The sequence below is a fragment of the Neofelis nebulosa genome, chromosome 8 (genome assembly GCF_028018385.1).
Source record: "Neofelis nebulosa isolate mNeoNeb1 chromosome 8, mNeoNeb1.pri, whole genome shotgun sequence".
NCBI lineage: Eukaryota > Metazoa > Chordata > Mammalia > Carnivora > Felidae > Neofelis > Neofelis nebulosa.
Window position 1 is genome coordinate 11,370,809 of NC_080789.1, and position 70,735 is coordinate 11,441,543.

The window sequence follows — 70,735 nt, forward strand, 5'->3', positions numbered from 1 at the left end:
GCTCCTAGGGAGGACAAGGAAAATCCCAGATTAGACTGAGCGAGATTCCTGGGGATCCCTCACGCACTGAATTCCCCACTCTTGACCCACATGTGTCTCTCCTTGTAATTTATGAGGGGAGCTTCACTGGCCCTCCTCCCTGAGCCACGAATAGCCACCCCTGGCAGGCCCCGGGGAGAGGTATTTGAAGACAGAGGGTGTAGGTGAAACCAATCAGACAGCAAGCTCCCTGAAGGCAGAGGGTTCTGCCTTCTCTTTGGCGCAAAAGGGCTGGGTCTGGAGCTCAGGTGCCCTGGCTCTGGCCTGTGGCTGGCTGGCAGTTCATTTTCCTAAGTGGAGACGACACCGGCTTCCTAGGATTGCTTCGTTAATCATTTTTTTTCCGAACGGAGTGAGCCCCTCTTCCGCGCCAGACTCCTAGCGCGTGCCTGGCTCCAGATAAAAGTAATTGTTCTCGTGATACACGCTCTCTGGAGGTGTGTTCCATAAGATCACGAATGCCAAGTGCTTAGTCCAATGCCGGCACGTAGGAGGTAAATCCGTAAAGTAACGACTGTTAATGTTGTTATTATTGGTGACAATGTGCTTGGTACGGATTGGACCCCTCTTGGTCTAGCTCTCCGTGCGCACCTTTGCTCCTTTGTGTCTCAAAACTTATCACACTGAATTCTAGTTTCCCGCCCCCCACGTTCATCTAACCCACACCCTCGCTGCGCTTGACTTTAGGGAAACGGCTTTGCAAGTTAGTCGAAGTGTTGACGGAAACGGACCACCAGGGGGCGCCGCGACCCAACATCCCGGTTCCCGCTCTGCAGCGCCACCTACAGGAGAAACGTCCAAGGCAGCAGTAGAGGGAACCGAAGGTCAAATTGTGAGCGAGCCGCGCGAGCAGCGCGCGCTGCGCGCCGGGTCCCGCAACCTTCGCCGGAGGGACCCATGGGTAGGAATCTGAGCAGGACTCAGGAGAAGAAACCCCCGGAGGCTAAGGATCCGGAACCTCCTCTCCACTGATCAGGAATATGCACTGAGATGCCCCGAGTTTACGGTTTACCCCTCCGTCCACCCTAAAATTGCAGGACATGGGTTAGCCCTTGCGAAGCACCTGGCCCGAAGTCCGGCTCGGGACACATCAGCTCCGGTTATCTCTACTTAATCCTCACACCCACCCCCATAAAATAGGTCATATTTTTATGCCTGGTCTGGAGATGTGGAAACCGAGGTTTCTGAATTAGGAGACTGAACCAAAGTGACTTTGTGAGTGGCTGGCAGGGTGAGATTTTGACCTCAAATCTGGATGACTCCAAAACATACTGTTATTCGCCGCCCCCCCCCCCCCCCCCCCCCCGGGTGGCTCAGTCGGTTAAGCTCCCACTTCGGCTCAGGTCATGATCTCGTGGTTCCTGAGTCGAGCGCCCTGGTCTGGCTCTGTGCTGACAGCTCAGAACCCGGAACCTGCTTCGGATTCTGTGTCTCCCTCTCTCTCTGTCTCTCTGCCCCTCCCCTGCTCGTGCTCTGTCTCTGTCCCTCAAAGATAAACATTATAAAATTTTTAAGAAACAGAACACACTGTTATTAACTGTGTTACACTGGGCAGTCTTTGTTCATTCCATGGGCATTCAGTTAGCATCCACTTTGCACAGGTGTAAAGGATACAAAGAGGAATCTGGTGCAGTTGCTACCCTCAGGGAGCTCACGCCGCTGTTGAAATGCACACATAAACACGTATGCATGCCTACACACGTGCTCACACACAGGCACGCACACACACGCAGGCACGTGCACACACACACGCGTACGCGGACACAGGCATGCATACAGGCACATGCCCACACACGCACACACGCCCACACACATACATGCCTGCAGATCAAAGCACAATTTGGGGAGAAGCTGGGAGATACAGAAGAATCCAGTTTCCCTGGCTCCGTGCCCAGCGCTGTTTTCAGCCCCCAGGGGGTTACAAACGCAAATGTCCCCAGAGGCCTAGCAGGGACCCTTACAGGTTCAGATGGAGCGGGGAGGTGGGGGGCGAAAGAAGGAGGGGAGACTGTGGCTCAGGGTTGGCCTCTCCATGCCATCCCCTCGGGCACAGAACTCCAAGGACCCCATGAAATTTTAAATTTGAACCTGGCCTTCCAGCTTTTCATGAGACTGTGCCTGTCAAGGTAGGACGGGACTTGTTGTAGTGGCGTTTGTTGGCTTGATCTCAGCTTTAGGCGTTTAGAGACACCGTACATGGGCCTCCATTTGTCCCGTGGCTCTGGTCCCTGCAAGTGTTGGGGTCCGTAAGGAGGGCGGAGGGACGCGGGGCCCACAGTAATCCTCTGGAATCCGTTCAAAGAGGAGAGAATCCATTTACAGTGTTTAAATAAAGAGTGTGGTAATCTGATTAACCTTTTTTAAAGATCTCTTTGCTGCTTGGGCCGTGGTTCACGGGAGGTAGCATTGGGGGTAAATAGACTAAGTGCCCCCTACTAAAGCTTTCTGATTCAATTTTTTTTTAAATGTTTATTTATTTTTGAGAGAGACAAACAGAGCACAAGTAGGGGAAGGCAGAGAGAGAGAGGGAGACACAGAATCAGAACCAGGCTCCAGGCTCTGAGCCTTCAGCACAGAGCCCGATGTGGGGCCTAAACCCATGAACCGTGAGATCACAACCTGAGCCGAAGTCGGACGTTCAACCGACTGAGTCACCCAGGGGCCCCTCTGATTCAGTTTTTAAGAATCAGCTTTATCAAGTGTCATTTGCCCATGCTAAAACTCACCAACTTATGGTGTACACGTCAGTGGGTCTTGACCATGATGTAGCCACCACACCTTGATGTAGGTCACTTCCGTTATTCCCACGGGGACACGATTCGCGCCCCTTGCAACATTCACTCTCCTCCCTTCCCTGCCCTGGGCTCTGGCAACTACCGATCTGCCTTCTGTCATTCTGTGTGTCATTTCCAAAATTTCATACAGAGGGAACCAGACAATGTGGTGTTCTGAGTCTGGCTTTTTTCACATAGTAGAAGGCAGTTGAAATTCATCGATGTTTGATGGGTACATCAGCAATTTATTCTTTTCAGTGCCAAGCAGTGTTCTATTCTATGGCTATGCCACAGTTTCTTGTCCTTTTCACAAGCTGGTAGACATTAGGGCTGCTTCCAGCTTCAGGTTATTAAAAACAGAGCTACCACGGGGACGCCTGGGTGGCTCGGGCAGTTAAGCGTCCGACTCTTGACTTCCGCTCAGGTCACGATCTCACAGCGCTCGTGGGATCGAGCCCCGCATGGGGCTCTGCGCCGACAGCTCGGGGTACTGCTCGGGGTTCTGTCTCCCTCTCTCTCTGCCCCTCCCCGACTTGCTCTCTCGAAATAAATTTTAAAAATAGACTTAAAAAAAAAACCACTCGGGGCGCCTGGGTGGCGCAGTCGGTTAAGCGTCCGACTTCAGCCAGGTCACGATCTCGCGGTCCGTGAGTTCGAGCCCCGCGTCAGGCTCTGGGCTGATGGCTCGGAGCCTGGAGCCTGTTTCCGATTCTGTGTCTCCCTCTCTCTCTGCCCCTCCCCCGTTCATGCTCTGTCTCTCTCTGTCCCAAAAATAAATAAAAAACGTTGAAAAAAAATTAAAAAAAAAAAAAAACACTCAAGCCTTAAGGCTTGTGTGGACGCGCGTTTCATTTCTCTTGGGCAAAGATCTAAGAGTGGGGTGCTGAATCATATGGTAGGTATGTATTTGACTTTATAAAGAAAACTCTTTTGCAAAGTGGATGTACCGTTTTACGTTCCCACCAGCAGCTGTGCCTAGTTTCTAGGTCTACACTGGCTCAGAGACGGTGGCTCCAGGTCTGTAAACACTGGGGGTCAAAATGCAGTCATGGCCTCTGGGCTGGTTATTAAACTATCTCGTCTCAGCTCCGGACCTTCCGTGCTCAGCTTCCTGGTGCTGGCGTTGGGCCTCCAAATGACATTTCTGCTTTATCGACTGATTCCCATTCATTCCTGCCAATCGTGGCCACTACCCGGAGACCAGAAGGATGGAGAGGAGGGAGGCATTCGCTCCTTTCTATTTGCTCACCGTACCCAACAGCACTGCCCTGGAAGCCACAGTGGGTTCCAGTAACAATTCTTTTTCCACATCCCCAGGATGAGCTCGCCCCACCCCTTCCTCAGAGGGCGGAAGTTCTGAGTCCCAACTCCGTGAGGGCCCTTCTCCAAACTTCTGAGGCACCCATGCCAACTGAGCAACAGCCTCTCCATCTGCTCTTCCTTCAAGCTTCTAGGTTGTGATAACCCCACTCTCTTCCTTCTGTTCTCATGGCCATAGGAAGCTGTTACTGTCTCTGGTGACCTCAATATCCCCTTTTTCTTCTCAGTCCTTCAAGATCTATTCAACCAATCCCCTCTATTAAATTCTCACTGCTAAAATAACCTGTGCGCTTTCTGTCTCCCCAACACCCAGCCAGCCTAGCTGGACACAAGGCCAGCTCTGGGCTGGGGCGTCCCGAGGGCAGCAGGACCACCAGGCAGGAGGAGCCCATGCTGGGAACAGAAGGATGGGCCCTTGGGCAACTCACCCAACCACTCTGACTGGCAGTATCTTTCTCTGTAAAAGGCATCCAGCTAGAGCCTGATATAATTGAGGACTCAGTAAATATTTACAGAAGGAACTGAGAGAAGGAAGCATGCTATTACTGACACCCGCTCATTTGGGACATGTTGCAAATTTTATTCCCAGAGGGAGTGCAAATTCCTCCCCCTCCTCACTCCATGCTTTTGTTCTTCTTGACCAGAGACTGTTAAACACCCCCTAGAATTCATGCTCGCCATGTTCTTTTGATGATAGAGTCCCAGAGTGGTGGTGGATTTGTGGGCACCCAGCTAAAGGTAATATTTCCCGATCTACCTTGCAACTCCATGTTGCAGCTCCATGACTGCATGACCAAGTGCTGGCCAGTGGGATGCGAGGGGACGCTGTGGACCCAACTTCCTGGCTGCATCCTCAAAGAGAGAGGGCATGTTCTCCATCCTTTGGTTTCTTTTCTGCTGACTGCAGAGGCCAAGGATGGAGGACAGTGAAAACAACAAAATAGAGGAACTCTGACCCAACCCCGGATGACTTACATTCAGGTTGTTCGTGAAAAAGAGAGAAATATCTTTCGTGTTCAAGCCGCTGGTATGTTGACCTTTGTTACAGCAGCTGAAACTGTGCCCTCGTCCATACAGTAGAGCACGGGTTGACAAATGTTTCCTCTAAGGAGCCAGATAGTAAATATTTTAAGCTTTGCAGGGCATTGGTCTCAGTCAAAGCTACTGAATTCTGCTTTGTAGCAAGAACGCAGCTGTAAACAATAGATAAGTGAATGGGTATGGCTGTGTTCCAATAAAACTTTATTTATAAAAATAGGCAGCAGATGTGGCCCTCAGCCCGTAGTTTGCAGACCCCTGAACAAGAGTTAAGAGCCAAGAGTCCCCCCGGTAACAATTCACAGAGACTGTGGGTAAGAGAGTCTGTGAGGAGCTCAGGAGGGTGACTCCTTGGTGGGGACGACACTGAGCCACTGGCCCAAGGTTATCTTCTCCTTGGGTGGGTCTACCCCTACTTCTTAATGCTACTATGATGCCACTGCCTCTAAAACTCTGCCCTGGGAAAGGAGCCCATCCACCCCCCCCCCACCCCCCGACTGCAGTTTGCACAGCCTAGACTTGTCAGAACTTGACTTTCCTGAAGGCACCAAAAGTGGGAGGTTGCGGGGTAGGGGGTGGGACGGGGATGGAACCAGCAGAAAAGCCGTGGCTCCAGGGGCCCCGTGTCTGCAAAGGGCTCTCTTTGGAAACCAGTTCTGCCTCCATGTAGGAACTAAAAGGGAATGACAACCTTCCCTTCTCATAACCCCCTTCTCCTCCCCCCTCCTCGCCACCCTGCAGCCCCTCCACACTCTCCCTCTAACCTCGGCCCCCAGGGCATGACTTCCTCCTCTCTCCTGCCTGTTCTTGATCCCATAGATCAATGTGGCCTCTCTCTCTCTCTCTCTCTCCTCTCTCTGCATCTCAGTGCTTTCTCCCTGCTGTCTCCCCACTTTCACGATTCTATGGGCTTTCTTCACCTTTTGGATTCTCTGCACCACCTAACATGCGGAACTGGTCAATGGCTCTTTGAAGGCTGGGGTTGGCCTCTAGATTGTATGGGTTGGGAGTCCCCATCAGAGCGTCTTCTAGACTTTCTACCCCTTCCTGCTAAAGGATTATGTACCATGAGCACTTGTGAGTCAAGGACTGCTACTTTCGTCTATGAATCTCCAGTGTCCAAAATGGGACCAACGAGTGTTGGTGGGGGCGGAGAAAGGACGCAGAGAAGGGGGCAAAGCAGGTGAGTGGGCTTGTAGACTGCATTTCCTCCTCAGGGGCTCTGCCCCTCCCAGGTAAGGAAAGAGCTTTCTCTCTCCCAGACCACAATGAGCAGTAATTACCTAGAACGCCCCATAGCCACGGAATTGCACACCCAGGAACCAGAGAGCTTTGCAACATGAGATCCTGGAAATTCTGTAATTTCCTTTCCATCCTGTCATCCTTTGGCAATCTGCTCCCACCCCCGAGGCTCTGAGACCTCCTGCCCTCCATGCACCCGGCCCCAGCCCGCCCCTGGGGGACCTTCTCCAGCTCCAAGCTCCACTGATGGCTTCAGTTCCCCCACACCACTTGCTCCCCCGTTCCCCCTCCACATCTGGGAGCCCCTTCCTGGGCTCCTCTTTATCTACTTCCTCACCCCCCTTTCCCGTCCCCCGCCCCTACACTCTCCGTGGCTGCGTGTTTCATCCACTCCTATGTCTCCATTACCAGCTGCACCCCAATGCTCTCCCAGGCCCGTATGTCCAGCCGCCTCCGGGCCCCCCACTGCACCTATATGCTCCCCAGCTCTGCAGAGCACCCCTCCTTCTGCGTTTGCTGTCTCCACCATCATCAGAGTCAGAGACCTGGGAGTCACTGCGGTCTTCTCACCCTCAGGAATGTGTTTCACCTCCAAATGCTCCCCCCCCCCCCCCGCCTCCAGCTGCCCCCTCTCTCCATCCCTACAGCCTGGTCATAATTCAGGCTTCCCTCCTCTTTTGCCTTCCCTGCTCCAGCAGCCGCCTAACGGGTCTTCCCGTCCCACCTCAGCCCTGCAGGCTGTCTCGCACACATTTTTAGGCCCTCCTAAAAATAACCAACTCTGAGGCCTCTAACCCTCCAGGCCACCAGAGAACCAGAGTCCAGATCGTTCTCATTTAAGCCAGGATCCAGGCTGACCCCGATCCCGGTCCTCTCCTCTTCCAACTCCAGCCCATGTTGCAGGCCATGATGCCCACCTTGTTTGTTTGACCAACTCCTATTTGCTCCTAAAAGACCACCTATCACCCCCTGGAAAGGTGTCACAGGATTGAAATATGTTATCTGCCTGGCACACAGTAGGTGCTTAAGACCAGCAGGTTATGTGGGAGCCCCTAGAGCCCCAGGGGACACCAGCCATGATCAACGTGTTGCTTTCATGCAGGCCTCAGGGTGGGCTTTACCCTCATGATGGCATTTGGTGCTCAGATCACTCAGACCAGTGTAGCAATGAGAGGAAGGGACATCCTGTCCCATTTCACTTAATAGAAGGATCTAGACTCTCTCCAGCATCCTCTTTCCTCTTGTAAGAGGAGGAAGAGGGGTCCTCTCTCCTCTGCAGCCATACCCTCCCACTGGAACCCCCCGGCTTCCCTGAGTCAGGCAGCATGCCACAGGGGGCATGGCCCCACCCCTCAGTCCCCCCAGATCACATTTACAGACTTTAGGGGAGGAGGAAGGAAGGTGGAAGCAAAAGGGTTCTACCCACTCTGGCTGCAGGAAACTGCTCTACAGGGGCACCTGAGTGGCTCAATCGGTTAAGCGTCCGACCCTTGGTTTGGGCTCAGGTCATGATCTCATGGTTTGTGAGTTTGAGCCCCGCATCTGACAGTGCAGAGCCCTTGGGCTTCTCTCTCCCTCTCTCTCTGCTCCCTCCCCCTCCCACCACCTCAAAATAAATAAATACACTTTAAAAAATTCTAAAATAAAAAAAAGAAACTACTCACCAGCTTTGGACTCAAAGCACGGCTCATTACACGACCCTTCCTTTCCAACTCTTCACCCTATCCAATGGTTTCAACTACACCTGGTACTTCTGTTTGCTGACTTGTCCAGGTTTGAATAAAAGGTGTGGCATTTGGTTCGCAGCAAGGAAGAGGAGTATTGGAAAGCTCCCACCCCAAGGGAACTACTTAAACCCCTTTCATTATTTCCTCTAAATTCATCTGTATTTCGGGGCACCTGGGTGGCTCAGTCAGTTAAGCATCCAACTTCAGCTCAGGTCATGATTTGACAGTCCGTGAGTTTGAGCCCTGTTTTGAGCTCTGTGCTGACAGCTCAGAGCCTGGAGCCTGCTTTGGATTCTGTGTCTCCCTCTGTCTCTGCCCCTCCCCTGCTCATGCTCTGTCTCTTTCTGTCTCAAAAATAAATTAAAATTTTTAAAAAAAAATTAAAAAAAATAAATTCCTCTGTAATTTCAAAACAAAAAACTTATATTGCTATATTTGATTGATTCATTGATTGTTAGACATGCATTGGTTTCCTCTTATTGTAAATGAGAATTCAGCATTCTTATTTTTGTTGCATTGTATTAAATCTTTTTTCTTCTTTGGAAGGCGTTGGAACCCTCTCTATCTCCGGTCTTCCGGGGTTACATGATGATGTGTATTTTGTGGATTATGTCTTGTTCATTTTACATGGACAGTCATGACCTTCAGTTTGGGGAAGTTTTCTTGAATTTTTTTTTTTTTGAGTAATTTTCTCTGTTTCCTCTCTTTTGAAAAATTTTCTAAGTCAGATGTGAGACCTCCTGGATGGTTGTTCTGTTTCTTCTCTTCGTATTTTCCTTCTTCATTTCTTCCTATTAGATCCTTGAAGATATTTCTGTGACGTATTTTTCAAATCTGCTGCTGAAATTCCTATTTTAACTACCTTATATTAAATTTCCAAGACCTCTCTCTTGTTTTCTGATTATTCAGTTGTCATAGTGCCTTATTTTTGTTTTTGTATTATATCAGTCAGCTTTTGCTGTGTAACAAATCACAGAAATCTCCAGTGGTGCACAACAGGCAATTTGGTTTTGCCCATGTATCTGTGGCTTGAATAGAGTCATTGGGCTCTAAACCCAGGTGATTCATTCTTGAGTCCAGTCGAGAGGGACAGTGTTTCTTCCAGGCTCTTCATTTATCTTTTTAGTTTGGCATCTCTGTTCCACACTGGCAGCTTTCCTTATGTGTCCAATGCTCATTGGTTGTTCACTAGTATTTAAGACATATGTACAAAAAAGGCTGATCAGATGCTCTGCAAGTGTGGGTGAGGGCTTGTGGATTGACAGGTGTCCATTTAAGTGTTGGGACAGAAAAGCAGCTATGGTGTTGGGAACTCCCAGAAAGGATAGCAGGCATAAGTCTTTTTCTCTAGTAAATTCTCCAGTAACTTATCTGGCAGCTCCCATTCTCTGCTCGGGATGTAGGAGCAGGCTAGGGGGCACTGAGCGCAGGAGGGCCAGGAAGATGTTCTGACCATTTGGGATGCCGACTTCTTAATTTTTTTTTTTTTTTCAACGTTTTTTATTTATTTTTGGACAGAGAGAGACAGAGCATGAACGGGGGAGGGGCAGAGAGAGAGGGAGACACAGAATCGGAAACAGGCTCCAGGCTCCGAGCCATCCGCCCAGAGCCTGACGCGGGGCTCGAACTCACGGACCGCGAGATCGTGACCTGGCTGAAGTCGGACGCTTAACCGACTGCGCCACCCAGGCGCCCCAAGGGGATGCCGACTTCTAATTAATACCCTGTGTTCAGCCCCATGTCTAGAGGCTCACTCTGTTCCCATCTCCTCTGTGTGCCCCTTTGCCTTTGGAGACAGTCTTCCTGTCTGACCTTGTGGACACCCACAGGCTGGTGCAAGGTCACCCAGCTCCCAGTCAACCCAGGACTCTCTCAATCCTTGCAACCTGGGCAGCAACACCCTTTGTTGTCTAAGGTGGTTACGAAACTCGTCTCAAAGGCCAATGCAAATTGCAAGCCTATTTAGATGAAGGTCTTGGGTGTCAAATTGCTGTGCATGCTGCCCCTGTTCTTTGTGTAGTGTGTGCTGGGAAAGATGAGAAGAGCGGGCTGAGTGCTCCCTGTCCTCACCCTGAGTGTGCACCCCCGGGATGAAGGATCTTTAAGCTAAAGAACCAGGCCAGATGGGTGTCCACAGTGCCATGTGGGGAGGGAGCCTTTCCAAGCCCTGTGGACAAATTCTGGGAAAAACGGGTCACCCGGACCCTGAGCAGGCTTCAAAATAAAAGCCTCTGAATAGTGATGTGTGGTGGGTTGGGGGGGGGGGGTGGGCAGAGCCATAAGACAAGGCCAGGGAGGCTGCAGAGAGGGGAGGGAACAGGGCCCGGGGATGGGGAAGGAGCTTTCTGGAGAAACAGGCACAGCTGTACCTTTGCTGAAATATTGAGATGTTTCTACCAGTATCTTAAAAAACCCTGCTCCTTGGTGCCTGTGCCTCCCCCCCTCCCCCTGGACCCCCAGATCCTCCTCACAGTCCATCAACTGAAGGGTTAATGCCTGGTACATCAGGAGGCCTGCAGGACACTACTCACAAACCCAACAATTGTGGTTACGGATTTTGAATATGACCCCTGGAAAAAATAATGACATGAACTGACACGGATGCCAGGCTGGCTTACTGAGAACTCACTTGATAGGCTATCCCAACGTATGTATCAACCAGAGCTCAACAGCGCCCCTGCTGGGTACCAGGCCTTGTGCTAGGCCCTGGGGTGGCAGGCAGGAGGCAGGTAGGCTCAAAGTCAGGTGAGGCGCAGAGATCTGGGAGTTGGTTCATTTTGCTGAAAATGGAGTGAGAAGGGGGACAGGAGAGGAGAAGCGGATAGGTCAGTAAGGGACAGATCGAGGAGAGCCTGGCAGCCCAAGAGCAGCCCGGGAGGATCTGAGCAGGGGAGGGACCAGATCAGGTTTGTGTTTCCCTGAGAACAACATGGAAGCCAAGGGGAAGATGGGTTGGAGCAGAGCAAGACTAGAAGTTGGCAGATTGGGTAGTGGGGTGAGTATGTATCCAGGGGAGGGTTGATAGGGTCTGAAGAGTCGGGCAGTGGAGACAGACAGAGGGCAGGATCACAAAATGCTTGGCCGTTTCCATAGAACCACACTGTGCACTGAGCAAGGTTCAATATCACCCCCATCTGGAAGACTGGGGGTATTAAGGCTGCAAAACAACAACAGTAGCCCACCTTTATGGAGAGTGTGTTCAGCACTGCTCCAAGGGGCTTTGCATGTAAAGTACCCAATGAGGTCTACATTCCTATGATTCCCATTTTACAGATGAGGAGACAGAGGCAAAGAGTAGGTATGTAACCGTCCAAGGTCATGCTGCTTGGAGGTGGTAGCTCCGGATGATCCCAGACAATATGAGAGAACTCAGAAAGAGACTCATGCTGGTTTTGAAGAAACATAGATTCCTTCTATGTGTCTTTAAAAGGAAATCCCAAGAGCAAAAGGTGGAAGTGACTAGAAGCAAATGCCAGCCCAATGTAAGGAATTTTCCAACAATCTAAGCAGCCTTGTGAAGAAGTAAGCTTTTGGTCAATGGCAGCTTGCAAGGGTGAGGCTGTGCCCCTGCACGGTGAACCACCTGGAAAAGAAGGGCATCCTTAAGAGAAGAACTAAGAGGTTTGGATAGGAGGGGGGCTCTGGAGCCAGACTAATTGGAGCCACATCTCAGATGGCTACTTACCAGCAGAGTAAGTAAGCAGAGTGACATGGGGATAGTCACTTAGCCTCCCTGTGGCTCGGTGTTGCCATCTGCAAGATAGGGTTAAGAATAGTGTCTATCTCATAGGGTGGCTAAATGAGTTAACACATGAACTTACCATTATCAGCATCTTTGTCACATACCTGGAGGCAGGTGACAAATGGCACTGACTCCATGGAAACAGGCCAAGAGCTAATCAATGAGGAAAAACAGTCTTTCTCTGGGTTCTCTGGAGGGGCAGGCTGCAAGCACGTTCCAAATCCTAGATGGTGAGCCGTGCAAGGCTTGCTTAAATTCATGCCCTCTTTGTGCAAATTCTAAGCTGCCCTCTTTTAGGGTTTATGAAAGTCTTTTGACAGTTTCAGGTTGATTCTACCACTCTAAGGATAAATGTAGGAAGGAGTTGGTGGCTTTGGTTGGGAACATCAAAAGGAAAGCAGTGACCCCTTCCCAGCCCTTGAGGCCAGAGTGGAGGTGCTGGGAGGGGTCAAATCCAGACCCCAGGGAAAGTCTGTCCATTGCCTACTGGGACACTGCACTTTCCAGGCTCTACCTTTGCCTCATTATGCTCACATCCTTACCTGTCAGGGTGGCAAAAACAGAAAACCAAAACCAAGAGGTGGGAAATAGCTCAGCAAGTCATATGAGAACATCCATCTCATTTCTTCCTGGTGAAGCCTTATATCTGGTGCAAAATGCAAAAGTTAAACAACCTGATCCTTCTCTTTTCTTCCCCAAGACTGGAGTCTAAAGAATAGTTCCTGCCCCAAATCAACTTTACCTTGTGCATCAGCCAGGGTCCAGCCCCAAATAAGAAAACACACCAGTGATTTTAATAGAGAAAGTTTGCTATAGGTGGACAGGTGTTGGAATCTAGAAGTTCAGAGATGGGACCCCACAGAGTTGGGATCTGGACTTCTTGAGGAGGGGACACTACCCAACTGACTCTGGGACATTGAGGGAATGCAGTGGGGCTTGGGGGGTGCTGGAAAAAATTGAAGATGGTTACCAGGTGCTGCCACCAAGGTGAAAGGTCATTGCTAAGGTGAAGAAGTGAGGCTGGGTGCTGCTCAGGAGAACCGCAAGCGGGAGGGAAAGGGGAAGGCCCCCTTCCCCCCTCCAACCTCACGGTCTCCCTCTAGTGCCCACTAGTGGCAGAACCTAACAAGAGGCAGCTGGCAGCACAGAAATGGATTTGCAGAGTCCCAGCCCCGGTGCCACATCATAGAAAAGGGGAGTCTTAAGGAGTCTTGGCACCAAAAAGATATTCAAGGTTACATGTTCAAATGTTGGCTCTTTATCAAGAAAAAAGATTACAGGCCCAGTGCTGGCTTGATCATTGCCTGGAGGGTGGCCTCAGGTGAGTCACAATTCTCACTTCTATTTCCTTGATCATAAAATGCACACAAGTGGTCACCTTATGTGTAGACCTCATGGCATAATTAGAACAACTGCATGAGCTAAGGAATATAAAGTACCTGCATATAGTGGTCTCCAGCCGGTCCTCCCTTTCCTCCTCCTTTTCGTTCTCCCCATCTTGGTCCCTCCTCTGCTCCTGGTCTTCCCTCTTTTCCTCCTCTTCTACCAATATCTTCTCTTCTCTCACCATCACCATCATCATCATCATCACCATTATCATCATCACCATCATCACCATCATCATCACCACCATCATCATCATCACCATCATCACCATCACCACCAACATCACCATCATCATCACCAACACCACCATCATCATCACCAACATCACCATCATCATCACCATGATCACCATCATCATCACCATCACCAACATCACCAACATCACCATCACCAACATCACCATCATCACCATCATCATCATCATCACCATCATACCATCACCATCACCATCACCACCAACATCACCATCATCACCATTATCATCACCAACATTACCATCATCATCATCACCATCATCATCATCATCACCATCACCATCACCACCAACATCACCATGATCATCACCAACATCACTATCATCATTACCAACATCACCAACACCACCATCATCATCACCAACATCACCATCATCATCACTATCACCATCATCATCATCACCATCACCACCATCATCATCACCATCACCATCACCATCATCATCACCATCATCATCACCATCATCATTATTTGGCACCTCTTACTTAGATGGCTGTGTTAAATACTTTACATGCATTATTTTTATTTACTCCTCATAACAATCCTATAAAGTGAGTAAATTATTATCCATATTTTACAGATTAAAAGCCCGAGTCTCAGAGAGTAAAGTCACTCATGCAAAATCATTACAGAGCAGGAACAGTCCTCCCATTTTACAAATGAACACACTGAGGTCCAAAGAAATGATACGTCTTACCCCAAATCATCACACAACCTAGCATGGCAAACTCATTCAGATGCAATCTTCAGACTGCTTGTCTGGAATTTGGCTTGCCCCAAGCCAGTTGCACGTTTTTGTATTGTTTTGTATTATACATAATAGGGTGTTTTTAAAGTCAGAAAATAACGTGGGTTAATCACCCTGTGACTTAGGTTAACCTCATAAACATTTTTAATAAAAATAATTTACATATATGGTAAAAAAGAAACAACTCCACAGTATATATTGTGGTATCCATAAGTGTCTCCCACTAATGGAAATTTAAGTTGTTTATGGTTTGTTTTTGCTATTACCAAAATATTCTGAAAGAAATATTCCTTTTGGAGCATATTCATAAAAATCCATAGGGTAACCACCCAGTGGTAGAATTTCTGGATCAAAGGGCTTACGCATTTTTAATTTGCATGGAAATCACCAAATATCCCTCCCAACAGGGAAATTTATGTTTCCTGTTCTCATTGCCATCAATGGATATGATCACACTTTTAAGATTTTTGCCAGTCTGACATGTAAAGTATTTCATTTTGATTTGTGTTTCCTCGCCGCTGGATGAGGCTGAGCATAGTCTTATACGTTTATTGACCCCGTGTATTTCTTTTCCTTTTACCCTCCTGTTATGTCCTGGCACCCTTGTTTTCTATTGGATTGTTCCTCATTTTCTCATCGATTATGAGCACTTTATAAACCAAGGACAGCTGGCACTTTTCTATGGTGTGTGTGGCAAATACGTTTCTTTCCATTTTGTTGTTCGCTTTGGACTCTTCTGATGGATTTTTTTTTCCTAGCAGAAGTTTTACATTTTCATAGGGTCACATTTGGTGATCTATTTATTTATGATGTTTGGGCAGCCCCATGGCTTGAAAGCCGTCCCTCTCCTTGTCAGCGGGTTGAAGGGATTGCTCTGGGTTGCTGGGCCCCTCAGGAACGGGCTGTGTCCCTGGGTTCGCCCTCATCACCCTTCAGGCATGGGGAGATGCCAGCCCCTCAGGAGGTTCAGCACGCGTGACCTTGTGCTCTGCTCCACAAACAGTGCCTCCCCTTTCAAGGCCAACTTCAGGATGCGCCCAGCTTTCCTTCTCCCCTGACATCCAGCTCCTTTTAAGGAGCTATGCATCTTATACGTTCCCTAATCCTCCAACTAAATTTACCAGCTCTGGCTTGCAGCCAAGACATCAGCTAAATTAAACTCAGTGTATCAGATGCACCTCTTTGAGGAGCGGTGGGAGCAGTCACGCCCCGTCTGTCCTGAGGGCTGGGGGTCAAGTTCTCCCTGTCCTTCCCAGCATCTCCCTTCCGTCAGAAACGCCAGGATGCCACTGACGCTGAGTTCCTCCCACCCATCTCAAGGATTCATCCGTCCAGCAAACATTTACTGAGTGCTCCATTTGCAAGGCACTGTGTTGGGCGTGGGGGAACCGTTGAGGTTTTCTTTCTGGTGGGGGAGACGACTGATGGACAGGTAAGTATGTGATCCCCCCGCTGAGCCGCAGAAAAGCCTTGAAGGGAGCAGAGCAAGGAAAGGGAAAGACAGAAGTGGAGAGGAGGAGGCCTCGATACCGCTGAAGATGTGGAGGCCAGGAAGGCCTCTCCCAAGAGTCAATCTTTGCATGGAGCAGTAGAGACAACCAGGAGCCTAGATATCTGGGGGAAGGGGGTTCTGGGAGGAGGGGAGAGCTAGAGCCAAGGCCCGGATGTCAGAACACGTACGGTGTGTGGTGGGATCCCCAGGCCGTCAGGGCAGAGCGCGGTGAAGGAGGAAGCGTGGGGTGGGCAGTGAGGTCAGAGGGAAGGTGGCTGGGACGCCCGGAGACTTGTAGGTGCAGGTCGTGGGAGAGAACGGCCATTTCCTTCCACATGTGACAGGGAGTCGCGGAGCGTTGAAAATTAGGAGCAAAGTGGTCTAATTTCCATCTTCATGGGGTTTGGCCTGCATTCCCCCTCTGTGGCAGCCTGCGTGCAGGAAAGGCCAGGGATGGATTCTTGCTAAGGGGACTCTGGTAGCTACACGCAAGCTCTGATGGCGGTTTTGCAGGTGCCTACCGCCACCCCCATTCTGTCTTGGGGATGTGCATGAGGCCCTCCCTGCTCTGAGCACAGTCACATGCAACAGGGTGCACCCGGCCTAAACCCGCATCCTCTCTCAACTGCAAGGAAGAAGTCCCTCCATTGCAACCGGGGACTCGGGCCCAGCAAGCTCCTTGCATGGGCCCTGCTGCGAACTTGCACCCTGGTGCTAGGCCCCAGCCCCGGTGCCTAGCCTCTGAGGACAGGGCGGGAGTGGCGGGTGGGGGGAGGGGGTGTGACTGTCTGGTGCAGACACCACAGATTGGGCCTGGCCCTCAGGGCTGGAAGGCTCCAGAAGTGGAATGATCGATCGGCACCCCCAGAGCTGAGCCAAACGTGCAGGCCAGTGTCGGCTTGCTAGGCTCACAGGAGGAGGGATTATAAAGTATCATAGCACACCTGCCCCCTCCCAGCTGTCTCTGCAGTCATGACAGGTGAGGCACACAGACCCCTCTTGGGACGGCTGAGACAGGAGTGTCGGGACCAGCCCAGGAGCGCGACTGTAGCTCACCAACTCGACAACCTCACGCACACGCACACACGCACAGAGTCCCCTCCATAGAAATAGGTCCCATCGTCCCTTTCTGCAGAGGGAGGGCCCCCAGACCAGGTATCACCCCAAGGATTCCACTGTTAAGCCTCACATTCCACTAGGACATCCCACCTGGACCACCACGCTGTGCACATATGTAACCACGGCCAAGCCTCACGCAGTGTGGCTTTCTTTGAACCTACGGAGCAGCGTTTGCCGTTCAAACTGCCTCCCAGTCACTCACAGTGTTCCGATGAATCAGGGGTAGAAATTTGGTGCCAGTTTTGGAAACTACTGCTTCCTGGGGGTAAATCGTGGAAGATTTCCGTGTCTAGGTCCTACTTGTGAAGCATCTGGAAGTGCCATCTGTGCAAATGCACCTCTTCGTCGATCCAAACATAAACACAACCCCGGCTTCTTTCGACGAGTTCTTTTATCTTCCTGCAGAAATCTTCCTCCACGCAAAATGAGCTTCGCAAGGAGAAAAAGAGCATCCGTCTCCCGTGTCCGCCGTGGGCTCATTCTTTTTAGTTACCGGGATGATGGCAAACATGAGAGAAAAGCTCTCGGAAGCCGAAATGATGGCTCAGGACTGCCGGGGCCTTTTGAATGTAATCAAAGGAAGAAGCTGGAAGTTAACACATCCCTTGACAGAGGATCCTGTCATGTCAGGGGAATAGGCAGCAAGTCTGTGCAGGTTCATTTCTTCCTGGCATAAAATATTCCTTCTGATCATAAAGAAATCTGCTCGGAAGGAACTCCAGACAATCAGAGAACAGTTACAGGACAGGTGCTGAGTGACAAGTCACAACTTTGATGGTGACAAAACAGAGAAAGAGTGAGCGTCTCTGGATTCAACTTTGTCCTTCCCTGTCATCCTTCAAAAGCTAAATCCCCAACCCTCCCCCCATCTCCGCCAAAGAACTGTAAGTCTCTCACAACCTGGTATGAATTAAACTATTTGCGACCAGAAATCATTCCAAGAGACCCTTCTAGAAGAGCCCTCATAGTATTGAAAAAACAAAAGCTTTACGAAACACCTGAAACACTAAGATGAAAATATTTCCATTCTAATTTTTAGCTGATGGTCCCAGACAAGAGCTGCCACCTGTTTGTCATGTTCCAAAGTGGGATTTTAGATTGTCAGTATTCTTCTTGAAGGGCCAGATAGTAAATACTTTAGGCTTTGTGAGCCATAGCTCACAATCTTTTTACTTATTTTTAAAAATTTTTTAGAGGTAGTTGGCTGGATTTAGGCTATAGTTTGCCAACCCCTGTACTAGACCCCTTAGGCTGGTCTTACAGACATGAGAGAGTCAACAGACAGTTTTGTGGTTCCTGGCTTATCCCCTGGAAGCTCTAAAATGGTTAAAGTCAGAGAGACAGAGAAGTCGAAGCTTGTGGATTTCTTTTTAGGGGAAGTTGTTGGAGGGCCTCATGCCCCAGCCCCAAAGAGTAATTGTTGAGGTGTGTTTTTGATAACCCATGACTGTGGAAAAAAACCATCTCAAAACTTAACCTTCAACGATATGCTATTTCTAATGAGTCTTTGGGTTGGGTAGTTGGTAGGTTTTTTTGTTCCATGTGGTGTCATCTGGGGTCACTCATATGGCTACACTCAACTGGGATTATGGCTGCAACTACAAGCCCAAGGAGACTTCACCCACAAGTCTGGGGTGGATGGATATGCTGGGCCTCCATCCTTCTTTCTCTCCATATGGGCTCTCATCATTCACTGGTTTGACTCAAGCTCTATTACGTGGTGGCTGGATCCCAAGAAAGCAGAGGTGGAAACTGCAACATATCTTGTTGCCTAGGCTCTGAAACTCACAGAGTGTGTAGCTTCTGCCCATTCTGTTGGTTGATGCAAGTCGCAAGGACATCCCAGAGTCAAGGGGATGGAGAAATAGATTCCTTTTGATGGGAGGAGTGATGCACACATGCAAAGATGGGGGAATTGTTGGTGGCCATCTCTGGAGATAATCTACTACAGTCTTCCCTCTGGAAGCTTACAATTCTCCAGCAGGCAAAGTACACCCACTCTCTCCCAAGATCCCCCCAAAGTATCATCCAATCTGGGGCATCCACTCAAGGCCCAGGTACAGATGAGTCTCCTTAGATACATCTCTTCTTGATCTGGTGACTGAAGAACTCAGTGGATCATTTATCTGCACCCATCTTGTATCTACACACACCCAACACAGAATGGTAACACGGGAATGAGATGGTTGCGATGGACAGTTTCATTAAAAAGTGAGAAGAGGGGCACCTGGGTGGCTCAGTCGGTTAAGGGGCCGACTTCGGCTCAGGTCATGATCTCGCGGTCCGTGAGTTCGAGCCCCGCGTCGGGCTCTGTGCTGACAGCTCAGAGCCTGGAGCCTGTTTTAGATTCTGTGTCTCCCTCTCTCTGACCCTCCCCCGTTCATGCTCTGTCTCTCTCTGTCTCAAAAATAAATAAACGTTAAAAAAATTTTTAAAAAAGTGAGAAGAGAATAAACAGAGGGTGCATGGCAGCCAATGGGCCATGGTGGTTTGAAATCCCACTAGGCACGTGTTGCCAGCAGAACCAATATTCACCTGAGTTCACATCCCACTTCTGGTACCAACCTCTGTGTCAGTTTTCTATTGCTGAATAAGCAATAAACCCAATAAGCCCAACATCTAGTGTGTTAAAACAACAGCAACTACTCACATGTTCATGATTCTGCAACTGGGCAAGGCTTGGGGGGAACAGTTCATCTCCGCCCTGTGGGGTACTGACTAAGTAGCTTCGGCAAGGGCTACTGGTTCCAGAGTGGTTTTGATAGCACGTCTGGCACCACAAAGAGAGATGGTTGGGGGCTAGCTGGGCATCTCTCTCCCCCTTGATGTCTCTCACCCTCCAGGGTCTCTCACTGCATCCAGCAGGGTGGTCAGATGTCTACACGTGGTGATGGGCTTTTGGCTGCATTGTGTTGGTCAAAGCAAGTCATAGAACAGCCCAGATTCAAAGAGAGGGGAAAAAGACTCTACTTCTTGAGGAAAGGAGATGCAAAGAATTATTGACTATCTTAATCCATCCTAGTCTGACCTTTGGCCAGAAATATCCACATGCGAGGCACGCTCCCTCTCTCCCTGGACCCCAAATTCTCAGCTCATTTTGACATCAGGCTTTCAGCCCAGGTTCTCATGGTCTCAGTCAGGTCCAAGGATAGATGAAGGGCCTCAGAAACCGCTCCTCAAGTTCAGTTTCCTCTTGATTCAGAGACTTGTGAACCAAAACAAAACAACTTTCCTGCCTCCCCTCCCCCTACGCAGCATACAATAGTGAGACAGCAATGAAATAACCACAGTAAACACCCTCATTCAAAATGGGGAGGAAAGGGAAGCACACAGCAGTCACTAGTTCATAGAAAATCTGGAAATCCAGCTGGGCACATGCTACCACCTTCCCCTAACCCAAGGCAGGAAAGGCTACCTCACTAGGGACGAATTCCCTAATCCACCTTTTCATTGGCTCTCGGTCTACCCTCTGGGCTCTTAGCTCTACTCTCTGAGTCATCTTTCCTTTTCTAGACGAAATGGACCACATCTGCAGCAAAGTAGCTTTCTCAGTTTGCTTCCCAACTATGGAAAGTTGAGATTCCAAAGACCTCTTTTCCACTGGAACTGTGTCTCTGAGTTCAGGCTACTGATTCTCTCACCAAGCACTTTCCCTGAAAACGTTGTACGTTTCCCATGAATCGTATTGGCATTTACTCTGCGCCTGTGAAAGATTCAGCCATAGTTCCTCCCAAGACAGAGTTCTTCTACTTTGAACATGGTGGGCTGTGTGGGAAAGCGCCCTTAAGATTTTTAAAACCCTTTGTCTACTTGAGAGGGTCTCTGAAGAACAACTTTAAACATTTCAAAACATCTTAAAAGAGGTCTTACAGCCTTGATATGATCTCTATCCTATGGCCGTATTTTACTGGCAGGAACCCCCTGTGTTTTATCTTTGTCCTGAGACTATTTCTTACTTTGAGAAGTTTTTGCAGAGACTATCCTGGGTCCTCAGTTGCCTCAAAATTCTACTGGAAAACTGGTCAGTTTCTTCTTTAACTTATCCCTCTCTTGCAATCCCTTGTTGTATATCGCTAAAAGAAGCCAGCTGTCCCTTTCAACATTCTGCCTGGAAATCTCCTTAGAGGATCCATGCATTCATGAGTTATGTGTTCATCATCTGTATTATTGGAGGGAACAGGGCTGCTGTAACTTTTGCTGGTACATAAAAGGATCTCCTTTCTGCAGCCTCCAGGAGCAAGTTTCTCTCTGATCCTGTAGTTTCCTCCCCGCCCTCCCAGCTCCACCTGCCACAGAGTCGCAAAGCCAATGTCATGTCTTTGAGGCTTTGTTTCACCCACTTCTAGGTAACTAACTTCTGTGTCAGTTTTCTAATAATTAGTGCCTTAAAACAGCAATGTATGATGTCTCATGATTCTGTGAGTCAGCCGAGCTTTGCTGGGCAGTTCTGTTCCACAGGGCGTCAGCCCCCCATGCCCACCCTGAGAGCTGGGGTAGTTGGCATGACAGGGGGGCAGCTGGGCCTCCCTTTTGTCATGTGGTGTCTCATCACTCAATAGTCTAGCCTGAACTTCTGTACATGGTGACTGGATCCCCAAAGAGCAAAGGTGAAGCCACACGGTGTCCTCAGGACCAGGCTCCAAAACTTGCACAATTTTTCCAAAAAGTTTATTTATTTATTTTGAGAGAGAGTGAGAGAGACGGTGCATGTCAGACGGGTAGAGAGAGAGGGAGAGGGAGAACCCAAGCAGGCTCCAGGCTTTCGGCGCAGAGCCCGATGCAGGGCTCGATCTCACAAAATGTGAGGTCATGACCTGAGCTGAAATCAAGAGTCAGGTGCTTAACCAACTGAGCCACCCAGGCACCCCCAAAATGTATATAAATTGTGTGTACCGTCTCAACTGGTCAAAGGAAGTCACCTGCTCATCTCCACACGTCAAAGGAGCAGAGGAACAAACTATCTCTTGCTGAGATCAACAGTGTGCAGGTACAGATGGGAGGAATTATTTGTGGTTGTCTTTGCAGATTAACCCACCATGGACGTCTTGAGAAGCTCCTAGCAGACCAATGTGAAAGGATGATCCAAGTATCCTGGTTACGTATGGCCCTGTGGATTGCTGTCTGACGTACTAAAAAGGTCAGGGGTAGAGAGCACAGGACTCTGATTGGGAAGTCACTGTGCTCCCAATCAGAAAGGCTTATGCTGTCCAGGGAGTTTATTTCCTACAGAAGTGGCCACATAGGAGAGTGAGCCAGCATGAGATCATCTTAGATCCTGCCATTGGCCACAGCCTGGAGGGGTGAAGAGGCCGCAGCAGAAAACGGCTGGAGAGGTCGAGCCAAAGGCCCAGGGATCAGGAGGGGACTGTCCTTCCTGAGAGGCCTCACCCGCATAAGGGGGAGCATCACTAGCAGTGAGCACAGCCAAAGAGCCCACATACGGGTCTCCTGAAAGACAGCTTTGAACACCTGCCAAACTCAGAAATAGCCACTTCCCAAGAGGGCCAGAGAGGTAAGAAGTTCCCTGCCCCCTCCCCTTCAATGCTTGGCAAGCTGGGGATGAGTGGTAAAGGTGAACAGCGGGGAACCAGAAAAAAGTGGGCCCTGTCCCTCCGCCCTCTCCCCCCTGCGCCTTTCCCACGGCACACTCTAGTTGGAGGAGGGACAAAACTTTCCCTCCGAGTCAAGCTTGGAGTTTTGATTATTAAGTAAAACTGGATATGCTAGTTACTGAACTGGCAGATTGGAGGTGACCACCAGTCAGAGAGAGCTTTTTGTCACCTATGAGTGGGACGATGTCCTCTAGGAGCAGGGCAGGAACTAGTCCTGTGGCATCAGGTTGGGGTGGGGGGGGCAGAAAAAATTGCTTTCTGGTTATACCTGCTCAGTTGACGTGACTGTTATAAATCTGTTTCCATCCCAGGAGACACTGCTTGGGAAAGAATCTTCATGATAACCAACAGGACACCCTGGAACCCCATTAACACCAGCAGGTCCTGGTTCACAGGGGGATAGACGTGCTTATTTCTGGATTCACTTCGGACACTATCCACCCTGTCCCGTGGACAAGGTACCGGAACACCTCATCGATCCTACATGGCTCTGACGCAATGTGGTGTCTCATAGCACAAGATTTGGGGGGTCAGAAAAACCTGGGTTTAAATCCTAATGGTGGGGCGTCTGGGTGGCTCCATCAGTTAAGTGTCCAACTCTTGATCTCAACTCAGGTCTTGATCTCAGAGTCGTGAGTTCAAGCCCTGCCTTGGGTTCTACGCTGGGTATAAAGTCCACTTAAAAGAAAAAATCCTAATGCTGCCTTTTATTAGTCACGGGATTTGGAATAGTTCACTTAATTTCTCTGCACTTGAGTGTTCTCATTCATAAGACAGGGGTCAAACGCTTCCTTGACAAGGTCATTCATAAGAATGAAACAAGGTTATACATGCCAGGCATTTAGCTGGAAGTCCCCAGCTTAGAGGAAGTCCCCAAGGTGTGTTTGTATGTACAATGAACACCCTGCCCCCCCCCCATTAACAAAAATCGGGAAAGACTCCATCTGTCTGAAACTGCTGTTGCATAGACACAAAATATCTCATGAAGGACAATGCAAGAAGGTGGTGACACTATTTGCCTCCAGAGAGGGGACTGGGTGTCTTGGACAGGGAAGAAGTTACATTTACACTGTGTTAAAGCGTCTGTACCTTCTGAATTTGGAAGTATGGGAAGGTAATAACTATTCCAAAAGTAGATTTAGATTTAAATTTTTCCAACATTTTACTGTGAAAATTCGCAAACGTACAGAAAAGCAGAAGGAATTTTACAGGGAACACGGTGTACCCACAGCTGAGAATCTACCCTTCCCATTTTGCTACGTTAGCTTTCTCTCTTACCTGTGACATTGTTTGAATACAAATGAATCCATCTCGGGTGCCTGGGTGGCTCTGTCGGGTAAGGGTCCGACTTCGGCTCAGGTCACCATCTCGTGGTTCGCGAGTTCGAGCCCTGCGTCGGGCTCTGTGCTGATGGCTCGGAGCCTGGAGCCTGCTTCGGATTCTGTGTCTCCCTCTTTCCCCTCCCCTGCTCTCACTCTCTCTTTCTCTCTCTCAAAAATAAATAAACATAAACAAATGTTTTCATCAAAAATAAATAAACATTAAAAAATGTTTAATGAGAAGCATGGGGTATTCACTGTTATTCACAATGCCCAGAGCTTACCTGAGAGGTACAGCTCTTAGCCATCTTGCCTGTATGTCATAGGCGTTTAGTGCGGGAAGCTCCCTGACCTTGAGAACACTCTGCTGTCACACATGTGACCCTCCAGTGGCCCTATGGGTACATGGCCCTGCCCCTCTGGGATGAGCGGCCGAGGAATGAAAGAGGAGATACCCTTACTACTCACTAGCATTTCTGATTCTCCTCTCCTTTCAATGAAATGTAAGTGTGTCCCTTTTACGGGAAAGAGTTTAAGAGCCATGGTAGTATTCTCCACACCCCGTGGTCCTCTCATGTGCCAACCAATAAACCTGTGTTCTGGATGGTGCAGCCACGGGGTGGTGGGACCTCCCCCAGCCTGAGTCGCTGAGTTTCTTCAAGGAGATTTATGTGCCCTAGAAAGTTGTCTGGCCCTCAGTGGCCCCTAGACCCTTTGGATTGAATGCTATTTGAAGTATGTTCAGATCAAACAACACAGACTAAGGGCAAACTGTGCATAAGACTCTGGGCTTGGCACTTTCCAAATGCCTCCCCTTGACATCCATTCATGCCTTCATCGAAACCGACATATGCCAGGTCTTGTGCTGGTTCCTGGGGAGACAGCAATGCAGACAATGCACTCGTTGCCCTCGGTGAGCTCATGATCTAATCTGGGCAACAACCATGTAATCATAACAAGAAGGAAAAAAAGAGTTGATACTTAATAAGCATTTCGCACGGTGCTGAGCAATTTACACGCACTGTCTTGCCTTATTTCTGACAATAACCCTGTGAAGTAGAGGGTTAGTCAGCCCTTTGTTTATCTGTTGCTGTGTCACAAGTTCCTCCCAAATACAGTGGCTTAACATAACCTTCATTTTTTCACCTCTCCAAAGGCTGTCATCTGAATGGGACTCAACCGTATGGTTCTTCTGCTCTTGCCTGGGGTCAGGCCGTGTGGCTGCAGTCAGCTGAAAGGGGCACCGGGGGCTGGACTCTGCTAGGACACCAAGAAGCTGAGTTTCCGTCTCTCTACGTGGTGGCTGGACCTCTCCCTCGTCGTGTGGCACCTTGACATGCTCTCTCCGACGGGGTACGTGAACTTACAGGGCAGCTCAGGGCTTACAAGAGTGCAGAAACCATCAAGCCTTCTTCAAGCTTAAGCCCAGAACTGGTAGAGCGTTACTTCCATCCCATTCCACAGATTAAAAGCAAGCTGCAAGCCCCGCCCTGTTGTCAAGGGGGATGACAAGACAAGGACATGAATAGTAAAAAGCGTGGTTCGTCAGGAACCATTCATACGACAGAGCATCGCGATGCTTTCTGGCCCAAGCAAAACCAGCTTGGCTTATGCTAACTCAAGTTTAAAAGAAAAGGTGGGGGTGGGGGGATTTATTGGCTTTTGGAACTGGAGGCCCAGGTGCACCTCTCTCTTCAGGCACAATTGGACCAAGGGACACGTATGATATAATCAAGGCTTCCTTTTTCTCTCTATTCCTCAGACAGACTCTCTCTATGCAGTGGCTAAGACAGCTGCCTACCTTCTAGAACTATACCCAACATGCTTAGCAACCCCTGCGTGGAGAGAAAATCTCTTTCCATTTTGCTGCACAAAGTTCCAGACAGGTCTGGATTAGCATGACAGGAGCCTCATGCCCATCTTTAAAACCCAGGGAATGGAGCACTGTTATTGTCCAGGTCCGGACACAGGGCCACTGCTGAGGCCCTTTCAAACCACATGGAATAGATTCCTTAGTTAAAGACACGGGGAGGGGAAGGAAGGGAGGGAGGAAGGGAGGGAAAGGGGGAGGGAGGAGAACGGAAAGAGACAGAGAAGAAAAAAAGAAAGAAAGAAAGAAGAAAGAGAAAGAAAGGAAGGAAGGAAGAGAGGGAGAAAGGGAGGGAGGGAGAGAGGGAGGAAGGAAGGAAGGAAGAAGGAGGGAGGGAGGAAGGAAAGAAGAGGGAGGGAGGAAGGAAGGAACGAATGAATGAAGGAACGAAGGAAGGAAGAGAGAGAACGCATGGGAAGAAAAGGAAGGCTCTATTATCAGAAAGAGTTAGGTAATGCTGGGAAGACAGGTGGTATGAGAATTCTGATGTTCAAAACTAGTGAAGGGATCGGTCCAAGTTCATAAAACCAGAAGATGCTACAGCCACGACCGGAATCTAGGTCTCGTAGATGTTCCTGGGCTCTGTGGCCAAATTCTACAACAGCGCTTGCAAACAAACAATGACAAGACCGTGTAACGTGACCCATGATCGAGCACCAGCCATGGTGCGGAAACGATGGAGCAGAGCTATTTGCTGAGCGGTGGTGGGGTGATGAGTCAGGGAGGACCTCCCAGGGGAAGCGACGCTTGAGCCGGGTCCTTAGGGCAGGGCAGGTCACTCCAGGACAAGGGGTCAGCATGCTCAAACATGCCTCAGGAACCTGTAAGATCTTGGAAGAGTGGGAGAAAAATGATTTCTGAGCTGAAGGCTAAAGATCTTTGCGTCCATGGATGTATCATAAGAAGTCTGGGAATTTATCCTCGAATCCAGCCTGGTTTATAAACTGGATATATATATATATATATATATATATATATATATATATATAATGATTTATCAATATCAATATAATATCACATATAACAATTTATCAAATATATTTCAAAGCACTGCTGAATTCATGGTAGCTTGTTGTTAGATGTCTCCTCGATGAGGGGGGAACTAAAAGTAGACCCGTCACCCTGCTTGGTTCAGGAATTACTTTGATGTTGTAAAGGAGGCTTTATACTAAAAAACACCGAGAGACATCGATCGCAAATGCGAGTTACGAAGGGGCCACTTCTACAAACGAGGCAGGGGAGGGCAGCAGAACCTGCCCAGGGGGGTTCACAGCCACCCCAAAGGCAACTGGAGACCCCTGGAGGGGTTTGAGTGGGGAAGGAAGGGTTGATTCAGACCAAGCAAAGGTTGGGGCTGGAGGGGCTGATTTTGGGGCTGGAGGGGCTGATTTTGCGGGTACATGTGATTCTGCGCGTCAGAGGCGGCTGTGGTGAGGGTCGAGAGAGTAGAAGATATAAAGCACGCACTCTGGGGCCGACTCCCTGGGTTCAAATCCCAGCTCTGCCACTTAACTGCTGTGTGACTTGGGGCAAGATACTTAGCCTCTCTGGTGCCTTCGCATGCCTATGTATAAAAAGGGAATGAGGATGGTTTTAGAGGATAAACGAGTTGAAACACGCAAAGTGGTTGGGATCGTGTCCGGGGTTCACACCACGGGAGAATATTGTCACCTCACACGTGTGCACGTGACTATGTGGATATTTACTCTTGTGGCCTAAGAAAGACGGGGCAGCGGCCTGGACTGCGGAGCGTAGAGAAAAGAGTTAGAGGTATGTACATGTTTACATCTGTGTGCAGCGTTACACGCGTCCACATCCGTTCCAGATCCCACGTACGATGGTCTGTACATTCCCTGAAGGCAGAAACCCCGTCACAGGTGTCTCGCTCAGTGAATGCCTGAGACCCCCAGACTCCTCTCGGGGACAGAAAGGCCCTGGGGTCTGTCTTGTCTAACGCCGTAGATGAGAATCAGGACAAACACCAAGAAGATTCCTTTCTTCGGCCCAGGACGGGTGGGCGGCTCGTGGACCTCTGAGGGTCTGTCACGGGAGACAGGTGAGATCCGAGCTGGGCTCGGATCTCCTATTTTCTCAGAGCCCGAGAGTCGAGGAAAACCGGGAACAGACCGGGAGGGCTGCCGAGGGAGGCCTGAATGTTCTCCAGAGCCGGGTCAGCTCCCCTCGGCCTCCGACTCAGCGCCTGTGGGGCTCGGGGGACCGAGGGGTCCCACCTCTGCCTTTACAGTTTCTCTCAGCAGGATGCTCCCCCGTTTTCCAGATAAGGAAACTGAGGTCTGGAGAGGTGACTGCACGGGGTGCGAGGGAGAAGTAAGAGCGTGCATGAGGCAGGCCCCGTACTAGGGACTGAACTGAGTATCTCAGACGGGAATCTGCTCACGTGGGTGGACTGGGCCCATTTGACAGGTACAGAGCCCGAGCTCGGATAGCTGGAGCCATTCCCTTGGGTTCTGGGGTACACCTAAGACTTTCATTTCACTCCTGCTCTGAAATTTGGAGTCTGGGGAGCCTCTTGTTCCGGCCTCCTCGGCTGGAGAGGGGGTCCCTGCCAACCTCGGCTCACCCGCAGAGCAGAGGGGTCTCGGCCCACACCTGCAATCTGACCGAATTCAAGTAGGGGCATCACAGGGCGCCTGGGTGGTTCAGTCGGTTAAGCTTCCAACGTCGGCTCAGGTCACGATCTCGCGGTTCGTGGGTTCGAGCCCCGCGTCGGGCTCGCTGCTGACAGCTCGGAGCCTGGAGGCTGCTTCAGATTCTGTGTCTCCCTCTCTCTCTGACCTTCCCCTGCTCACGCTCTCTCTCTCTCTCTCTCTCTCTCAAATATAAATAAACTTAAAAAAATTTTTTTTTAAAGTAGGGGCATCACTTCCTGTCTCTGGCCTCTCCTGCCCCTGGCCTGCTCACCCTTCCGCCAGCCAAGACTGGGCACCAGCCGTGCCAATAGGAATGGAAGCCTCCTTATCTGCTTGTCTGCAAATCTTCGTAAGAATGTGGGTAGGAGACTGGGGTCCTCGAAAGCTCTCCTACTAAAGACTCTGTGCAGAATCCAGCAAAGAGTTGAGAATATTTCTATTCTGTTGCCCGGTGTCATTCTCCCCGTAGCACGCGAATTACACAAGCCGGAAGTCATGCGGATAAGCTTCGTACCTGCGGTTGACTGTTACCTCCTACGACCTAGTCTCTCCATCAGGCCAACCAATCAGCGCGTTCATTCTGTCCTCACCCCACTTGAGGGAAAAACTCCCACGACTCTCCCTTTACAGTGGAGGAGGAGGCTCAGAGAGGGTGAGTGTTTGGGCCACAACACACAGCTAGAGTCAGCAGCTCCACCTAAATGTCCTTTCCTGTCGACCAGGCGGCAGCAGCCGTCATCACTGTCCCCACGCCCTCGGCCGGCCACACGCCTCCTCGCTGCCTCAGCAACCCGGGCTCACCTCCTCCTGTGCCACTGCCGTCCCCCCTCCTGGACGTCATGCTGCCCTTTCTATTGTCCATATGGTAGTGAGATGGCTTGGAAATATTCAGAAAAGGCTGAAACTTCGGGAGGGTCTACAGCAATCTAATAATAAGGAGGAGGAGGGGACGTTAAAAGTCTCACCAGACCTCTTGGCACAACCCTCCAAAGAAAACATCATCTCCGTTGTTTGGATGTGAAAGGGATGTTCCTGAAGGTTAAGCATCTTGTCCCAAGGTCCCCGAGTCAGGCTTTGAACCCAGGTCGATGTGGCACCAAGACCGACGATGTAATTTTCTAGCCATGTGGGTGGCAGGAAATCAGGGAGAAGGAATCAAGGAGGGCTTCTGGAAAGAAGGGATGCCTGAGCCGAGTCACGAGGGCTGAGCCTGCAAGAGAGAAAAAGCAAGAAAATGCCCAGAGAAGGGAACACGGTTACTTCCAGCCATTTCTACCAGCCCTGGTGATGGTGGGGGTCGGGGTCATCCCTCAAGGCACAATGAAGGTAATGTCTCCCTGAGTGTGCTTCGCGCGACTCAATCAGTAAAAACAACTATCATCTGATACTTTGTCACCTACAAGACTCACTTAATAATCTTGTGAAAACATGTTTTTTTAACTGAGGTAACGCACACATAACAGAAATTAACCATGTTAAAGCGAACAGTTCAGCAATATTTAATAACCACCGCCTCCGGCTAGCTCCAAAACATGTTGTAACCTGGTATTAAAACCACTTACCATCGGGGCGCCTAGGTGGCTCCGTCAGTTAAACGGCAGACTTCGGCTCAGGTCATGATCTTACAGTTCGTGGGTTCAAGCCCCGCGTTGGGCTCTGTGCTGACAGCTCGGAGCCTGGAACCTGCTTCGGATTCTGTGTCTCCCTCTCTCTGCCCTTCCCCCCACTCGCACTCTGTCTCTCTCTCTGTCTCTCAAAAAGGAATAAACATTAAAAAAACAACAACACTTAACCCGTTAAGCAGACACTCCCTACGCCTGCCTCTGGCAACCACCAACCCAATTTCTGTCCCGGTGGATTTTGGGTATTTCATATGAACGCAATCATACAATATGTGAACTCTGGTGCCTGGCTTCTTCCCTTAGTGTCACGTTTTCAGGGTTTCATTTCACATTTCACAACCCTTCTAGGTGAGAAGGAGCCAGCAGAGCTTAGACTACGATCTAAATATGACCCGGCATCTCCTGCCCAAGCCTGGCTCTTCCCTTAGACGTGTCCTACCCTCCTCCAGGGGCCCAGAAGGCGATCACAGGCCCAAGTGTGAGTCCTCACTCAGCCATCTCCCTGACTCAGTCTGCCCCTCTGAGCCTCGGGTTTCCATCTATACACCAGATGGTTGACCCCGCAATGGGAATATACTTAACTCTCCCAGACAGTAGGCTGTTAAAGGGCTAAAATGGCACGTTTTGTTATGGGCTCTTATCACAACTTTTCAAAAAAAAGCATGATGAGGGAAAACAAACAAACAAAATGAGACGGTTGAATCCATCAACGGATCACCCAGGACGCTTCGATCCTAAAGAACTGAGAATTGAGAATCAGGGAGAAGAAAGGCCAGACAAAGAAACAGAAAGGAAAGGAGGAATCTGGCCAAGGAAGGGACAGGGGGTGGGGAGGAGGGAAGGAGGGAAACAGAGGGAGGGGAAAGGAGAGGGAGAGAAAAAGGGAGAAGGGAGGAAGTGGGAAGAAGAGCGAGGGGAGACGGAGGGGGAGGGAGAGAAAGGAGGAGGGGAGAGAGATAGAGGGAGATGGGGAGAGGAGGAGGGAGAGATGGAGAGAGGGGCAGGGGAGGGGGAGGGGGAAGGAAAGGGGGAGGGAGAGGGAAGGAGAGATAAAGGGAGGCGCAGGGGAGTGGGAAGGAGGGGGAAAGAAAGGGAGGGGGAGGGGAAGGGGAAAGGAGCGAGAAAGGGAGAGGAGAAGGGACAGGAGAGAGGAGGGGGAAGAAGAAGGAGGGGAGAGGGAGAAAGGAAGGGGAGAGGAGGGCTGGGAGGAGGAGGGGGATGAAGGAGGGAGAGGGAGGACCCTCCCGTAGTCCCGACCAGCGGTCCTTCTCTGTTCTAACCTCCAGCGTCATCTGCGGGGGAGTCTACGCTCCTGGAGCAAGATGGCTACCGTCTGGTTTCCAAACTGACTCAGCTTCTGTCACGTAAACTTTTTTTTTTTTTTCCCCAAGAGAATTCGACCCAGAATCGGGATGAAAGCAATAAATATTTGATAAGAAAAAGCAACGCTTCAGCCACGTCCTTAAAACACATCAGTCGCGTCGCCAAGGACTTTCGCACCAGGGGTCAATGTCAAGCCACCGCCCCCCCATTAGCTGAAGGGACACCAAGACATGTGGGGACCACACATTCTAGATTTGCTTCACCTGGTTTCACATCTCCAGTGCCCCGTTCCCCAGAGCACCTGCTCTCGTCAGAACACGAGCCGCAATTTCAGGTCAGGAGGAAGTCTGGAACCCCAAGGGGAGGCCACAGTTCCTGAAAGACTAATTATACACCGGCAGTGGCCCCTAAAACGCAGGTGAATAAATGGATTTAGACAGCGTTATAAGTAGCAGTCCAAAAATGGTTTTGAGAACAACCACTGTCCACATACAACCAAAAATAAAAACATCAGCTTGATTTATTCTCCTCGGAGGCTCTCGGAGACGGAGGCTGGATGCCCGTCTTCATGCCTCCAAGTCCCAGCTGGAAAGGCGGCTGGAAACAGAGTATACACAGAATGATGGGGCCGTTACTGAGGCAGGGGTGCAGGTAAACACAAGGGCTAGGAGGGGTGTGAGGCCAGGGGGAAGAAACCCAGGAGGGCTTCCGGTAAGCGGGGGGCACCCAAGCTGAGTCATCGAGGGTGACCCCCGGGAGGTGGGTCCACGGGAGGAAGAAGGCACAAGCCTCCGGAAATGATGACATTACCTGGCTGTGCTTGGGGAGTGATAGATTATTGGTGACTCTCTCTCCCTTTTAGACCCTCTATTTCCATCGCTTCCCTAAGCCGTATATGTCACTTAAGAAAATTCTTTTTTGTGTGTGTATTTATTTTCGAGACAGAGCGTGAGCAGGGCAGGGGCAGAGAGAGAGAGGGAGACATGGAATCCGAAACAGGCTCCGGGCTCCGAGCTGTCAGCACAGAGCCCGACGCCGGGCTCGAACCCACGAAACCGCGAGATCGTGACCTGAGCCGAAGTCGGACGCTCAACCGACTGAGCCACCCAGGCGCCCCTATGTCACTTTTTAAATAAAAGTTTCTTGTTTACATTTTTTTCCATTTCACTTTATACTTACAACTGACAGTAGGAGTTTTCAATATTTTGACAGATTTTTAAAGGTCGCTTTCCCCATCGATTGTTGAGAGTGTTTTTTAAATGGCCATTTTTAGGGTCTGACGCTACTGGGCAAGGCAAGGACCGCCTGCAGCTGGGAACAGTGCCAACTTTGGGGAAAATTAGCTTCGATAAAACTGGGCAGTTGAGTGTTAAACTATTCTGGAAATAATCCACGTACCTCGGTGCTAAAATGCTCCTTCTCCCTACTTACCCTCAAAAGAAAAAAAAGTTAAATAAAAAAATTTTTAAAGAGAGGAAAGGGAACCATTTCAAGGGACCTGGAGAGTTGTCCCAAGAACGTGGTCCAGCCTCTGAGTCGGTGGGGGGAGGCTTAGACGACAGACATTTACTTCCTCACAGCTCTGGGGGCTGGAAGTTCGAGACTGCTTCTGAGGCCTGGCTCTTGAACTTGCAGATGACTGCCCTCCCTCCCCCGCCCCACCCCATGTGTTCACGTGTCTCCCTCCGTACGTGCCTGTGTCCTTTCCCTCTAAGGACACCAGTCACGTCGGATTAGGCCCACCCTGCTGAGCTCGTGTTACCTTCACCACCTCTGCAGAGGCCCTATCTCCAAATACAGTCCCATTCCGAGGCCCTGCGGGGTAGGATTCCGACAGATGAATTTGGGGGCCACACTCGGTCCACGATACTGGGGTACAGATACATGTCTCCAGATGAGTCCCTTGTTTCTCCCGCTGGCTACGAGAGAGTTCCGGACATTCGTATTTGGCTGATTTGGCCGCAAAATCAGGATGCTGGAGAGCACGTGTGTGCATTGTCAGAGCCCCTCGGCCACCCAAGGCAGCGCTGGGCAGTGGCCATCCCGAGAGGCAGGAAGCAAGAAGGGCTGGTCCGGGGTCCCACACCAACACACGGGGACTCATCACCCGCCCCCTGCAGCTACCGACGTGCCCATGTGCACGCGCACACACATACACATGCAACCACACACATAAACACACACATCACAGGCACACACACCCCTCCGACAGTCATTCTTTTTTTTTTTTTTTTTTTTTAATTTTTTTTTTCAACGTTTTTTATTTATTTTTGGGACAGAGAGAGACCGAGCATGAACGGGGGAGGGGCAGAGAGAGAGGGAGACGCAGAATCGGAAACAGGCTCCAGGCTCCGAGCCATCAGCCCAGAGCCTGACGCGGGGCTCGAACTCACGGACCGCGAGATCGTGACCTGGCTGATGTCGGACGCTTAACCGACTGCGCCACCCAGGCGCCCCCCTCCGACAGTCATTCTGACTCTGCTGTGGGATGTGGGTTGTGATGGAGCCAGGAGCCAGGAGAAGCTGAGGAAGAGACGATACTGTGAGAAAGCCCACTGCCTGTCTCATCTCGGGCCGCCTTACTGATCTGAGCTGGGCGCAAGGCTCCATGCCGTCTGCTCCCCTGATACCAGCGGGTATCTGGGAGCCAAGAGAACCCTAACAACCTCGGTAGACCATCCTCTGTCTGCTTCTCCGTGCACGTCACCCGGCACAGTGCGAGAAGGGAGAATCCCAGAGTCCGCCCATCACGTATTTCCCCCAACTCTTCCAATTTCCACAGCCATGGCCACGGGGTGTCCTGCTCCCCTTAATAGCTCCAGCCCACACAGGGACCAAACTGTTCGCTGGTTTCCCCTGAGCACCACTGAGACGGGATGGGGTTTTCAAGAAAAGGAACCAAAGCCAGGTGGCCAAGAGCCACAACCTCCTCGGCTCATGGGCTCAACCCTGGCTCACGTTCAGATCCTGGCCTCATCCAAGATGGCACTGGGGGGGGGGGACACCCCGCTCGCAGCCCCTCCCGCCCTCCCACTCTGCGTTCTCCCCCTCCTCCGAGCATCTGTGGCTCCCGACTTCCCCAGCAAGGCCCTGCATCCCCAGGGTCAGAGACCGTCCCGGGAAAACCAGGGAGGGGTGGTCAGGGGCTGGTTTCTTTCCATAAGGCCACTCCAGGGTCCCATCATCCAGCGGCAGGACAGGATCAAGGGTACGTTCCTCACAACGATAACCACCCTGATTATCATTGGTGTAGGATATTGTAGCCGCCGAAGCCCTACTCCGGCGTGATCTCATTTAACACTTCCTCTTCGGCGTCATTTTACCCACGAAGGAACTGAGGCCCAGAGAGGTGAGGCAGCTGGCTGATGGTCACACAGTGGGTAAAGTGGCAGTGCCACTGTCGGGACCCTAAGTGCCCTTACGACCCTTAGGACCCCCTACCGCTTGGCCTCCGTCTCGGTGGCGAAACTGCTTAAATACAGGCGAGAGGCAGGAGGGGAACAAGGCCACAGGCACAGGAACGGGGCCGAGATTCCTCCGAGTTAATACACGTCATATCACAGGGCTGACCTCATAAATATGATTAGATCCTGCCGCGTCCACCCAGCCCGCCAGGGCCCTGGATATGACGAACTCTGTATCCTGTTCCCGGCCACAGCAGGTGGAAATAGTGTGAACGAATGAAATATCACCAGCGAAGCGAACAGCTGAATACTTCGTCTCCTGGCAGACAGCAGCCAAGAGACTGCTGACCCACGCGCACGGGGCCTCCTGCCCTCCACCAGCTAGGAGGCCAGAGCAGGCTTGGGGGAGAGCACTGGACACTGGACGGGCGTGGAGACAGACAGACCAGGCTCTGGCCCTGGTGTGCCTTGGGACCTATCTCTGAACCTCAGTTTTGCCATCTGTAAAAAGAGGATCATGGGATCCGCTTCGGAAACCTATACGGGGACGGGTCCAGCTAAAGGCCCCGCACAGTACTGGGTCCCAGAGGATAGAAGTGGAATCAGCATGGGGATATGACAGCCACCTATCCATCGGGCTGCCTCATGGCTGTTCACAGTAGGAAACAGCAGCTAGGGGGAAATTCCACTGGGTGGGGTGGCTGTCTCTAAGCAGATGCCCAAGGGGATGGGAGTGGCGGCCTGTCAGTCCTCGATGAGGGGCAGGGGATCTCAAGGCCAGGAAGGCCACTTTGGGCCCCAGAGTGAGTCATTACAGAAGGTTACTGCATACTGTTATCAAACTCACCGAGGACTTAGGGCCCAACCTTCCCTTGCGCCTGGCTTACTTGGTCGCCTCAGAGACTCACCCAGTGAACAGTTCATGGGCTTTGACCACCTGAATCCCTTGCCCCTCGGTCCAGGGACAGGCCCCCTCCTCTCGTAGGTCCAATGGTGTTGACATTCTGCGCCCTCCAGGCTGCTGCTTGGACTGCTTCAGGGACGGTGTTTGACCAAACCAAGATAACCATAGCCACTGACACTCAGTGCTGGGACTTTCGACCAAGATCTTGGGGCAGCGGACTCCCCTGTCCCCGAGGGACTTGGACTGCAAGTTTATAGCACCGCAGGGGAGGGCCATCTTGTAACCCTCAGGGGACACAGTCAGCCTGGGAAGGTGGCCAAGTCGTAGCGCAAGGCATTGCTGGGAAAATAGACCTCGCTGTGTGATCTGGGAGAAGTCACTAAAGTTCTCTCAGCGTCTATCTCTTCAAACCTCTGAGGATCATAATGAGGGTAACATAGAACAGCACGCATATAGCACCGAGCTCCCCGTAGGTTCTCAACAAATGAACCCCCACACGATGGTCCACCCCACGTAGATCTGCTTGATTACAGGCACATGAAAAAGACACGTGGGGATAGAGAGGAAGGCCATCCTGGCTCCCAAGCATTCAGCCGTGACGGGCTCTGACCCCAGCACGTACCTTCTGTTAGTCTTTTCAAGGAGCAAGATGGTAGACGGGCGCCTGGGTGGCTCAGTTGGGTGAAGCGTCCGACTCTTGATTTCGGCTCGGGTCACGATCTCACGGTTGGTGGGATGGAGTCCCGTGTCGGGCTCTGTGCTGGCAGCGTGGAGCCTGCTTGGGATTCTGTCTCCCGCTCTCTTTGCCCCTCCCCTGTGCTCTAAATAAATAAATAAATATTATTTTTTTAAAAAGGAAGATGGAGGAGTAGAAAGGAGCAAGGGCTTTGGGGTTAGAGACACCTGGGCTTAAGTCCTAGCTCCTCTGTGTGACCTTAGGCAAGTCACCTAACCTTTCTTAGCCTTGTTCCCTCATTAGTAAAACAGGGAAGGCAAAGCCAAGGGTAAGACCAGGTTGCCATGCACACCGTGATCAACGTGGTGCTCAACAAATGAGGGTGATGATTTTCCTAGACCCCAGCGAGGGATCTCCCTCAACATTCAGTCCTTAAGACTCTGTCTCATTCCTGCCTTGCTGAGCTCAGCCATGCCTGTGACCTCAAGCCCTTGACCGCCCCTCCCCCCCCCCGCCGCCTTTGATGACCACCAAAGCCCTGTGACCAGCCCCGACCTCTCTCCGGAATGCGGACCTCTGGGCATCTCCACCAGAATGTCCCCCAGGCATCCCAGATCCAACGCGAGGTCCTGGCTTGTCCACCGCTCTCCGCGTGATTTGGGTCTCTCGCCTTGGCTTTGGCTTCTTCACTTTCCCGTGAGCAGGTCGGAGTAGATCACTACGGAGCCTCCCTCAGCCCTCACATACTAAGATTCTCAACTCCGCGTCATCTCCCCAGACTAGCCACCTTCCTAGGCCGCACCTCCATCGCCCGATGAACCCCCGGCCTGCAAACTTGGGTTTGTCCGTCTTGTTCGACACGGCCACCAAGTCGGGGAGAGTCTCCTCCAAGCTGTTCCCTATCTCCTCGCTCCTCCCCACTGCCATTACTGTCATGCTAGGCCAGAGTCCAGACCCCTCCATCAGGACATGCTGGATGGACTCCATATCCAGGCTCTAGCACCGGCTTCCCCAGTCAGTCCAGCCTCTGCTCCAGTGATCAGTGACGGTCAGCCTCTCTCCCAAACAGACTTTGCATAGAGGCCAGCCCTCCTCCCATCACTGTTAAGAACGGAACTTCCCTGTGGATGATGTCAGGGCCCTGGAGATTCTTTTCAGGTCGGGGATGAGGAAAGGAAACTTTTATGGTGTTCACACTAGATACTCAATCAGTAATTTGCTAAATTCATTCATTCACCCATTCATTCATTCGTGCTTTTCAAAACACACCCCGTAGATGGTCATCTCCGATGCCAGACAGATCATGCCAGAGATCCCTTTGACCGTCTCATAAAAGCTGTGGGCCTTCGTTTCACAAGAACATACCTGCATGTGACTTTCCTCGTATAATCTCAGGGCAGTTCCTAGACCCGCCCCCTCCCAAGCCCATCTACAGAGTGAAGTTGGCACCTACTTGAGCTCATTTTCCAGATGGGGAGACAGGAATGCAAAGAGAAGAAGGGGCTTGTCAGAAAACACCCAGAACACACATCTCCAGGCACTGGATCGTGTCCCGAAAGTGCTGGGCCCCACTCCGGGATCCGGGGCCCCAGGTTCACGGCTTTGGGTAGTGACTTCCCTAACACCTGACGTCTTTGTGCCATTTCCTCGTCCACGCAGACGTGACCAGGCCTGGACAGCAAGTCTGTGATGCGGAGATGATGTATATACAAGAACCGAGCCCCGCCCTGTGCACAGAGACTGTTCCTGTTTCTTCATCTGCCCACTTCTTCTCTTCCTTTCCTGCAGGATTCTGGAGGGTCGAGACAGGGCTTCCATCTAAAGTGGTCGCGGATGGGGCGCCTGGGTGGCGCAGTCGGTTAAGCGTCCGACTTCAGCCAGGTCACGATCTCGCGGTCCGTGAGTTCGAGCCCCGCGTCAGGCTCTGGGCTGATGGCTCGGAGCCTGGAGCCTGTTTCCGATTCTGTGTCTCCCTCTCTCTCTGCCCCTCCCCCGTTCATGCTCTGTCTCTCTCTGTCCCAAAAATAAATTAAAAAATGTTGAAAAAAAAATTTTTAAAAAATAATAAAGTGGTCGCGGAAGTCTTCACGGAGGAGGCGAGCCCTGCCCGGGCCTCGATTGTGGGTGCTGGAGGGAGGCAGGGGCCAAGGGTTATTAATAGGCCTGGCTTGATGGAACCAGGGAGGGTGAATGTGATACAGACACCCAGCACCGTAGTTGGGAAGTACCTGACACCGGAAGGGGAGGGGGCCGAGGGCTGGGGGTAGCGCCACCTCCCAAAATAGCCAGAGCAGAAGCCTATATAGGTGGCCACCCCCCCCCCCCCCACCAGGCTCACTTCCCTGCAGGACCTCCCACCGGCCCAGCCTTTCAGCGAAGGTTCCAGCCCTCCACCCCCACCCGAGGTGAGTGGCAGGGACTGAGGTTGGAGGAGGACGGGGGGGGGGGGGGGGGCTACCGTGGGGAGGAAGCCAGCTGGACGGGACAGCCACATTGCCCCTTCCCACAGCCACACGGGGCTGGGAGGGGGGTGCTGGAAGGTCCGCCGCTGTGGGGTCCAGGGCTGAGAGTACGAATTCCTGGGCTCTCCAGCTTAATGCCTGGTGTGGCCTGGGGCAGAGCCCTCCCCGTGGCCGGGCCTCGGGCTCCCCACCTGTGGGATGAAATGGGTGGAGCCAGACGTCTGTGGACTCCGGTGATGCCATCAGAGGAGGCCCATGAGTGGGCAGTGGAAGCAGGAGGAAGGGGATGGAGGGCTGGCAGGCCGACCCAATAACATCCGGTGCTCTGGCGGGTGGGCTCCGGCCCAGAGAGGGTGCCAAGTTGTTGGAAGGCTTGTCTAGCAGGCAGAGATAGGGGAAAGGAGGGAGGATGGGCCTGCCCAGTGGCTCCAGCCTTTGCCACAGGGGTCAGTGTTTGGGCGTGGTCTGTGGCACACTCGTGGGACTTGACAGGGCTGGGTCCTGGGCAACGGCGGGGGGGGGGGCTCCAAGGACAAGGGTCACTGAATTCCAAGCCAGCAGATCCGGGAGGGGCTCCCTCTCTGCCACTGCCTTGCTGTGCGTCCTTCGGCCATTCACTGACTTGCTCTGGCCTCAGTTTCCCCACCAGCATAGCACGAGGCTCCCTCAGCTAGGGAAACAGACTCTCCAAATAGGCCCCTGGAGTGAGCTGAGCCTGAGGGCTGAAATGATAGCACAGAAGCCCAGCACATCCACGTTAACAGCTCGTCTGGGGGCAGGGATGGCGGGGGCAGTTGAGGGGTCTGCGGAAGACCCGGCGGCAAGAGACAGCATGTCGGGAACTGCAGCCTCTGCTCCTGGGAAGCCGGCAGGAGGGCTGTCGACTGAAGGAGCTGACTCACAGGCAGGGGGCAACCGGAGCGGTGTTGTCCTAAGGTTTCCAGGAAGGGCAGCCGTCCAGGGCTGAGCCGAGGGAGACGGTGTTGACAGCCAGCGTGCCAGAACTCCAGCAGCTGGACAGCTCTCCCCGGCCGCCCACCAAGTGTCACCAGCCTCAGCCTCTGAACACCCGCCCACACCTTCCGCCAGAGTCTAAAGATCCCACCACAAGGGACCATCAATACCACCAACACAGGGAGACAGAAGACCAGAAAAGGGGAAGGTCACTGCCCAAGGTCACACAGGCACTCAGCACAGCCGCAGATCCGGAACCCAGGCATCCTGACTCCCCGTCCAGCATTCCTCACACTTTAGAGGCAGCTGGTTGCAGCCCGAATCCTTGGGAGACTGTGGGAAAGAATGCAACTGGTCTCTGGCTGTCTACGATTGGGAAGTGTCCACATTTCCCAGAGGTGAAGTTCAAGCCATAAAACCTGCTTCGCTTGTCTCCAAAGTGTGGTCTGAAGGTAACCACCTTCTCCCCAAATGTGAGTCTTCTGGTCTCCAAGTGGGGACAGGGGACATAAAGATTTCAAGTAGCCTCTCCCCGCCCCACCCTCTCCCAAAGGGTTTGCGGGGGCAGCAGTCTGAGCCCCCACTGTACTCCCATGTTCAGTGGCTCAGGAGACCAGAGAAGCCTAGTAGTTAGTGGAGATCTGAAAACAGTTCTTTGGAAAGTCGGACTAGGAAAGAAAGAAGAAGAAGGTTTCAGGGCATCCCTGGCCAGATGTGGGATGGGGCACCGGGAGGAGGGCCTGAGCAGCCCCGCCCATCCCTGCCACCTCCTCCCGGCCATCCCCTGTGGGGTCAGATTTCCAGACCTCAGCGCTCAGATTTTGCAGCATAAATTTGCATCCAGGACAGACAAGAGCAGAGGCTGAGGTAGGAGCGGAGAGAGAATGGGAGCAGGGCCGAGGGACCCACCGGGGTTTGGGCTCGGCCCCCCACCCCCGACAGTCCCGTATCCTCCCCGAGGTGGCGGGACAGCCTCCGAGGTGCACCGACCCGAGACGCTGCGCTGCACCAGGCTGGCGCCTCCTGCGCGCCCTTGACGGCAGGCGAACCCTCCAGCCCCATAAATTCCAGAGGTCGCCCCCTCCCCGGGCACCCTGGCCGCGCGGCCCTCTGGGATCGCGAGGACCCCGGCGGGGGCGGTGCGGGAGCGACAGCGGGTCCGCGCGTCTGCCCGGCCAGCGCGGCGGCGGGACTGAGCGGCTCTGGCGGCGCGCCCAGCCCCGCGCCCCCTGGCTCTGCGCCAGGCCGGCGGGCGTGCGCCCGGCGCGCAGCACTGCAGCGCTGGTCATATGAGCAGAAATGATAAGAAAAGCACTTTTTAATCTTCTCGCACTTGCTCTGCCCGCTCCAACAGTTGCAGGATGTCGATGACAGACTTGCTCGACGCTGAGGACATCAAGAAGGCGGTGGAGGCCTTTACCGGTGAGCAAGCGCGCTCCCCTCCCCAGACTTCTCCCCGGATCCACCACCCTGGCCCCGGCACCCCCGCGGAGGGCCAGTGCTCCCGCGTGCTCCTCTGCCCACGCTTCCTGCGGGGCGCTGGCAGGACGGAGCAGGGGGCTCCTCGCCATTTCCCAAACTCCTCTCGGGCGAGACTTGGCGCAGGGAGCGGGTGGGGAGGCCCAGCGAAACTTGCCGGGTGGCCGCGCTGCTGCGAGGACTCGGGATCCGGGACCAAGGGCAAAGACCGGGGTGGAAAGCGGGACCTTCGGGTCCTTGTGGGCGCTCGATACCTCCCGTTAAGGCACTTGGAGGGGTTGCAGGTGCGCCCGCCTTCTCTCCAAGCAGCCCCTTTCGGAGACACCCCCCCCCACCCCCCGTTTAGAACAGGACTCTTCCGGCTTGCGGTTGTTGGCTCCCTGACTGTCCAAGCCCCTCTCTGGGAGTCAGAGCACCCCCCCAACAGCTCCCCCCAGCCACCTCCACTGTCCCGCGAGCGGGGTGACCTTCCCGCAGCTGGCGCTCTGCTCTGCCCAGCCCTGCGCACAGCATCCTCAGCGCTTCCAACTTCCAGCCTCCTTAGGCGGCCAAGGGCGGGGAGCAGGCAGGCATCCCCACCTCTCTGAGCTGCCCTGGGCTTTTGAGCTCTTAGCTGCTACCTGCCTCCTCTCTCCCCTCACCCAGGTGGAGAAACTGAGGCTGGGAGAGGGCCAGAAACTTGCCCAAGGTCACCTAGCAGGGCAGGAGGGGGATTAGAACTAAGGTCACCTTCCGGTCTCAGTCCCCTACTGGAGTGGCAGAGGTGGACAGAGCAACTTCCCTCGGCCAAAGGCTGCGGGGAGAACGTGGCTCTCAGCAGGACCCCTCCCTGCCACACCCCCAAATTACCCTCTCTAGGGTCCTGAAAGGGAGCACAGGACATAGAAAATTGGGGAGGGGGCCTCTCGTTTCCTTTCTGCTTGGTGTCCCTTCCTCAGGGTAAGAAGCTCTGGGAGACCACACTCCTGGGGTACTGCGATAGCCCACCCTCTTCTCCTTGACCCACCTTCCCCCTCTGAGCAGGAACTTAACTGGGAATTCCCAGGGAGACTTCTAACACGCCCCCAACTCCCGCTGGGATGGATATCTGCAGCAAAGCCACCATTTCTGGGGCCTCCCCCCTTCCTCCTCCTCCTCCCGCTGGGTGACCTTGAGAAAAACTTGTCCTCCCTCTGTCGATTTTCTGGCAACACCATCTGTGGCCGAAAAAAAAGGCTGACCACCGCCCCCCCACCAAGATACACCACACCGTGTTCACAACGCCTCCCATTCCCCTGCCCGCCCCCGTTCGGCCACCACCCAAAAGCCTTCATGGAACCCGGGACGCCCCGCTGCCTTCAAAGTCTACCTCTCCCATCGGCGAAGGGTAGGGCGGAGCGTGGGGGCAAATCCACCTCTTCCACCTCCAGCCGCGTGACCTTGGGCAAAGGCCCTCCCACCCAGGTACACCCCTCTATCCCCCCCAGCACCAGCACAGGGAGATCAGTCGGCAAATGCTGTGGCACCCCCATTCTCCTGCCCTTCCCTACCGCCCCTTCTTTGTCATTTAACCCGCTGCTCTCCACCCCCCACAGCTGTCGACTCCTTCGACTACAAAAAGTTCTTCCAAATGGTCGGCCTGAAGAAGAAGAGCCCGGATGACATAAAGAGGGTGTTCCGCATCCTGGATAAAGACAAGAGCGGCTTCATCGAGGAGGAGGAGCTGGGGTAAACTGAGGCCTGCGGGGACGGCCCCGGCTGAGGGGGCGTGGGGGGCTGGGATTCTTACTGCCGAGTTCCCATCAGGGCTGCCCTTGTCTCTGCACCGTTGGCAGAAAATAACTCTGCCTGACGGCCGTTGCTTCCGGAGGAATAAAATCCGCAGCAGAAAGTGCAACTAACTAGGTTAAATTATAGCCACTTAATATGGCTAACGGAAGGGTGCTACTTAATAATTTAATACACATGAAGAGGCAGGTTTTCTGGATGCTTCACACCACACGCAAGACAGGGAGCGCTACCCCGAGTAGTTAGTTCGTTGATTGTCATTTGCCTAAAAGGCACCCTCCACCAACCCGCAGACCCGCCCCACCCCGCCCCCTGCACTTCTGTAACAGTGCAGCTAAAGCAGTGTCCGGGCAAGGTGGGGATGCAGAACCAACTTTGGGGGTCAGGAGTCCTGGGAGCAAAGCGGAGGAGGGGAAGGTCATCACTAGGAAAACGCACCCGGCTCGTCGCTGCCCATCAGGCTCGTCTTACGTCACTCTCTGGCCAAGACTGCCTTGGATTTCGTCTTCAAGAGAAGGGGGATGGTGTGGAGAGAGGCCTCGCAATAGGGACTTCCCTGTCCATCCAGTCTCAGTCTCACCCCAGATCATCCCACAAGGGTACGCTTTGCCTAGAACCTTCCCCTTCTACCCACCCTCCTCCCCCCCCCCCGCCGCCCTCCCCCCCCTCCAGGTGACATCTGCTTGTTCTCCAGATGTCACCTTCTCCCGGAAGCCTCCCTGACTCTCCCCCTCACCCCAGGTGGGATGGATGCGTCCTCTGAGCACCCTTCTCTAGTTCCTCACCATTGCACCCATCACACCGTGCGGTCTTGACCTCCGCCTCATTTTTTTAGGTGCCTTCCTCCTCTGTGCTCCCACTTTCCAGCACAGCCCTGGCACAGAGAAGACACTTTTGCGTTTGTGGTGTTGGCCGAATAAATAAACAAATGCAGGTGCCCTGCCTGGCGTGGGGTCCACATTTTGCGGAGGACAGCCTGTCCTTCTCTGCACACCCACCCGTGACGCCCAGCCCAGCTGCATACGTGTCCCCCGCTTGCTGCCTAGCCCGGTGGCCCGTACCTGTCCTTGCAAGGTGACCTCCACCTGACTCCCTCCCTGGCTTTTCTCCCCAGATTCATCCTAAAGGGCTTCCACCCAGATGCCAGAGAACTGTCTACGAAAGAAACCAAGATGCTGATGACCGCTGGCGATACGAATGGGGACGGCAAGATTGATGTCGATGGTGAGTAACCATGACCTGGGGCCTGAACACATCATGGATCTTGGGATGTTTGGATGCTAAAAGCTTGGAGCTATCGCTGTCCCGTGAAGGAGAGAGGAGAGGTAGTCCTGTACTCCCTGGGATTAGAAGGAAATGCATTGGGTCTGAGAGCTCTGTCATGTAAGCCAGGCACACACACACACACACACACACACACACACACACAACTGGTACATTTTTTCTAAATTTGAACAACCCGAAAGGAACGGATTCTCTTTTTTTTCTCCCTGCTGCATAGGGAATCAAGGATGATTTGGGATTTTGTTTTTCCCCTGACTTTGGCCTGCAACTTTTGCCTGAGTTCCGGTCCCGGCTCTGCCCCAACTGGCTGTGTGACCTTGGGCCGTCTCTCTCCTTCTCTGGGTCTCAGTCTCCCATCTGTAATCCGAGGAGATGAGGCCAACTGATCCCCAAGGGCCCTGTGGGCCCTCCTGTTCTCAAATTCCAGAGATGGAAATTCCTTATTTTCCATCCTCCTCAACATCTTGTCCTGGTATCCTGTAACTTCAGGTTTCAAGACCTGTTCTGGCTTTGCCCAAACATACCGTTCTGGCCCTGAAGGGGAGCCAGGAAAAAGAGCCAGCCAGCAATCAGCTAGGAATTAGGAAAAGGGATGTCTGGGCCATGCTTTTCAAGCTTTGCTTTCAGAACAGGCTTCCAGAGAGGCTGGTGGTCCCTGCATGCTTCTCCGCTGAGGTGTAACGAGCACCCCCAGAGCACCCCCAGAGCACCCCCAGCAGCGTTTCCTTCCTTAGCATCCCAACAGCCTTGAGAATGATCTTCGTTTTGCAGATGGGCAAACTGAGGCTGAAGGTGCTTAGCCTGTTCAAAGAGCTAGGACATAAGTGGGGGAACAAGGCTTTGGAAGAACTCTTTCCCACAAGCTGTGCCCGCAGCTCGTAACGGTCCAAGCGAGGTGCGTAGTTTCATCCTAGGACCTGCTCGGGCTCGTTGTGAAAATTAAGTGGCTGTCAACACGAAACTGCTCTGGGAAAGTTAAAACGCTTCCGAATGTGCATGTAGTGTATTAAAGTTTTCTGTCCGCGACCAAAATGGAGACAGGGTCAGACGCAGCCGGGCGCCTGGCCTTCTAGTCCCAGCTGTCTCTCCCGTGGCTGCAAAGGAGGGAGGTGACTTGAAAGGAGCCTGAGCCGAAAGTGCGGGAGAGAAATGGGTGACTGGTCTTGGTGCGTTCCGGTGAGTGGCACCTGTCCCCACACCCCCTCCTCAGCAAGCCACTTAGCTCCACCTTGAGCCAGCGTTCCCGCCCTGACCCCAACCCAAACCGCCACACCTGTCTCCTGTTTTTATCTGCAGCCAGTAGGCCACCGCTCAGAAGCCACCGTAGGTGGGGGCGGGGGCCCCAGGGTTGGCTGTTCTGGAAGAACCTACATGAAAAAGAAAAACCAGGCCAGATCCTAGGCTGCTTCCCTGCCTGCCTCCCTCCCTCTCTCCCTCCCTGCCGAACTCATATTTTAAAGAGATAACTCAACTTTTGCAACTGATCTAACAGACATTTCCCGAGTGCTAAGCCTGTGCCAGGCTATCAGGGAGGCAAAGATGAATTAGACCCTACTCCCAGCGGCGCTATTTGCTGGCTGGGTGCCCCGGAGCAGTGGCTCAGCCACCCGGAGCCCCAGCTGCCCATTGATAAACTGGGCACGGACAACGCATGGGTCACTGGCATTTGTGAGGATTCCGTGACACCGTGCACGTTGAGTGCGGGGCCCAGAGCATTGTGAGTACTCGGCAAACGGTGGCCGTGACACTATTTCCCTTCCATCCACACGTCGCTTACAGCTCTAGGTACAGGCGCACGAAAGAACGGCGACACCAGGGAGGTGCAGAGAAGCCTTTTGGAGAGGGAGGAACGGAGGCGTTTCGGCAGATTGGAGGCTGTGGGCAGGAAGCCACAGGCTGGAGTCTGGGGTGGGGGGCCGTCCCTGCGGAGCCCCGGGCAAGGCGTCGGGTTTAGCAAAGGCGTAAGGCTGGGAAGTTTAGGGATGTTTAGAAAGGGGCAAGAAGGTTGGTTTGCTGGGGGTAGGAAGAGCGAATCGTCACCAAGGTGGCAATGTGTGCCCGGCCCAGTGCTGGACTCTGAGCACACGTCACCTGTGACAGAGGATGGAGGTACAGATGTGGAAAGAGAAGGGCCAGTGCCTAACTGCCCACACAGTTCAAGCTCAGGACGAACTGGTGGAGGCCCGACCCCCAGAGCTCCTGAGTCCTTTGGCCTGGAGTGGGGCCCAGGTGTGGGCCTTTCCACCAAGTTCCCAGGTGGCACTCCTGCTCCGGGGACCGTACTTTGAGAACCACTGCCTTACAAAAATCCTAGAAGGCAGGTGCTCTCACACTTCCCCCTTCTACAAATGAGGAGACAGAGGCACGGGGAGGTTACGTGTCCGGGGTCGCTCAGTAGCAGGGGCAGGACTGAAGCTCAGAGGTCCAGCCAGGACCCCTCCCCGCCCCTCCCCCCGCCGCCACCCTGCCTCTCACGAGGACACGTCCCCGGCCTGGGCTCTCCACTCCCAATGCCTGCCCGTGTGGACCGTGCAGGCTGACAGGACGAGTGGTTATCACCCACACAACACCCACCCACACACACACACACACACACACACGCCATCTAGTTACCGGTTCCCTGAAACCCGACACTGTGATGGGTCCTGTTTCCTATGCTTCCAGGCTATTCCAGCTCAAGAGCCTGTGGTTTGCTTTTTTGCTTCGGTGGCTGAAAAATTTAGTCTTAATTATCCCTGGACCACTGCAGTCTGCTCCACTCATGTGCCCTGAGGCATCTGCCTTTTCTGCTTCCTTCTGGCGAAATCTGTTCTCATCCGTAAGCAGCCCATTTGACGTGGTGAGCAGGCGGGCGCCCTTGGGCCGAAACACCTAAAGTCAGGCAGAAAATACGACCTGCGCACCCCACTAGCAGTGTGGACGGCCAAGCCTTTTTCTCTCCCTGGCCATCTATCTCCTCCTCCCAGAGTGGGGATAAAAATACCCATCTCAAAGGGCCGTTGCTTGAATTAAGTGAGTGTTCTGGAAACGACCCCTTCCCTCCTATTTTGTATGTGTGCTTTCTCTCGGAAGCCTCCTCGAAACCCTTGCGGAACGAACACCAGCCCTCAAAGAAGACGAAATGGGGTCTAAGACGGGAGGAAAGTGAGAGGGACGGAAGGAGAGGTCGGGATTTGATTTCCAGGCAAGGCCGGATGAGCACCTCAGGGCCAGCCGCAGTCCTGGTGGCAGAGCCCTAAGGCGTGTGGCGTTTTGTCCCGTCTCCCTGCGTCGTCACATCAGCCCTATAAGGGGGCGGGGGAGACAGAGTCTGTGATTCCCCCACTGAGAGTTGTGGAAACTGAGGCCCAGTGGGCGTTAAGCGCCAAAGTCACACAGAAATCCGTGGCGGTAGGGAACCCGAGTCCCCTGACTCTGTCACTCCCTCCGCCAGGCTGGGCCGAGACATGCCAGTTATAAATGGTTTCTGGGCTTAGCGAGATGCTTGCTTTAATTCCCCAGCGGATGCCGGGTGGGAAAGTGATCCCTGTTTGCAATACCGATTTATAAGCAACCTAGCCCGGGAGCTATTTAGAGGCGAGGTGATAAACCAAGAGGCCGGTCCCTCCATCCCGGTGGTCACGACAGAGGGAAGGAAAGAGGCTTCCAAGAGCTGACTCAAGGTCCATCTCAGTTTCTCTCTGGGCTGTCAGCATGTGCTGGTCTCACCTGTCAATAGCTTCTAAATTTGTCCAATCCCCACGGCCCTGGGACTGGGACCGACCTAATTAGGCTAACTGCAGTTTCCTATGAGAAAGGAGAAGGCTGAGCCCTCTCACCCTCTGAGCCTCCCCGTCGCCACCCCCTCGTTCTTTTCTAAGTGGATGAGGAAGAAACTACAGGCTGGCCCTTGGGGATCTCCAGGGAGGACTCAGGGGACAGAGGTGGGGCTCTGCGTCCTTCCAGAGGGATGCTCTCCCTCCCATCTGGATTTAGAGGTGCTCCCTCGGTGTGCCGGGCACCAACACAGCAGACGCGTCTCACCCATTATCTCATGTAGTCCTCACCAGAAACCCTATGAGGAGATGCTCTCGGTATCCCCATTTCACAGACGTGGAAACTGAGGGCCAGAGCCCGAGTGTCCTCAGATGGGCGTGCTGGAGGGGGGCTCCTAACTCGGATGGCGTAGGTGGTGCGGGCAAGTTGCCGTAGGTCGGGTCTCGATCTTTTGGACCGCCCCCCTGCCCTCTGCTGCCCACCCCCTCCTTGTCTTTGCCTCAGGATTTTTGTTGACATTTCGAAGCTCCAACCTGTGTCGGATGGAGAGGAGACCCAAGGGAGGTGGAATTAACCTGTATACAGCCTACCAAATGCTGCGCGCCGGCTACGGATCAGGCCGGTGACAGGGGCTTTAGCGCCGGTTCCTCTAAAGGAGCCAAGGAGCTCCCTTTTACAGATGGGGAAACTGAGGCACAGTAAGGCGACGTGTCCGGCCCAAGGTCACGGAAGCAAGAATGAGTGGGAGGCAGGAGTTGCCTCCCCGATCCCTTGCTCGAGGCTCTCTGCGAGAGCTGGAAAGGCGTCTCCTCGACCTGACATTGCACACAGGAGCAAACTGAGACCTGGAGGGGTGAGGGCGCGGGGGCGGGGGCGGGAGCAGGAGGCAGGACCAAGGTCAGAACCTCCTCCCCATCCGTCGTCCCAACATCCCTCCGCCAAATCAATTGACCTAGACTTCCGCAAGGCTTTGGATATTTTGCTCATTTGTTTTTCCTTAAGGGGAAACCTGGACATTTTAGAGGAGACTTTTTTTTTTTTTCCTTTTGATAAGAGGGCTGTTCGTTAATTGGCTGATTCCTAAGAACTCTGCCCTGAGGCACAAACGAAAGGTACGGAAGAGGTGACCTCTGCCCTCAATTTGTCTACAAAATGCCCTGCTAGCTTCTGGGAGGATAAAATTAGAATCTAGTGTTCTCTGCAAAAAGCCGGGGCGTGTGGCCTTCGTGCCGTGCTGGCTGCTTCAGAGTGGATCCCAGGGTGGGCAAAGGAGTCTGTTTTCAGAAGCTTTTGAAAACCCCGCAGGTCCAAGATATATCCCAGTCCAAGTGGCCTGACTGCCACGGGAGAGACCCGTGGTTGGCATTCCTTGGTCGCCCTCATGCTGACCCCACCAAATGCCACTCCGGGTGAAGGCATTCACTGGCTCCTTGCGGATGAGCGGTCCCAGGACCCGTGATTTCTTTTTTTTTTTTTTATGTTTTATTTTTTATATTTAGAAGAGCGTGAGTGGGGGGAGGGGCAGAGAGAGCCGCAGACTGAATCCCAAGCCGGCTCCAGGCTCCGAGCTGTCAGCACAGAGCCCGATGCAGGGACTCCAACTCATGAGCCGTGAGATCATGACCTGAGCCGAAGTCAGACGCTCAACCAACTGAGCCACCCAGGCGCCCCTTGATTTCTAGGGTGAGGGTTGGGGGGGGTCAGTGGGGGTCGGGAAACTGTTAAGGACCAGCTTCCCCTTTGAACAGCCTCTCCATGAGCTGGTATTGGCAGACGGACTCATGTCTCCTTTTAGTCTAGCGCAGAGCAAACTTAGTGCCCGAGGACAGGATATATGGGCTCTGGCCAGCTTTCCAGATTAAATGGCAGGTTGAGGGAGTCCCTGCTTCCGCCCGATCTGGGACGCTAGCCCAAGCAGGAATGGCCTCTCCGCACTCATGGAGAGGGTGTTCCTGGGACCACAGGCCAAATCCTGCCTCTGCCTCTTATTTGCTGCATGGCCTTGACACTTCACTTCTCCGGGCCTCCGGTTCCCCGTCTATAAAGTGGGAATCACCCCCACTCAGCTCCCAGGGCTGTTGTGAAAACTAGACATGAGGCAAGTCAGAATTTGTTGGACCCTAAGGAGGACTCGTGACCCATCCATCCATCCCTCCATCTTTCCATCCATCCATCCTTCCATCTGTCCATCTCTCCATCAGTCCACCCATTTGGCATTTGTTCATTAGCACCTGCTGTGGGCCGGTGGGCACACTGTATGCTAGGAGGCTGGTAGACAAGCCTGGAGCTTACACTCTAGTAGGGGGAGACCGACAAAAATAAGTAAGTACATAAATAAGTTCATTTCGGAGAGTGCTAAGCACCAGGAAGTAAATAAAAAGGGGCTGATATGACAGAGTCACGGGGGTGGCAATATCTGAGCTGGCTCTTGTGTCACTCTATGCCTAGGTCAAAGTAGGTCGGAAAGCTCCGGGGTTCAGAAAGGAGCCTAAAAGCAGTAGCTTGACTCACGTGTGCTGTGTGATCTCGGCCAAGCTAATTACCTCTGGGGCCTCCGTTTCCCCATCTATAAAATGCAGACAGAAGCATCCTTGCCATGCAGTAGTTGTGAGAATCCAATGACATAATATATATAGAATGCTTTGCATTTTGCATTCCATGCATAATAATTTTTTTTAACGTTTTATTTATTTTTGAGACAGGGAGAGACAGAGCATGAACAGGGGAGAGTCAGAGAGAGGGAAACACAGAATCTGAAACAGGCTCCAGGCTCTGAGCTGTCAGCACAGAGCCTGATGCGGGGCTCGAACCCACGGAACAAGAGATCATGACCTGAGCCAAAGTCGGCTGCTTAACCGACTGAGCCACCCAGGCGCCCCAAGAATTCTTTTTTTTTTTAAATTTTTTTAACGTTTATTTATTTTTGAGACAGAGAGAGACAGAGCATGAACAGGTGAGGAGCAGAGAGAGAGGGAGACACAGAACCCGAAACAGGCTCCAGGCTCCGAGCTGTCAGCACAGAGCCTGACGTGGGGCTCGAACTCACGGACCGTGAGATCATGACCTGAGCCGAAGTCGGACGCTTAACCGACCAAGCCACCCAGGCGCCCCAAGAATTCTTAAATCCTATAAAAACAGACAATGCTGATCACAGCACTGACGATAAGCACCACCTGTCTCCCGAGGTGCTGTCACAGGGTCACAGGAGCTCCTGGCTGAGGAAGCAGACGCATTGGTCCCCACCCACAGGAGGGATTTTTAGAGTACCTGGTGCTCCGGGTCCATCCCGGCCAGTCGCTGTCATCGCTCAGCCTGCAGCCCCGGGGGTTTTCAGGACCAGTTAGAGAACCCCCCCCCCCCCCCCCGCTCTCTCCCACCTCCAGTCGATACCTACACGCCCACACCCAGGTCCCTTGCCTTCCCTGTCCTCGAGGACAGCCTGGGGACAGGAGAGGGTGGCGTCCACTTCCCAGCTCAAACCCCAGAAAGGCAAGGAGCCCAGGCACGTGTCCCTCCGCGGGGCAGGGATCAGTTTTTTCGTTATTTTATCTGAACATAATGCTGGCTTTACAGAAGAGCTGCGACAGTAGCATGGTGAGTTCTATACACCCCTCCCCCAGCGTCCCCGAGGGCTGACATTCCAAGTGACCGTGGGGGCACAGGATGCAAACTAAGAGATTGCATGGTGGGGGTTGACGTACGTGCCTTGTACAAGGTCTGGGGAGGGGGGGACGCGCCCCGAGGAGCCCCACGTACTTCTGATACCCTGAAGCCATGTTTTCACAAGAAATCATTAGTGTCCCCTACCTTCACACACCGACAGATCGACACCCGGACCGACACCCAGAGAGGCACGTTTCCCAGCAAACGCGCCAGGCTGGGCCTGGAACCCTAACTCTCAATCCTTTCTAGACGTGATGGGGACGGCCCTGGGGCCCCACACGCTGGCAGGCTGGGGACGCAGCATCTCAGAGACGTCTCGTGGCAGAGGGTGGCAAACTCCTTCCTGTCTCCTCTCTTGTCTCCCGGAGAGAAAAAACAACCGGGCAGACATCCCCTGGGCCCCCCTTTATTCCAAATAAAGGTCTCAGAAGACCTGGCCGCGGGGCAGTAGTCCCTAGGACTGCCGCAGCAAGGACGCCCCAGGTGAGGGGCATGGAGAACCAGGGGCAGGGGAGCTCCTGGGGGTGGGGGGCAGAGATTTGCTGGCTCTTCTCGCCTTCTCCCAACTGAAGAAGCGCGCTGACTTCTCTTCCTTTTATGGATGATGACAGGGAGGCTCAGAGAGGCCAAGCGCTTTGTCTGAGGTCACACAGCCCATAAGCGGCAGAGCCAGATTTAGGGGGTGCCAGCCCAGAAATGGCTACTGGGCGTCCCCCAAATCCAGCCCATTGTTTCCTGCCTTCTGAGCCCCTGCCTGCCAAAGGCCCCTGCCTGTTGGTCCCTTCCCCGCCATCTGCTTTCTCCTGTAGGAACCCCACATCTTCTCGCAGGACTCTATCAGAAGCCACATGCCCTCTGAAGTTTTGCTGATGCCTTAAACAGAAGACACCTCTTCTCCCGGTGACAGGGAAGTCTCTGGGCCCGCCATCCATCGGCAAACTGTTCACAAACCCGTGCGGCCTCTCAGGGTCAGGCTCGGAGGCAGGTGGTGGGTGGGGCAGGAAACAAGGTGGGCGGGCCCTGGAGCTTTCTGTTCCAGCGGGAGAGGCAGATCACAAGGGACTAAGCAGGAACGTACTCCAAAGTGTTTCAAGAGGGGTAAGCGCTGTGCGCAGGGCAAGAAATGGTGATGGCAAAGAGGACCACGGTAGGGGAGGGTCACCACCGTCACCAGAATGGCCAGAGAAGGCCCCAGGAGGAGGGACAGCTGAATTGGGAACACAGCCGTGAGGAAGTCTGAGCGCCCACCAGGCAGAGAGAACGGCAGGTGCAAAGGTCCTGTGGTGGGAATGCCCCCAGCGAGCTTGAGATTCAGAAAAGAGGCCAGCAGCATGGAGCATGTCCTGCCAGGTACTGTTTCTTCCCTGACCAGACCAGAAGCTCCTTCAGGGCAAGAATCATCTCTGGCTCCCTTGTGCCTCCCCTCACCTGGTCGGAGACACCCCTTTGTTTATTTAGGCGGGGATGGATTCAGTGGGGGACACTGGATCTCCTCCCAGTGCTGACACCAATCTCTGACATCATTACTTAGTGTTCGGCGAAGCTGGGCAGGTAGATGTTCCTGGGGCGGGAGGGCACGTGACCCCACCGTGGACTCGACCGCAAGTCACGTGGAGGGAGCTGGACCCCCGGTCTTAAGTCCCAGCTCAGCCCCTTACAGCCCTGGAGGCTCTGAAAAGCCACGTCTCTCTGGGCCTCAGTTTCCCCTTCTGTAAAGTGGGAATCACTCCCAGTTTCCTGCGTGATGGTCAGTTAAATGAGGAGCTGTGGGAGACAGGGCCCAGCTCATTCTGAGCACCTGTACGCACTCATCCGTCTGAGCGGCACGGAGATGTCACCTCCTCCAGTCTCCTCCATGGTCTTGTTGAGCCCCCTGAGGAGGAAAAACACACAATGGCTCTTGAATCAGGTTGCTCACTGGAATCACCTTTTACTTTCTTTTCTTTTCTTTTCTTTTTCTTTCTTTCTTTCTTTCTTTCTTTCTTTCTTTCTTTTTTTTTTTTTTTGAAAGAGAGTATAGATGAGCAGAAAACTTACGGAAGAAATACAAAAGGCTGATAAAGACATAGCAGATCGAGAGGTTTTTTGGTTTTTTTTTTTTCCCTGCCTCACCTTCTTTCCTTGACCACCTCACTGCTGGGGAGGAGAAGATTTGCAGCCAATCAAAGAATATCTCTAGCAAAGGGGCGCCTGGATGGCTCAGTCGGTTAAGCCTCAGACTTCCGCTCAGGTCACGGTCTCGTAGTTCGTGGGTTCGAGCCCCGCATCAGGGTCTGTGCTGATGGCTCGGAACCTGGAGCCTGCTTCGGAGTCTGTGTCTCCCTCTCTCTCTGCCTCTCCCCCACTCGTGCTCTGTCTCTCTGTCTCAAAAATAAAATAAACATTAAAAGAAAAAGAGTATACTGACCCAGATGAGCACTGAGTACTATACGAAAGTGTTGAATCACTTTATTGTACCCCCTGAAACGAATAGACCTACACCGTATGGCAATGACACTGGAAGTAAAACTTTTTTCTAAGTAAAACAAACAAAAGAGAGATGATGATAGGCTCGCCGTTTCTCATTGACTTCATTCATTCATTCATTTGTGCCCACACTCACTCATTCCATCACTCCAGGCCTGCAGCAGAGGGGAGAGCCAGGAGAAAGCACCGTGCAGGGCCCGGCGGTCAGGCCATGGCGAGTCCTTCCACACCGTCCCCCTCTGACTCACCTCTCTTTCCTCTTCTTTTGCAGAATTCTTCTCTCTGGTGGCCAAATGCTAAGAGGCTGTGACTACCCCAGGCCTTCCCCTTCTCTGCCCCAAACACCCAATCTCAGCCCCTCGAGCTGCCCTCCTGCGTTTCTGTTCAGTGTGTTTATGTTATTTTTTACTCCCCCCACCCCCTGCGGCCCTCAAACGACATCATTCTTCTGGAAAATGCTGGAGAAACAATAAAGGCTGTACCAATCAGATTCTACTGCTCCGGAGGCTGTGGACCTGCTGGGGTGTGGATCCTGCCTTGGCTCTCCAGACACACCTGTGCAGGGGTGGGGCAGGATTTAGACAGAAAAGGGGATCGGAGGGAAATTTACTGAGCCCTCCTCTGCCTTGGGTACGAGAATGGTACTCTGCATGGGTTGCCCATTAGTCCTTGAAACTGCCCATAAGGTAGGTGATGAAACTCCCATTTTACAGATGCAGAGACTGAGTCTTAGGAAAGTGATGTGTCAACCCCGCACAGCTAGGACTTCTAGATGGATGGATGGATGGATGGATACCCATTAAGACTCTTTGTTACAAATGACAAAAACCCAACACAGAATAACTTAAGTAAAAAAGGAAGGAAAAAAAAAATCTGGTTATGCCTGAATGGTCCAGGGATAGGTCTTCAGGAACAGCTGGATCAAGGGACCCGAGTGCTATCATCAGAATTAAGTCCTTCTTCCCTCTGAGCACTGTGTTCCATTTTGCTGGATGCATTATCAGGCAGGCCCTCCCTCATGGTGGCAAGATTCGTCCAGCATCTCAATGCCGGTGAGAAAAGAGCTTCTCTTTCCCAGTCACCCCATCAGGAGATTCCAAATTTAGTCCCATTAATACCAGTGGCTAACGGTTATTGAGCACTTACTTTGGACGGAACCCTTTACGCGATTCCATCTGTACAACAACCCTATGAATGAGTACTATCATTATCTCATGTTTGCCCCAAGTTACACTACGAATAAGTAGTGAAGCCAGGGCAAGGCCGGGCCAGGCAACCCCGTCGGGATTCAGGCTGAGCAGCAGGTACGGACAGGCCACCTTCCCTGGTGGCCTCCGGGCAGCGTCAGCTGACCCAGGCTTAGCAGGGGACTTGGGATCAGACCCAGGAAGCAGCAGCTCGGAAGGGCCTCACTGGCCCGAGGCGGCTTTCGGTGCCTGTCACCCCACCCCCAAATGACAGCGCACACATCACAGTTCAGACTCAGGGCAGCACGTGGCCCGGCAGCAAAGCGCCTTTGAAAGCAGGGCTGTTCGACCTCTCAGGGGACACAGGACATGGGCTGCGGGGCGCTCAACTCGGAAAGGATTTGTCTGGAGCACGAGCGGGACAAGGAGAAAAGGCTTCCTCGAGGGCAGGACGCCTTTCGGGGGACTGGGGAGTACAGCGGTGTTGGGGGTGGGGGGTGGGAACGACAAGTAACCCCACAGCGGCCATCCCTCACCAAGCCTCCTCCTGCCTCCTACCCCGTAGTTTTTGATTCAGTTCACTCCGCCACCCTCCCCACCCCCACCTGATCCAGGCCCAATCACAGGTAGGGGTGGGGAGGGCGGGGTAGGGGTCCGCCTCCACAGAGCCCTGCCACCAGGGTCTCACATGCGTGAAGAGCCTCCAGTTCAGACTTTCCGAGGAGGCCAGACTTCCAGTCGCTGGCTGTAACTCAGGTTTGGCATTGCTCTATACTGGGACCCATGCCACGCGGAAGTCTGCGGGCTCCAAGCCGGCTCTGAGAGCCGCTGGTGGCAGCTTCCCGGGCCTCTGGACCGCCCCGGTGGCCTCCTAGCCGGGGTCCCGGGCCTCCCCCACCTCCCCGATCTGCTCTCCACCCAGAGGCCCTGAGGGCTCTTTCCAAAACAGATCAGGTCACATTGCTCTGCTTAAAACTGTCCTGTGACTGCCCCATCCACAGTAGAGCCCTGAATCAAAGCACAGCCTTCCCTGCCCACAGGCGCCCAGTCCCCCTCTCCACCCCGTCCCCCCACATCTCTGCCTTCTACCCCCAGCCCCCCTCGCTCCCAACTAAGCTGTTCCCTCAGCCTCGACCATCCTGCCCTCCCCACCGCTTTCCCTGCCTCAGTCCTTTTCCTTCTCCGGACTCCCCCAGCCAGGGTTAGAGCTTCTGAACTTCCCCGCAGGTAAGCACTGATCTGTCGTGGGTGAAATGGGGAATTAGGTGTGACAACCTAATTCATGCCCATGTCTCCGATCATAAGGTTCCCAAGGTCATGTCTGGGGGTGGGGGGTCCCCTGCTGGATCCCGGGGACCTGGCTCACAAAAAGGTGCCATGGTGCGGATGTGGCCACAGAGGCCAAACGTGGCCAATCACTGGCTCAAGGCCACAAGTGCAGAACAGAATGGGGACCTGACCCCAGTCTCCCGCTTTCCCACCCAGCCGCCGTGCCTCGCCCTCGGACACCTTCCACCTCGGCAAGGAGTGGGGCACAAGGGAAGTCCTCTGAGCCCAGCATCCTGCAGACTCCAGCCGGAGTCACCCGAGGACCTTGTCACCACCCTCTTCAATTGTTCATCGGCTGAACACAACTCAGTTTCTTCCTTGTTAGGCTCACTCATCATCTCCATTTCCCTTGTGTCCTGGAGAGGCTGGGGACCAGGAGGGAGGGAGCCCAGGGCGGGGAGGAGGAGCATGAGTGGCCTTTGATAAGAGCAGGGAGCAGCCTGCCTGTGTGGACAGAGGACTGAGTGATGGATTGAACGTCCCGGAGTGCGGAGAGGACGCTGAAAAGTGAGAGAAGAGGGAGCGAAGAAGGATCGGAGGGGGGAAGGATGGATGGGACAAGTCGGGGCTGCGGACTCTCCCTTCTTGCAGCCACGGGTGTGGAGAACACGAGTGTAAAGGGCTCCAGATTTGAGGCTGGACAGAACTGCCCTCCAAACCTGCCTCTGTCTCCTTCGAACACCTACTGTGTGCCAGACATTTTGTATATCCCACGTCTGGATCCCCACCGCAACCCTCCAAGGAAGGGAACAGTCTCTATTTTTACGAATGAAAAAGAAAAAAAAAGAAAGAAAGAAAGAAAGAAAGAAAGGTTCAGAGAGGTGAGAGAACTTGCCCAAATGACACAGCCAAGGAAAAGGAAAATAGCCAACATTTATTCAGACGCTCAACAAATGATTTTTTTTTATTTTTTTTTTTTAGTTTTTTTTTTAGTTTTTTTTTTTTTAGGGTTTTTTGTTTTTTTGTTGTTGTTGTTGTTGTTTTTTATCCAACAGGTAATTTTTGAGCGCCTGCTTGTGCCCGACACAGCTAAGCGTTTGAGAAGCATTACCCCATCGGGTCATCACAGTAATGGCAAGACCTCTCTCCAAAGTATGGCCTCCGTCTGGCTCTGCTTCCCCTGCCGAAGATCCCCCACCTCCCGTGCCTCTGCGGCCGTTCTACGGGGGACAATTGTCCTAGAAAGATTTGGAGCGGTTGACGCTGATATTCAGGCTTATATAAGCATCAGAAAGCCGTCGGCAAGGGGCAGCTCAGCGTGCGGGACGGAAGCCCGGTGCTCTCGGACCACTCTGCCTCCTCCTTTATCGGTCCAGCCAGAGAAGGGCCTGGGCAGCCGGCCTGGAACCCAAACTATGTCACAAAGGGCTCTCACCCAACATTTTTTTTTTTTTTTTGGTCTTTATGTTTATTTATTTATTTCTATTGATTTATTTTTGAATTAACACCCAAGTTAGTTCGCATCTAGCGCAATAACGATTTCAGAAGCGGGTTCTGGTGATTCATCCCCTATGTATGACACCCAGTGCTCATCCCAGCAAGCGTCTTCCTCAATGCCCCTTGCCCATTTAGCCATCCCCCCCCCGTAGCCCCTCCAGCAACCCTCAGTTTGTCCTCCATGTTTTGTTCCCCTCCCTGTTTTTATATCATTTTTGCTTCCCTTCCCTATGTCTCTTAAAGTCCTCATAGGAGTGAAGTCATATGATATTTGTCTTTCTCTGATGGACTAATTTCGTTTAACATAAGACCCTCCAGTTCCATCCACGTAGTTGCAAATGGCAAGATTTCATTCTTTTTGATTGCCGAGTAATACTCCATTGTGTGTGTGTGTGTGTGTGTGTGTGTGTGTGTGTATACACACCCCACATCTTCTTTATCCATTCATCCATCGATGGGCATTTGGGCTCTTTCCAGACTCTGGCTCTTGTCGATCGTGCTGCTCTAAACACAGGGGTGCACGTGCCGCTTCGAAACAGCACCCCTGTGTCCCTCAAATACCTAGTAGTTCAATCGCTGGGTCATAGGGTAGTTGTCTTTTTAATTTTTGAGGAACCTCCATGCCGTTTTCCAGAGTGGCTGCACCAGCTCGCATTCCCAAGAGGCCTTCACCCAACTTACCTCTCTTTCTTCTTTCCTAGGTCTCCGCAGGGAAGTATAGAAGTACCCACATTTAGGGCTCTATGAAGGGCCAAAGGAAGGGGCTCCTGAGGGCCAAAGGAAGGTTCCCATGGGTGGTGGCACTCAAGCCAGGGTACCCTCATCATTGCCATTCTGCAGATGAGAAAATGGAGTGTAAGTGGCTTGGCTGACGCTCCAGATCCCATTTGCTTGACCCCACTCTGCCCGATGGGGGACAAGGCCAGGATTCAAACTATGAGGAGCCTGGATTCAGAGCCCACCTTCTTCTCCTACCTCCCCTACATCCTCAGCCTGAAGAATTCTCTCTTACTCGGCGAGGACTGCCTTTTCATTCCATGCAGGCCTTCAACTGATTGGATGAGGCCCATCCATATTAGGGAGGGCGATCTGTTTTACTCAGTCCACTGATTTAAATGTACTCTCATTCAAGGCTGTCTGGATTGCTCAGTTGGCTGAGCCTCCAACTCTTGATTTCAGCTCAGGTCATGATCCCAGGGTCGTGGGATCAAGCCCTGTGTTGGGCTCCACATGAACTTTCTGCTCCTCAGAAAGTTCAACATAGACTTTCGATAGCCCCAGAAATCCACTCCGAGGTGTATAGCCAAAAGAAGTGAAAACATGGAGAATGGGTACGGGGTGTTCTTCTGGAACAATGGGAAAGTTCTGAGGCTAGAGGCGGGTGTGGTGGTGCGAGATGGCCACTGAACTGTTCCCTGGAAAATGGTTCTTTGTATGTGATGCGAATTTCCCCTCGATCGTCATCATCTAGGCCCCCATTCGGTTGCCAGGTCTCCTGAGAGCTGGAGCCACGCGGACTTGACTCACCATTGTAACCCCAGCACCTACACGGTTCCTGGCACAATCGAGGGGCTTAATATACCTTTGGGGAGTAAATACACACAGAGATCCGCATTCCACAGGCACAAAATCAGGACCAAGTGGATTCATGAAACGGCAGCTCTCGCCTAAATGTAACAAAGCCCATCTGCTCTTTGAGCTCCTGGGCACTGCAAGGCAGTGAGCATCCCGTCATGAGAGGCATGCAAATAGAGACGAGGGAACTTGTTGAAAGAACTCGTGCATCAGCAGGAAGACAGCGGGTTCCCTCCAACTCTGAGATGCATTGGTCTTACGGGCCCCTACAAATGCATTGAACCTCCCCTGGCTGCTTGCTACCTTATCGAATCACTCACTCACCAGATATCCACTGAGCACCTTGGTCATCCAAAGACGGACCCCAAGAGGGTGTCATGTCCTAAAAGTTTCTAGATCATTCTTTTTACTTTCTCCCCCCTGACCCGACCCAGTGTTCAGAACGCCACCTGGGCAAAGCCGTGGGCTGGGGTTGCCACGCTCAAAGGAGATTGGTTCGCACTTAATGTCCCTCCCGCAGGTTTCTGCTGTCCCTTAGGTGTGCTAACTACCTCCTGGTCCCCTCGCTGACTCGCTCCAGCAGCATCACCACAAGCTGCTGTTCCTGCCGTGCCTTATGCTGCTCTACTCCGCTGGGCTCAGCTGAACCCCCACATCCTGGCCCTGCTCTCCCTCGGGGCCACTGTGTCCAGAAAAGGGGCTGCGGTCCACTGGGAGGGACAGGCTGAAGAAAGTATGGGCACCCACAAATAAACTATTTGTTTATTTAAGCCAAACATGTGGATATTCTATAATAACGTGGGGAAGATCTGTGATGTGAATTTTGTTTAAAGGTGACACATTTATATGATATGATATGATATGATATGATATGATATGATATATGATATGATATGATACCAAACTATACTATATTTTAATTTGTCTATTTATCCCTAATTCACCTCCTTCTTTCTACCACAATCCCCCCTGGGGACGCGATAGCAATGTGCCCTGAGAAAGACACCTGGCCGGGAATACATTTTTGGTCTATGAGATGTAAACATATATCCCTGGGTGGGCCTTGTAGGGAAGCTTCCGGAGAAGCAGACCCCTTCGTCTTTGGCTTTCACCTTCCTCCTTCGCCCTGTCTACGCTTCTTACAGCCATAGAGAGGAAAGTCATGGCTGGTGATGGGACACTTGGGAGTCCCCGAGGGCCCCTGGGAGCTGCCAAACTTGAGAGGTTCTGACAACAGCACAGCAAGTCCCTGTTGGGTCGAGTTTTGCTGTAGTTAGTACATAAAACAAACATAATTCTTTTTTTTTTTTTTTTTAATTTTTTTTTTAATGTTTTTTATTTATTTTTTTTGGGACAGAGAGAGACAGAGCATGAACGGGGGAGGGGCAGAGAGAGAGGGAGACACAGAATCGGAAACAGGCTCCAGGCTCCGAGCCATCAGCCCAGAGCCTGACGCGGGGCTCGAACTCACGGACCGCGAGATCGTGACCTGGCTGAAGTCGGACGCTTAACCGACTGCGCCACCCAGGCGCCCCAAAACAAACATAATTCTAACCCACCGGCAGGAACTAAAGAAAGCTTAGAAAACGTAGTGTAGTGGGTTGAACGGGCATGTCCAATAGGAGCCTGAGAATGTGACCTTACTTGGAATGAAGGTCTTTGCAAATGTAATGAAGGTGAGGATCTCAAGATGAGACCATCCCGGATTAGCGTGGGCCCTAAATCCAGCAACAGGTGTCATCAGAAGAGACAGAAAAGGTCACGTGAAGAAGGAGACAGAGGTTGGAGCGACGCAGCCACAAGCCAGTGAGCACCCAGAGCCACGGGAAGCTGGAAAAGGCAAGGAAGGATTCTTTCCCGGAGCTACAGAAGGAGCATGGCCTGCCGACACCTTGATTTCAGACTCTGGCTTCCGGAAACGTGAGAGAATAAATTCCTACCATTTTAAGTCACTAGATTTGTGGCCATTTGTTACAGTAGCCCCAGGACAGTAATATATGCAGAAAAGTAGAAGACGTAACATCTAAGCTGGGCATCTGAAGGATAAACAGGAATTCTTTGGTTAAGAGGAGAAGGATCTTCCAGAAACATGAAGAAATAGCAAACTGTAATAATAACAACAATGCTTGTCGGGCATGTCTTCTGCCTTGTGCTTTAAATTTTTTTTAAAATGCTATTTATTTTTGAGAGAGAGAGACAGAGCGTGAGAGGGGGAGGGGCAGAGAGAGAGGGAGACATAGAATCCGCAGCAGGCTCCAGGCTCCGAGCTGTCAGCACAGAGCCCCACACGGGGCTTGAACCCATGAACCGTGAGATCATGACCTGAGCCGAAGTTGGATGCTTAACCGACTGAGCCACCCAGGTGCGCCCCTGCCTTATACTTTATATCCTCTCTCCCCTAATCCTTATGCCAAGCCCCAGTAATGGTATCACTGTCCCTTTTTCACAGCCTGGGAGACTGAGGCACAGAGAGGTTAGATGTGCTGGGGGAGTGATCACAGCAGATGCTGCGGTGACCCCAGTCCTCACTCTGAAGACCCGAGACTCACTGTTCAAGGGGTTTTTGTTCCTGGCTGTGGACTTCCAGCCCTCCCCCCCCCACCTCAGGGCAAGGCTGATGTGCAAGGGGACCAGCTGCACAGCCCTCAGAGCTGGCCGGCGAGTCAGATAAGAACTCACCAGCGCCCTCGGCTGGGGTGACTCCAGGCGTGCCCCACGCAGTCTCCCCGAGTCCCCAGCAGGGCTGAGCGGCCCACAGCGGGGGTGGGCTTAGTGGCATCCCCTCCTTTCCCCTGCCTGTCTCACATCCCCACACCGCAAGTGAGGCTTCCAGGAACCAGCTCACAACAAACCACTGTACTCAAGTCCTTGCTTGGGGTGTGCTTCTGGGAGAATCCCAAACCCAAACGGTGTTGGAGTCCGGGCCCATCTCTGGTGGAGCGGACCCCAGAGCCCGAGCTCGGACCCACAAAACTCCTCTGTTCTGTGGGGTTAGAGGCATAACAGCCCCAGGCGCATCCACATTTAGGGGTGCAAATAACAAGTAGCCGGCTACCTGCTGCCCCAGAGCGGGACACGGCAGGGAGGTGGCAGCTGAGGGACCGGCTCTTGAACATTCTCACGTTCTCTGTGCTCACCGCAGTGTGTGCGGCGCCGACCTGGACGCGCCCCGGCAAGACGCCCGCGCCTCTTTACCACTCCAGCTTCTGCAGATCGTGGGCCACTTGTCACCCAGTGCTCACATCTGTTCACTCTGGAGCAACGAGCAGAGGGCCATCGGCTCAGCAGAGTGCTTCCCAGACAATTCTGGGGTGGCTGTGACGCTTGCCGGGCGAGCCGGAGCCAGATGAGAAATTGCTGTGCCCCAGCAGTTCTTGCAAAATTCAAAGCTTTTTGCTGGAGCAGAGGGTCAGTTATTGGAAGGTTTCTTGCATAATCATCACAAAACGCCACCTTGTCAGCGTTGCCAAAAAGACCGGTCGCGGATGGATGGTCTGCTCCGGGAGCCAGTCCTTTCTCTGCGTTGGGAAAGATCATCCAGAATGTGAATAACACGGAGGAAGTGGTGGCCGATTCTGCCAATATCAACTGCCTCCGTGGGCACTTTATTTGCATCTAAAGGAAATTGCCTTCATTTCTTGGGCTTCTTGCAAGGAAGGCTTGCTTTCTTTTTTTTTTTTTTTAATTTAAAATTTTTATTTAATTCCAAGTTAGTTAATGTGTAGGGTAATAATGGTGTCAGGAACAGAATTTAGTGATTCATCACTTACAACAACACCCAGGGCTCATCCCAACAGGTGCCCTCCTTAATGCCCACCTCCCATTTAGCCCATCCCCCTACCCCACACCCCACCAGCAGCCCTCAGTTTGTTCTCTATTTAAGAGTCTCTTAGAGTTTGCCTCCCTCTCTGTTATCTTTGTTTTTCCTTCCCATCCCCTATGTTCTTCTGCTCGTATGTTCTTAAATTCCACATATGAGTGAAATCATGTGATATTTATCTTTCTCTGACTTATTTCACTTAGCATAATACCCTCCAGTTCCATCCATGTTGCTGCAAATGGCAAGATTTCATTCTTATTGGTGCCGAGTAATACTCCATTGTGTGTGTGTATTATATATCATATAATATATGTATAATATTATATATATAATATATGTATATAGTATAGTATAGTATATAGTATAATATATATGTATATAGTATATATAATATATGGTATATAGTATATATAATATATGGTATATAGTATATATAATATATATTATATATCATATATTGTATATGATTGATATATGATATGACATGATATATTATATATTTTGCATTACATAATATATATTATGTATTATATATATTATATATGTATGCCACATCTTTTTTATCATCAGTCGATGGACATTTGGGCTCTTTCCATACTTTGGCTATTGTCGATAGTGCTGCTATAAACATGGGGGTGCATGTGCCCCTTCGAATCAGCATTTTTGCATCCTTTGGATAAATACCTAGCAGTGCAATTGCTGGGCCATAGGGTAGCTCTATTTCTAATATTTTGAGGCACCTCCATACTGTTTTCCAGAGCGGCTGCACCAGCTTGCGTTCCCACCAGCAGTGCAGAAGGGTTCTTCTTTCTCCGCATCCTCGCCAGCATCTGTGTGCAAGGAAGGCTCTCACCACCACCACCCCCCCCCCCCACAGAGGGTAGGAGCACACCCAAGTCATTCTCTCACTCACTCATTCATTCCATAACAGCGTGCTCTAGAGTAGCCACAGGCCCCCGCATTTGCTGAGGGTTCACGCTGTGGCTGGATCACGTGTTTCACGTGCATCACCTCATTTAATCCCCCCAGCTGTCAGAGGTGGGTCATTTGTCCCGTTTTGCAAAGAGGCTCGGCCAAGTTCGTTAGCTCTCCCAAAGCCAGCCAGACAGCAGTCGGAGGAGTGAGATTTGGAGAAAAGAGATGTGAATTCTAATCCCACTCTCCCCGCCTATTAGTCATGTGGAATCAGACGCGTCATTGACTTCATTTAACTGAGCCTCGGCTTCCTCACCTGGAAAATGGACGTGCCAACTGCTGAAGTTTGAGAGAACAGGACAGAGCCAGCAGACAGGTGAGGTGTCCGTGCTTTGAGGAACCACTGGACACAACCTGGTATATTTGCAGTTCGCACGTCCCAGAACTGGTTTGTTTTCCCCCCTCCCCCCGACAAAGATTAAATTTGTGAGATTTTAAGAATCTTTCCCAGGAAGCAGGATGTCTAACTCTCTCTGGGGATGCTGAGGGTCATATCAGTGGACCAGAGACATTTTTTTATTCAGAGTCACACTCTGAATCCTGATCTGCTGACTTAAAAATCTGTCCTCCTGTCCCTCTGGCACCTGCGAGAGCCAGGTGCTTGTACCCTTGGGCACACGGCCCACGGTGGTTGATAAGTCGAGGGGCTCTGTGCTGCTGTATCTCACCAGCTCCTTTTTTCTAGGGTGGAGGAGGCCTGCGCCTCAAGCAATCATGCCCATTTACAGCCACCAGAGGCTCGGGAGGTGGCCCGGAAGCGGCCCGGCCAGGTGACGTGCTTGGCCAGCCTGTGTTTATCTCTGTGGCTCCATTTGGAAAAGGCCTCTCAACTGTTTCACTCGGAATGGCTATCGGGTATTTTCACAGCCTAGTCGCAGGCTGTCATTCAGGGGCTGACAAACTCCAAGACTACTCGGAGCAGGGGACCGGGATCCAACCTCTGGATGGAGCCCATCATGGTAATGGTGCCAGCCCTGACCTTTGCCCTGTACTTCACAGTTTGCAAAGCAACACTTGGACCCTCACAGTCGCTCTCTGAGAGAGCGAGTAGGGGTGTTTTTATCCCCAAGTCCGGCTGTGTCAGGCCGCCTCTGTTGCGGGAGGGAAGTCACAGCCTGAGTGCAGTCACCAGGGAGCACCGGGAGGGAAGGGAGGCAGAAGAGGAAGCCCTAGGGGACTGCTATTCCAGGAGGAGGGAGCAGAGAAATGGACGAAATGCACTGGAGAGAAACCACTCATGAGGCAGGGCGGGGCACAGAAGAACCAGGAAGAAGGGCCCCGCGGAGCAAGGCAGAGGCTGGCCATGCCAACTTGGCAGAGAGGCTCCCTCAGAGATGGTGTGGCCAAATGACCAGGACTGTGGCTCACGGAACCGTCCTGCCTGGGTTTGAATCCTGCCCCGCTGCTTCAAGCATATGATCCCAGGCATGTTGCTAAACTTGTCTGTGTCTCCGTTTGCTTGTCTGCAGGAGGAGGCTCGCAACGGTCCGCCCTTCGCCAGGCTACCATGAGGCCCGAGTGCTTACCGTGGGCCTGGCACGCAGGAAGTGCAGGGTCCCGCGTTCCCGCAGCCTGGCATGGGAGCCAACCGCCTGTCCGTGAGTGACTCCGGACAGGGGGGAAGACTGCAGCAGACTGCAGAGCAGGGGGGAGGCGACGGAAGGAAAGCAGGACGGGAAGCTTTGCAGGGAGGTGTGGGGAGTGCAGCAGACCAACGGTCTCCTTCTGCAAGCAAGCGGGCGGACAGGATAGCAGGGGACCCAGACCCAGGTGAAGGGCTTGGCTGCCTCCCCTCTCTGAGGGCCCAGAGGCAGATCAGGACACGAACTGCTGGGCTGGAGGAAGGAGCCGGTGTTTGAGTCGAGTCTCCAAACCGGCCCAGAACTGAAGCAGGCAGAGAGGGACGGGACGGGTGCCCCTGAGCACAGCCCCCTCTCAATCACGGATATAACCGGCTCGGATTTAGGACGATGTGTTTCAGATGTTTATCGTTTCCTACAAAGCTTCCTGGATTTGACCACCGGCCTCTGCTCCCGTGTGGCCTCTGGCAAGTTACTTGATTTCGCTGTGCCTCAGTTTCCTCCCCTGGGAAACAGGGATAACGATGTTACCCACCTGTCGAGGCTGTTGTGAGGATCACCTAAGGATGGGCCTGGCACCAGGGCCGATGACTCTCGGCAGTTATTATCTGTGCCAGTATCACAGGGGGCACAGTTAAAAAGCCGCCGGGTTCCTACGATGATTCCTCCAGACACTCTTTCTAATCTGTAAATGTGCCCTGTAGATTTGGCCCATATTTATAGAACACCTGCTCTATACTAGGCACTGGGATGTGATGCTGCAAAGATATGGTCCCTGCCCTCCGGGGTTTGCACCCAGTGGGTGAGAGATGTGCCCCTGTCACCACGGGCATGGAGGCGTGCTCTGTGCTTACTCATCCAGTCACTGAATCCTCAACGCCAAAGCCTCGGGATGAAGGATCTATTACTGTTCCCATTCCACTGCCACAGGTGTGGCAAGCTGCCCAAGGTCACATAACTACAGAGTGCCCAAGCTGAGATTTGAACCCCAGGACTGTGGCCTAGGGCCTATGACTCTTTCTTTTTTAATACTTATTTTTGAGAGAGAGAGAGAGGGAGAGGAGCAGAGAGAGAGGTGAACAGAGGATCTGAAGCGGGCTCTGTGCTAACGGCAGAGCCCGGTATGGGGCTCAAACCCACAAACCATGAGATCATGACCTGAGCCAAAGTCTGATACTTGACTGACTAAGCCACCCAGGTGCCGCTAGAGCCTATGACTTAATCATTGTGCTACAAACAGTGGTCAACGCTGCTATGGAAGGTACAGGACATGGGGAGTAAGTAAATGTTTGAGCTACGAAAAGCACAGCGGGAGCAAACTAGGTTAGGAGGGGACAGCAGGGGCAAAGGCCCTGGGGCAGGAGAGGCAGGTCAAGTTTGAGGACGGATTAAGCCAGGCTGCCCTAGACACAAAAAGGGAGCTAGGCAGGCAAAGACCTGCTCACCAGGCTTGGCAGCTCTTTGGGGGAAAGCAGTAGGAAGCATTTGAGGAGGTTGCATTGGAAATATGACAAGATTTCGAAAGACCACTCTCTGCAAGCGAATAGGACACAAGCACTAAAAAAAAAAAAAAAAAAAGAAAGAGGGGCACTTTGGGTGTTGACACGGAGCCTCTCCAAAGTATATTATCAGACGGAAAACTCAAAGTGCAGAAGAGTGCGTGTGACAGCTTGTATTCATAAGGGAAAGGATAAGCAAGAATGTTCGTGGGCTGCAGGTACGTAAAATATCTGAAAGGTATACAAGAATCTGGTAAGAGCAGTAGCCCCTGGGGACGGGGACTGCAGGCCTGTGGTCAAGGGTAGGAGGCAATGCTCTCTGTATATCCTCTTCCACCATTTACATTTTAAACCCAGGGAAGAGGCTGTCTGTTCAAAACTGTAAAGATGTCCCCGGCTGCTGGGGAGGAAATGCAAGGGAGGGGGTCAAAGTGAAATCCGAGAAATGGAGAGAATGAGACGCTGGAATGCTGTTTTTATGAGGGAGATGGCGCCTGAGCACGGGGTGCAGCTGCTTGGGATGCTACCTGGACAAGGCACTGTGTCACTCAGGCAAGCGGGCAGGATGGGGCGGCCTGAGCAGAGCGGGGAAGGAACACGGAGCAACAGGAACCAGCCTAACTTTGCCGGTAGCACAATTTGGCCTGGGTTCAGACTGAGCCATCTGGAAACGGACAGAAATGCTAAGTGTGGAATGTTCTAGAAAAGCAGCCCTTGGCTCCCACAGAGGAGCTATCACGGGCTGTTAAAGGAGGCCGCCGTGGCTCTGGAGGGTTGATTTGCTCCACTTTAAATGCGCGCAGCGGCTAAGTCAATCCAAACTGGAGGCAGCCCTTGGCTCCCTCCCCGCCGAGGGCCTTTTCCCAGCTGCTGCTGCCCCCTGCTGGGGGACTCGGGACATCGCAGCCTCCGTGCGATTCTGAGGCCGCTGCTTAGGACTCCCACTTGGCATTCGGGGCGCGCATAAGACGAGTCACATTTCCTCCGCCCTTTTTGGAGATGGCCACCGCCAAGCACTGCTTCGGTGCTGGCGTAAACAACCAGGTCCACGTGAACAAGTCGCAAAGCGAACAGCAAAGGTCATTACCATCAGAAGGCAGTGCGCCAGAAGGCAGATGCGACACAGTGCGATACAGGAAGTTCTAGAGCACTGTTCTAGACCCCTCGTGTGCGTTAACTCAGCTGATCCTTGTGGCACCCACAGGGGCAGGGATGACGAAACAGAACTGGAGAAGCAAAGCAGGACTCAAACCCAGAGTCTGAGTACCAGCCCTTGCAGATTTCAACTTAACAATCAATATTCCCTGCTCACTGGGTTCACACATCAGCGGTCCTCACCCATGGATGATCTGGGCCACCAGGGGACATTTGGCAATATCTGGAGGCATTTTTCGTTGGGAGAGGGAGCGGATTCTGGCACCTGGTGGGTAGAGGCCAGAGATGCTGCCACACCACACACCCTATAATGCACAGCACAGCCCCCTGCAACAAATACACAATGTCAAAAGTGCCAAAGGGTTGACAAGCCCTGATCGAAATACGTAAAATTCTCCCAAATCTTCGAGCCCTCTCTTTTGCACTGCCCCCTGACATGAGGAGGGCATTAGAGCAAACCTGCTGTATTGTACCAAAGGTATTCTTCTCGAAGATTCATGCTGAGTAACTCTCCAGAGGATTTCCCGTGAAGTCTCTTATTTACCCAAAGGGATTATGTTGCATTCAGCAACCCTGCTAATAAGAACACTTTGCGAGGAATGAGGCTCTCAGAAGTGGCCCCAGCAAAGGAGAACCCCCTGGGGCAGCGGCAGAGGGGCTTGGGCCACGCAGCGGGCACGTGCGTGTGGAATGTCGTGGCTGCCCCTGGCACTGAGCCGCAGCTGCGGCACACGCTGTTTGTCCGGGCTGTCGGGAAGCATCCAGAATGATGGCCCAGTCCCTGGGAACAACTTGTCAGCAGCCGCGTCGCCCAAAGCCCTCGCTTCCAAATCAGCCCAAACAGCCCAGTCCCTGGCTTTGGGGTGGGGGTGGGGGGGCAGCGCTCTTAACCCCTTCGCCTCCACAAAGCCTACGTGTCTAGAGGCTCTGGGGGTTCTACTGGTCTAGAGCTGTACGACGGGGCGGGAGGCAGCCGAGGACCTGGCACCCCTTCCAGCAATAAGCCTATTGCCTGCACAGGAACTGTGTTGCTCAAGGGTCAGTGCTTGTAGAATGAATGAACGACCAGAAGGGTAAACTCTACAAGATTCCTTCCTTCATTCAACAATATTTACCAAGCATCTGACCAGGCTGGGCACCGTCCCAGATCTTGGGAGGACAAAAGAGACCAAGTCCCCATTCCCATGAAGCTTACCTTCTAGGGGAGGGAGAAAGATACTACACAAATAAGCAAGTAAGTATAGGATATAATATCAGGGAGTGGGGAGCGCTCTGAAGAAAGTAAAGGCAAAGAGATGGGACACTGACAGATTGGGGTGACTCTTTAAACTGGGTGCTCGGGGAGGGCCTCTCCAAGGAGACGACATTTGGACAAAGATCTGAAGGTTGTGAGGGAAAGAGTCATGCAGCCACGTTGAGAACAGTAAGTAGAGAGGCCCCGGGGTAGAAAGGGTCTTAGGGAGTTTTAGAAGCAGTAAAGCAGAGAAAACGGATAAAGGTGGGTTCTGGCATGACCCAAGAGCAGAGGTTCTCAAACAGTAGCATGCAGCAGAATCACCAAAAAGGCTGCCAGAAACAGATCGTGGTTCCAACCCACAGTGCCCAGTTGGCCTGGGGCCTAGGAATGAGCATTTCCAACAAGTCACTGTGTGGTGCTGATGATGTTGCTGGTCCAGGGACCATAGCAAAGAGTATTTGTTCTTTTCTTCTTCGTTTTTAATGTTTATTTATTTGTTTCGAGAGAGAGAGAGAGAGAAAGAGAGTGTGTGTGTGTGTGTGTGTGTGTGTGTGTGTGTGCGTGCACGCACGTGCACAGGGGAGAGGGGTAGAGAGAGAGAGGAAGAGAGAATCTTAAGCAGGCTCCATGCTCAGCATGGAGCCTGATGTGGGGCTCGATCCCACGAACCAGGACATCATGACCAGAGCCGAAATCAAGAGTCAGACGCTTAACCGACTGAGCCACCCAGGCGCCCCCAAAGAGTATTTTTTCTTAATGCAACAAGTCCTTTCCTCCCCAACACTTAACCCCAAGCAGTCACGGATCGTCGTTGCTTGATCGCCTGCCTCCACGCTGGGTAGAGGAG

The 70,735-nt window shown here is 52.5% G+C and overlaps 1 protein-coding gene across 3 annotated transcripts; it reads left to right on the plus strand.

Annotated features, from left to right (window-relative positions):
• Positions 1-38,567: 38,567 nt before the first annotated feature.
• PVALB (parvalbumin) lies at positions 38,568-54,584 on the plus strand. Of its 3 annotated transcripts, none has more exons than XM_058741400.1 (5): positions 38,568-38,668; positions 41,034-41,101; positions 42,733-42,865; positions 44,040-44,149; positions 54,366-54,584. In XM_058741400.1, the coding sequence occupies exons 2-5, from the start codon at positions 41,041-41,043 to the stop codon at positions 54,392-54,394; spliced, it is 333 nt and encodes a 110-aa protein (XP_058597383.1). In that variant the 5' UTR covers positions 38,568-38,668; positions 41,034-41,040; the 3' UTR covers positions 54,395-54,584. The 3 variants fall into 3 exon arrangements, with proteins under 3 accessions (XP_058597383.1, XP_058597385.1, XP_058597384.1); XM_058741402.1 differs by lacking the exon at positions 38,568-38,668 and adding an exon at positions 40,107-40,131; XM_058741401.1 differs by lacking the exon at positions 38,568-38,668 and adding an exon at positions 40,476-40,546.
• The last annotated feature ends 16,151 nt before the right edge of the window (positions 54,585-70,735 follow it).

Bases quoted from the DNA above. Each gene is read 5' to 3' on its own strand.
- PVALB (XM_058741400.1), top strand. From the start codon at position 41,041: ATGTCGATGACAGACTTGCTCGACGCTGAGGACATCAAGAAGGCGGTG. The intron at 41,102-42,732 runs GTGAGCAAGCGC...CACCCCCCACAG, and splicing joins GGCGGTGGAGGCCTTTACCG to CTGTCGACTCCTTCGACTAC. The intron at 42,866-44,039 runs GTAAACTGAGGC...TTTTCTCCCCAG, and splicing joins ATCGAGGAGGAGGAGCTGGG to ATTCATCCTAAAGGGCTTCC.